This window comes from Solanum dulcamara, chromosome 11 (genome assembly GCF_947179165.1).
Source record: "Solanum dulcamara chromosome 11, daSolDulc1.2, whole genome shotgun sequence".
Taxonomy (NCBI): Eukaryota; Viridiplantae; Streptophyta; class Magnoliopsida; order Solanales; family Solanaceae; genus Solanum; species Solanum dulcamara.
Window position 1 is genome coordinate 40403258 of NC_077247.1, and position 71161 is coordinate 40474418.

Below are 71161 nucleotides of genomic sequence, written 5' to 3' on the forward strand. Positions count from 1 at the left end.
TAACATGCTCAGCAGTGGCTCAAGCAGATTAGTGGCCTAAAGTCAAAATCAAACGGAGGCCTTAAACTTAAACAGATAATAACTTTTATATAATTGATTTTTTTTAATATATTTTTTTCAATTGATAATATAACCATTCTTATTTTAAACTATCTTTCATGAGACATAATACTCCAAATATGTCAAGTTTCTTCTAATAATTCTTTCATTTTATATGAAAAATTTACCTTTTCTACAAATAGTATTCCATAGTTATTAAAAATAATAATTTATAACCTATTGTTGTTAAAAAGAAACGGGGCTCCTCAAATTTGGAGCCTAAGACATATGCCTTTCTTTTAACATTGTTGAGCCATCCCTGAACATGCTGGACATGTAAAGTGGATGGAGAAAGTGAAAAAAAATATTTATTTTAAATATTTGAGATGTTTGATCAATTTTTTAAAGAAAATCTGAGTGTAATTTTTTTTTATCCCTTTTTAAGAGCTCAATTTTTTTGCTCCGGCTCAAATCTAGAACCTTAAGATTGGAAGCGGATAATTCTACCATTGAGCAATCCCTCTATTATTTTAAAATAATAATATTTTTTACCCCTGTCTCGGAGTTATCATTTTTATTCTCGGTGACTTGAACCCATAATTTTAAAATTGGAGGAGCAAGGTGCTTACCGGCAACTAAAACTAGTCAAGAAAAAATCATGTTGTGCATGGGCCAATGTTTGTTCACAATTTTATTTTCTACGTCATCTTAATTAAAGAATTTTAAATCAGCTCATTAAGTATAAAATAAATACACGATAAATATTATTAATATTGATAAATTTTAAATGGTATTGATTGAATGATTTAAATTTTTTACTCTAAAATAAATTATATCTTTATTTGTGCGATAGTAAATAATCTCATTCTTTTTTTCACACAAATCTAATGTGAAGAGGCGCATTGGAATGTCCATAATTAAAGTATTTTTTTCATCGACCGTTGATTTTTACTCAAAGAATTATAAAGTTTATTTAAATATTAGTGACATTCAAAATAATTGTAACGACATGTTCCCGTCGTTATGAATCAGCCAATTGGGAAGGAGTTTGGGCTAAAAAAATTCTGAGTAGTAACTTGAGAAATTTGAGTCTAGTGTTATGGCCCGCCACTTGATCTTAAAGAAGGTGGAAGAATCTAGAGTCTTGGAGAGGTTAGTGGAAGACTCTAGATCCTTATAGAAGCTTGTAGAGAAGTCTTGAAAGACTTAGAATTCTCTAGAGTGTGTAGAGAATTCTAGAGAGGGACTTCTTTGTAAATATGGAGGGACTTGTATAGCAATTTTTATTTACACTTGAAGTAATTCTCCAAGTGCCAAAGGAAGTTCTCCACCTCTTGTGCATCACGAGCACCTTTGAACATTGGTGGCTTGGGAGCCTCAATCTTGGCCTCTCGGTCCGCACTAGACGTCATGCATCTCCCAGCATCTATGTCTCCTTTGAGTGCTGCCATCTCGGCCTTCATGGTCTCCACCGTGCTTAGCGCGTCCATGAGCCGACACTCCAAGGAAGTGATCACCTCCTTCATCTCGTACTCGGCAGCCTTGCGCACCTCCAACTCCTTCCGGATGTTGTCGTTCTCCTCAAGGGTGAACTCCTCCAGAGACTTGAACTTGCCGTCGACCTTGTTTAAGCGCTTGCCTAATATCTCCACTGCTTGCCGAGCAGCATCCACCCTTGCAATCCACTCCATGCCGGGCGTGACGTCCACGGGCTCCTCGCCTCGCTCATCGTCACTCACCTCAGTGGCCGAGGGTGAGTAGGATGTTAGGGCCTCGCTTGATGTAGGCTCGAGCGGCACCTCCTCATTTCTCTTAGAGTTTTTCTTTCCCTTGCGGTGCTTCCTTCCAACATCTTGCTTGACGTTGGTGGCGGTAGTGGCGTTGATGTCTCCCTCACTTGCCATATCCCTTAGTAGAACCTCGCTCTGATACCACGTTGTCACAGACTTAGACTTCAACTAAGACCTCCGTGCGGCACTTGACAACTTACTCACGAATCTTTCAGGATCTTGTAAGCTCAAGTAAGCCTTTAAGACTAGATCGCTAAGGGAATGCTAGATTGCAAGAAAGACAAGAGAGCTTTTATGAAGAAGGCTTTTATATTGTTTTGGAAGAATGCTTGATTGCTTGATGATTTGCTACAAATGAATGCCCCCTCTATTTATACTACTCCTAAGGGGCTCAAGTGTAAATAAAAATTGCTATACAAGTCCCTCCATAGTTACAAAGAAGTCCCTCTCTAGAATTCTCTACACACTCTAGAGAATTCTAAGTCTTTCAAGACTTCTCTACAAGCTTCTATAAGGATCTAGAGTCTTCCACTAACCTCTCCAAGACTCTAGATTCTTCCACCTTCTTCAATATCAAGTGGCGGGCCATAACACTCTCCCCCACCTGATGTGGCGACGACCGCGGCGCACTGCTGCTGCAAAAACTCCCGGATCTTGTCTTTGAACTGCCACAGGTCTTCATATCTCTCCCAGGTGGCCTCCTCCGGAGATTGTCCCTTCCAATGGACTAAGAACATATCAGTGGCCTGTTGTCCCTGTTTTCGCTTGGCTTGGTAGTCCATAATGGCTTCGATGTCTCGATCATGCGAGGCGGTGATTGTGAGTGGCGCCCGACTTGATTCTCCTCGGCTAGGATCATCCTTGTCCTCATGGTATGGCTTGAGGACGCTGGCATGGAAGACTGGATGAACCTTAATATGCGGTGGTAGCTCCAACCTGTAAGAGATCTTGCCAACCTTGGCAACGATCCTGAATAGGCCCTCGTACTTTCGCACCAAGTTTTGATGCATGCCTCGCAACGCCTTGAATTGCCTGGGGTTGAACTTTACCAAGACCATGTCTCCAACTTGGTAATCCGTGGGACGACGCTTGCGGTCGGCAAACTTCTTCATCTTCTTCGCTGCCTTGTCCAAATAAGACTTGGCAGTGTCGAGCTTCTCCTCAAAGCCCTTGGCCATGTGATAGGCCCCCAAACTCTTGCCCTCGAATGCGGCCGGTAGTGAATGTGGAGTTTGTGGCTGTTGGCCTGTGGCTAGCTCGAATGGTGTTCGCCCTGTGGCCTCACTCCGCTGTAGGTTGTAAGAGAATTGTGCTACGTCCAGTAGTCTCGCCCAATCTCTCTGATGTGAACTCACAAAGTGCCTCAAGTAGCACTCCAGTAAGGCATTGACTCGCTCCGTCTGGCCGTCTGTCTGAGGGTGAAAACTAGTGGAGAAATGTAATTTCGTGCCAAGAATTTCGAATAATTCTCTCCAAAAGTTCCCGGTGAAGCGTGTGTCTCTGTCGCTGATGATATATCTTGGCAATCCCTAATACTTCACCACATTCTTGAAGAATAGCCTGGCAGCCTCCTTAGCAGTGCAACCTGCCGTGGCGGGCATGAAGCTGGCATACTTGGAAAACCTGTCCACCACGACCATAATCGTTCCGTACCCGTCGGACTTCGGTAGGCATGTGATGAAGTCCATGGTCACGCTCTCCCATGGACGCTCCGCTACAGGCAGGGGCTCCAAGAGTCCTCCTGGTTGACGTTGCTCTACTTTGTCTTGCTGGCATATAAGACAAGTCTGCACATAGCATTCAATATCGTCCCGCATGTGTGTCCAGTAGTAAATCGCCTCAATCAATGCCCTCGTGCGACGCTGCCCTGGGTGTCCGGCCCACAAGGATGATCCTAGCCGAGGAGAATCAAGTTGGGCGCCACTCACAATCACCACCTTGCATGATCGAGACATCGAAGCCATTATGGACTACCAAGCCAAGCGAAAACAGGGACAACAGGCCACTGATATGTTCTTAGTCCATTGGAAGGGACAATCTCCGGAGGAGGCCACCTGGGAGAGATATGAAGACCTGTGGCAGTTCAAAGACAAGATCCGGGAGTTTTTGCAGCAGCAGTGCGCCGCGGTCGTCGCCACATCAGGTGGGGGAGAGTGTTATGGCCCGCCACTTGATATTGAAGAAGGTGGAAGAATCTAGAGTCTTGGAGAGGTTAGTGGAAGACTCTAGATCCTTATAGAAGCTTGTAGAGAAGTCTTGAAAGACTTAGAATTCTCTAGAGTGTGTAGAGAATTCTAGAGAGGGACTTCTTTGTAACTATGGAGGGACTTGTATAGCAATTTTTATTTACACTTGAGCCCCTTAGGAGTAGTATAAATAGAGGGGGCATTCATTTGTAGCAAATCATCAAGCAATCAAGCATTCTTCCAAAACAATATAAAAGCCTTCTTCATAAAAGCTCTCTTGTCTTTCTTGCAATCTAGCATTCCCTTAGCGATCTAGTCTTAAAGGCTTACTTGAGCTTACAAGATCCTGAAAGATTCGTGAGTAAGTTGTCAAGTGCCGCACGGAGGTCTTAGTTGAAGTCTAAGTCTGTGACACTAGGCTAGACTTGAACGAAATATGAGTCAGGTGAGATCTAGGGTAATTCGGTAATAGATGATTGATTTAATTGTCAGTTTGGTAGTTTGAGTTGATAGCCAAGACACTGAGGAGCCTATACGGCTTTATGAAATCAAATTCGGACAAGTAGAATTTCTGTAATTGATTTTGGTGTGACTGTTTGATTTTAGAACTTCATGGTTTGAGGGCATGTTGCAAAATGGGGGCCTGAGACTCAAATTTCGAGGTTCTATTCACGTGCAATCCGCCATGGCGGGGTAAGTGATGCCATGACGGGACAGTTGTGACTTTAAACGGTGAAAAGTCTCAATTTTTTTTATTGTTCCTACTTCGTTCTTGAGAGCCTAGAAGCAACCTAGGGCAATATTCCTTTAGTTTTCCGCCAATTTTCGTGTAAAGGTAAGTTAATCGCTCACTTAGCTTATATTTTGACTCTTAGAACCTAGAATCCATGGTAAATATCTTGGGGGAGAGTTCTTGGCCTGAATGTAATCGTGGGAAATAACCCCAGTTGGGTGATAGGATCATGAAAGTGGCCAAGATTAGTATTTTGATATAATCTGGGTATTGTAAGCCTTGTTTGTTGATTTTTTTTATTTTTTTTGTTTGTTGATTTCTTGTAATTATTGTTGTTTTTAGACCAATAACAACCAAAAGACTTTAGAAAGGGAAAACTCTAACTCTTTAGAGTTGCCAAAGCTTGGTTTCAAGGTAGGTAGTGATTTATTTTCTGTACGTGTTATGTGTGCCTGTTAAACTATAATTATCACGACCCCGATCCGCTGTGACTGACACCCACACTAACCCTTCGATGGGAGAACTATTTTCAACAGCCCAACAATTAGTAAACGCAAAAGATAAACAAGATAAGGATGCAGAAGCATTCTTAATTAATGATATAAGTCTGAGTTCCCATAAACTTAGGAAAATATGATTAACGACTTAACATGTATGCGGAAATTTACTCCTAGGAACTGAAAGTTGAATGTACCAAAACTCTAATAACATCAAGTCTAAGACAAGGGAGTACAATCCCAAAAGAAGAAAAAAACATAGTCATGAAAACTAAACCAATGTGTGACATCTTAGTCCAGCAAAAAAGACTAGAAATAAAAAGTGAGTTCATGGCAGCTTGAAAGAATAGTTCACCCATAAACTCGAACACAACTACTCCTCTAGGCGAGGTCTCTCTGCAACCGGTTGAATATGCCCTGTACTCAACAAAGTCAGAGCAAGTGTGGTATCAGTACACAAAACAACAATGTACTGGTAGAATCACGCGGTTAGTAAGTAGGCGGATCATGGATAAGTAAACTCAACATAATAAACACATATATATAGAATAACTTAACCAGTGTGATCTCAAACAATATTCATCAAGATCACAGTTCAACAACCTCAAATCATATAACTCCACATAAGAGTCCTCTCATTGGACCTACAAACACTCAACTTGTGTCGAAACGTGACACCTGGTTGAAGGTTTGTGTCGAAACGTGACATCTGATTTAATTTATGCGTTGGAACGTAACACCAGATCTCAATATACAAAACAACTACAATTACATTCAATATTCAACATCATGTTACCAAGAACAAGTTTATCATAAAACAAGCCAGTAAATGACCATTTCAAATAAAATCTAGCATCTTCCCCTATTCATATACACATATGCATACCATGAAGCAATTTACCAAGTAAATAAAATACATACGGGAAACAAAACCATTACCTATCTCGAATTTGAGCTTCAACCACTCTAAAAGAAGTCACATATATACACAAATCAATAAAATAGCCTAATTGAGTAGAATTATAACATAATTCTTCTCATAGGTCAAAACCCATGATCCTAAACTGTAGGGCTATTTTCCATTATTAATTTCAGTCTAAACTCCTCCCCAAATGATCACCCATCCAAGTCTATGGGTTTAGGAATGAAGTATGGAAATCAGTGGAAAATGATAAAAATAACCATGGGTCGCCTCTTGTCATTTTAGGAATAGTTTTTGCAGAATAAAACTATGATCCATCCCGCTCTAACGGGATATGCGGAAATAGTGAGCTCGGAGCTTGAGCTCCAATTCCCCATTTCACAACACACCCCCTTTCAAAGACATATTAAATTATACTTTTCACGCCAATTCCTATTCTGGGAGTTTTACTCGTCCGAATGCGATTTCGCAAAGTCGTAAATGCTCCGTATCGTCTTGGCTATCAGCTTATCCAATCAAATTAGATATTCAATCCCCCACCATTTATAAGGCCACCCTAGACCTTACGTGACTCAGAATTCGTCTAAGTCTAGCCTAGGCTAAGTTTTTTCGAAGTTACTATCCAAAAGTTTTTTGGCCCAAAATACTTCTCCATTAGCCTATCCATAACGACGGGGACAAGTCGTTACAGAAATTGATAGTATTGCCTGCATGCATGAGATTAGGAAAATGTGTAATGGACTTAATGAAATGATTACTATGATCAATTGCTTGCAGTGAACCTGATACTTGATTGTGCAAGTATGTGAACTATTCATTGTGATTTGTGAATGTGATTGTGATAATGGATTGGGTGTCACGTTCCAACACATATATATTGAATCGAGTGTCAGGTTCCGATACATATTGGGTATGAGTTTTATGAGAGGGTCATTATTGACTGTGATATAAAGACTTAAATGTAGAATTGTTATTGCTCGTGAATGATAATTGGTAATGTGTTTATGTGTATGGTTATCCTTACTATGTTGTGGTTACTTGTACACATTTCACTTACTGGGTTTACTGTATGATCCTACCAGTACACCATTGTTTATGTGTACTGATACTACACTTGCTCCTTCCTTGTTGAGTAAAAACATCTTCAGACGGCTGCTGACATACCTCAACTAGGAGATCACTGACTGATCGGATTTAAGAGTGAGACGGTTCTTTCATGTTGCCGTGGATCCATCTTAGCTCTTAGTCTATCCTTCCGGACTTAAACTATATATTCAAACTTTATTTTACATTGTTGTTTTTGGAGTTGCATCCCATTACTCTTAGATTTTTTACTTGAAAGTTCTGGTACAATGACTTTCAGATTCTAGGGGAGGTTGACTTCCGAATGTTTTTTGCTATATTTATGATTGACTGTTTAATTTTCTAGGTTTATGGGAACTCGCCTTAAAACTTATATAAACACTGTTTTCATATTTTTTATGCCAACTTTTGTGTCAGAATGCTAGTTTGGGGTGTAGTTTGTTCTCCCATTAGAGAGTTAATGTGGGTGTCACTCACAACCTGATTTGAATCGTGACAATAAAGCTATAACTCAAGGATACGATTTAAAACTAAAGAACATAACTAAAATGGAACCTTGAAAAAATTATACACTAATTAAATTAAAATAATAAAAAAATATTTAACTTTTTCAAAAAATATCCTTGCTGAAGCAGGCACATCAACGAAAACGTGTCTAATTCAGCCTCCGAACTCCCACTTATATAATAAGAGAATGCTTTTAAGTAGTTACATGAATTATTTTTTCAAAAGATTAAAAAGTAAATCTTCCTCAAAAGCAGTTTCGATTTACGGGCTAAATACAAAATATGCTCTAATATTAGCAAAATCATCTTAAAAATTAATTAACTAAAAACAAAGTATTATTAAACAAGTGTACTTGTTTAAAATGTATTTTTGACCAAAAAACATATTTTCATTTTGAAAGCTTTACAATTGAGATTTTTTTTTTTTGGTCAAAATAGCCTTTTTGATTCTACTTATAGGGATCGTCTAGCATGCATTAACTTGTTTATCTCCCACGTTCTTTTCGTTATATTTGTAGAGGCTCTTTTTTATAGGCAAAGTAATTTTTTAAAAAAATATGCCATATATATTTTAATACATTAAATCAAATAATACATTAAAAATAAAATTAACATAGCTAATAAAAATATGTTTCTATTTTAAAAAGAAAGACTTTTTTTTTTTGTAATACTTTAAATTCAGCTTTCCACCTAACATATTAAAGACACAAAATTTAAGTGTAATTGTCAGCATATTCATCTTTATTGTTGCACACTCTATCAAATGACAAGAAAATGTCATAAATAGTCTCTCAACTATAGAAATAGGTCTAAAATAATTCTTTAACTATGTATTTATCAGATTTAGTCCTTTAAATATTCAAAAACTTATTAGGTTTGGTCTCATAACTATGCACTTACAAATTTTAGTCCCTTAACTATACCTTACTGGTTTTAATCCTTTAAGTATTTAGAAATTTATCAGGTTTGGTCTTTGTCCTTTTTTTGTACAAATAGTTTAGGTTTATATTAAAAAACTCAGTCTTCCTAGAATTAAATTTTAAATCTATTTTTTCAGTTGTTTCTCTCTCCCAACTTATTTTTCTTCAAATTACTCTTATGAAAAGAATAATAACCTTAACAATTCAAAATAAAATTAATGAAGAAAGAAGATATCATTAAGTCCTAATTTTATTCAATGGAGAATAAAATGAATCATATTATTCTTGCTAATGACTTGAATATGCTATCTTTCCTTCTTTAACGGTTGACGGTTCATAATCAACGCGATTTTTTTTTTCATACGAAAGAAAACTAAAAGATTTGATCTTATTACTCAAATTTTTCTACATAAAATAAAACAAACAGAATAATAAAATTGATCTATTTCAAAATTTTTTAAAAATCATTTTTTTTGCAAATCTATCATTTATATAAATTTCAACTTCTGAAAAATTAAACAAGTTCCCTTCAATAAAATCGTTGAAGTACTAGATTTAGAATTAAAACACATGAGAAAAGAACTTTTAGTTTTATTCTCATTGAAAAAAAATTATTTCTATTATTTATAAATAAATCTCTCCCATATCTAACGGATAATATTTTTTTTTATAATAAATTTTAGCATATTCAAATCATTATTAATAATAATAATATGCTTCATTTTATCCTTCATTGAATAAAGTTATGACTTATATTTTTTTCTTGTGAATTTTATTTCGAATCGATGCGGTTAGAGTTTTTTTTCATAAGAGTATTTTAGAAAAAAAGTAGCGGGGAGAGAGAAACAACTGAAAAAATAGATTAAGATTTTAATTTCACTGATGCATGAATTTCATTAATATAAACTTAAGTTATTTATATAAAATATGGACATAAATCAAACATGATAAGTTTTTAAATAGTTAAAGGATTAAAATTGTTAAATGTATAGTTAGGGGAGTAAAATTGATACGTGTATAATTAAAGGGCCAAATTTGATAAATTTTTAAATAATTAAATAATTAAATCTGGTAAATATATAATTAAGAAAACATTTTAGACCAGCTTTCTAAGCTACAAGGGAGTATTTATTACATTTTCTCGCCAAATGACACTGATACGTTGTTGTTGAAGCCAAATAAGCACACTTTACTTAGGCCACAGGGGGAATTTGATGCCGGAATCCCAAAACCTGCAAGTGTGTAACCGGAGAAAGCTTATTTATGGAGCGCGTAAGGCTTCGATTGACGTTTGAGGACCCGCACATTCTCAGTGACTTACAGAAATCAGAGGGTTTGAAGCGTAGTTGGTTTCTTCTCAAACCCCAATTGCTACACAAAACTATCGCTGATCTCTCCGCTCATATTCTCCGCACTTTTCAACTCCAGAACTCTTGTCCTCATGGCCTTCTCCTCTCTGTATGTTCTCTAACTTCAATGTTGGGTTGATTTTAGTTGATTCCTGTTTGCTACTTTATGATTTGTTGGATTCAGTATTTTGTCCTAGTCGAAATAGAGAAGTTTGCTGAGTAGCTACTGTTAGAAAAATAGGAAACATAATCGAAGAAGAAATGACTCTGTCCGTATACATATTAGGAAAAATACAATCACTTTCATACAATGAAGACCATGTTTATACCTGCAAATTTTTCTAAGCTACTTCGAAAGAGTCCTTGTATTTATAGAACTTAAAGAGACGACTTTTGAGAATAGTATGTTTTTTTACATAGACATGTGTGTTCAAATTTGAGACCTCTGTATATTACAAACAATCTAATAGCTACATCCTTCAACTAGTTGCTAATTTTTCTTACCGAGTCTTAGGCAGATGGAGAAATCATTGGTACATTGTTGATTGAACCTGGAGATAGAAACTTTATCTGGTTGCTCTGTTGCTGCAAATTAACATTTCTATGACACTTCATTGTTAAGTGGCTCACCTTCCTGTCATTTACATGCAGATGGACGGTTTTCTCTTGCCCCATTTCGAATCAACTTGTATCTTGAAGGATAAATGTATAGTCAGGTTTGCTAAATTGCAGCTTTGTCGTCTAACTTTTTTTTTATTTAAAATTGTGCTTATTATTGTTATTATTATTACTATTGTTTCTATTCATAAAGATTATATTCTCAAAAGTCAAAACTCATATGTTAGTGTGAAGAAGAAAGGAGGTGTTTTAGCCATTGAAGGAAATGATGCGCCAAATATAGCTGAGAATATCAGAATTGTTGAGAAGCAACCTGTAAACACGGGACATTTACCGTTGGCGAATAAGGAGTTTGAAAATGAATCTGGAGGTTATGAGAGTGAAGATGAGTCTGAAGATGAGGAAGGGGCAGATCCAGCAAAACTTACAAGTTCACATCTGGAAAATTCTTTGGGTTGTAATGTGATCTCCGAGAAAAGGAAGGCACCAGAAATACTTCCTAGCTCAAAGTAATTTCTTGACTACTTGTTTGGTGATTCTGATTTGCCCATACATTGGTTTGTAAGGCTCACAATTGACTTCTTCAATCTTTTATCTTCACAGGAAGAAGAAACATTGTTCTGAAGTTGCTGAGAAGGTTGATGAGCAGACCAAGAAATCTCAACAAGGTCTGACATGCAAGACGAGTCTTTGCAAGCAAAAGAAGGTAGCTGATCCGGATAGCAAAGATGTGGATAATATCAAAGGAAGTGCTGAAAATAGCAAGGTTAATGACGGTATTTCGGGCATGAAGAAGTACGACTATTGGAAGCTGCAATCTCATTCTTTGCATGATTACAGTTTATTTTAGGTTATTATTGCTTTATTTGGCAAGTTTCTCCCCATTTTCTTGGTATATTGCTTTAAAAGCCTTACTGTGGTCATTACTTAGAGGGTACATTCCTTCCCGCAGTACCACTTAGTTGAGAGTTTATTCCTTGCCACTTCTACCATTTTAGCATCAATAACAAAATTGAAGGTGTTGCTAGTCTCCATTTTGATGAGTGTTTCCTTGCTCATGTATTTTCTTTGATTGTTTTGTGTATCATTTAAGTGTTGCTCACCCCTTGTACGGAGTATGGATTTTGGTGTTTGAACGTGAAGTCCAAATTAATAGGAACTAATACAACATTAGAGCCGTGTTGCATGAGAGGCTGAATACCCCATCTTTCCTTGTCGGGCATCTTGTAAGTTGCCCAAGTTTATCTTTGTCCATCTTCTGCTGGTGAAAATCTTGAATTTATCTTCTTCATAATAATTCCAAGTAATTTGTCCCTAATCTGATATTTGTTTGCGGTGGCTTGACAAGTTCAATCTTGTTGATGAAAACTGCAAGATCTAGGAGAATTTATATTTAAAGTTACTTCTCTTGTGACGACTTAGGCATTTCCAAGTGCATCCTGTTCTGTTTTTATGCAGTCAGAGATGTCCAATATCTTGGTAGCTACTGAACATTTTTTCCGTTTTCTATAGAAATAACGAGTTTCAAGAGAAGGGTGTGGAGAATGTAGAGGCAACCATCAAGCCTGAGAGAGTTAAAAAGGTTCATTTCTACAACTTTTCTCATACATTTTTGTGAGAAATTGGCAACAAATAATCCTAGAATTGGTGTAGCTATTTCAGAAAATTGTAATTGTGAAGATTAATACTGCATCTGCACTGTATTAGAAGTGTTACTTGAAGTGGCATTTGTTCTTGTCACAAAGTCACCTGGCACGATCAGATGCTATAGTGCATTATCAGATCTGCTGGCTAGTGTAGTTTTTTTGGTGAAGTAAATGGTTTCATTGATGGCATCAAGAAGATGCAAAATTACAAAAGATATTGTATCCAAATATAAAACTGAGGTAGCTCCATAGCAAAAGCAGTCTACTCTGGAATCAGGGAGCTAACAGAGCAAAAAGTTGTCATGAGAATCTACAGGGAACAAATTGTGCCAGCTAGACAGAAACATTAAGCCCCTAGACTTTATAGAGTGATTGGAGTTGATGCACCATCAAAATGTCTCCTATTTCTTTCTGTCCACAAATCCCAAAAATTGCTTGCAGGGATCATTCTCCAAATCTTCATGATGGCTCTATCAACTTTCCATGCGCTCCAACTTTCAAAGGCTTCCTTAGTATTCCCAACTAGTCCAAAAATAGAGAAGACCATGCTCCATAAATCTGTAGCAACTATGCAGTGTAGAAACAAATGATTGTTGGTCTCTATACTATTATGACACATGTAGCATCTTATAATAATTTGTAGTTTTCTTTTCCTTAAGTTCTCATGTGTGAGGCTTGCTTCCTGTAGTGCAATCCAACAAAAACATATGATTTTAGGGGGTAATTCGGTTCTCCAGATTAGCGTCCATGGCCAGCTCTGCAGAATCACATTCTGTTAGACTAATGAGGAGTAACCTGCTTCGACAGAATAGCTCCCTTCCTTAGAGCTTCCTCACTTCAACTGGTTCACATTTTTGGGCATTCACTGGACAGATTTCCAGTCTTGACAAGAGGCTCAGCAGATCTTTGAATTCCCAATCTTGGAAATTCCTTCTGAGTAGGATGTTCCAAGCATTGTTTTCTCTATATCGGAATATGGTAGAGGTAGGATCACATGAGATTCGGTAGAGGCTTGGGTAATCCTCCTTTAGCAAACTATTCTCAAGCCACTTTTCCTCCCAAAATTTGATGCGTGCCCTAGTGCCAGGTACCAAGTATGTGTCCTGATTGAATTCATCCCAGAGTTTGCATGTGTTTCCAAGGTCCAACTCCATATGGAGCTTTGGAAAGCATAATAATGACTATGAATTCCATTCTTGGCTTTGATTATCTCTTTCCATAGTGGTTGTCCTTCTTGTGCATTTCTCCATAGCCATTTCTGATTTCACTAGTAAGCTCTTTTTGTGTGTAGCCACATCTTTGATACCCAGGCCACCCTGTAGCTTAGGCATAGTGAATTTAGACCACTTTATCAGGTGGAATTTGTGACCATTGTTTCCCTCCCACAAGAAGTCCCTTCTGATTTTGTCCAATTGCTTTAGGACCTTATTTGGAATAAGGAATGATGACATCAGGTATGTTGGGATGCTATCTAGTGTACTATTGGTAAGTGTGAGCCTTCCACCCATTGAAATATACTGCAACTCCCATGAGGCTTGTTTCCTTTCAAACCTTTCAATTACTCCATTCCAGGAGTCCACAACTTTGAATTTTGCACCTTGTGGTAGCCCCAAATAGGAAGTTGGGAAGGATCCAGTGTTACAACAAAGGATTTCTGCTACCTCTCCTAGGTCGGGCACCTCATTAACAGGATATGAGACTTTTGAGCATGTTGATGTGTAGTCCTGATGGAGCCTCAAAAAGGAGCCAAAAAAATGAGCAGAGTGATGTTCAGGTAGAGAAACTGATTAGTGTCAGCCCCGCAGAATAATAGTGTATCATCGGCATACAGTAGGTGGGATATTGACTGAATTCCCTGGACTTCTTCCCACATAAATCCATTAAGCCAGTGCAGTTGCTTGGATCCAACAGTCTGCTAAGACCGTCCATGGAAGTATGAAGAGAAATGGTGATGGTGGATCACCTTTCCTTAGGTCTTTCTGAGGAGAGAAGAATCCCACTGGTCTCCTGTTGATGAGAACGGAGTATTTCACTGTCATGATGCTGAATTTGATCCATCTGATCCACTTCTCTCCAAATCCCATTTTTCTTAGCAAAGCAATGAGATTATGACCAATTCAGTTGGTCGAAAGCTTTCTCAATGTCTAGTACACAAATTATTCCTGGTTCTCCACTTTTTAGCTTCCAATCCAGTACTTCATTAGCAATGAGTGCAGCATCAGTGATCTGGCTATTTTTTATGAAGGCATTCTGATGGTTAGAGACTAGTTTCCCCATGACTGTTTTGAGTCTTTCAGCAAGGACTTTGGCTGCAATTTTGTGTATTCTGCCAATTAGACTAATTAGCCTGTGATCTCTTAGTTCAGTTGCTCCTTTCTTTTAGGAGCTAGAGCTATGAAAGATGCATTTGTCCACCTAATCATGTGGCAATGTTGATGAAAGTGATTGAGGGCATTCATTATGTCAACTTTGATAAACTCCCAAGCCTTCTGATAGAATGCCATAGCATACCCATCAGGGCCAGGGGCGTTGTCGGGAGCACATGATTTGATCATAAGTCGGTAATTAATCCTCTGTAAAAGCCATTTCGGGGATAGTTTTCTGCTTTTCTGAAATGCTTGCTAAACCCCCAAAATCTGGACTTGGTCTCCAGTTTTCATGCTCTATGTTTAAGTTCTCATAGAACTTCAGGATTTCCCTTTTGATAGAGTCTGTATCTTCAATTGCATCACCTGCTCTGAGCTCGTCAATACAGTTGCTCCTCCTGTGAGAATTGGCCATCTTCTGGAAGTACTTTTTGTTCCTGTCTCCTTCTTTCAACCACAAACATCTTGACTTTTGCCTCCATGAGGTTTCCACAGCTTTGACCAGGTGCTGATATTGCAGTTTTAGAGCCAGTAGCCTAGCCCTCTCTGTTGAGGAAGGGGGGTCTGGTTTCTATCACCTGTTCCAACGCAGGGAGTTCAACTAGAATGCTCCCAGTTTGGTTTCTACCTTGCCATAGACCTCTTTATTCCAGTTTGTGATGTCCCTTTTGAGATTCTCCAGCTTTTGGACAGTTATGAAGTCAGGACTACCATTAATTGCGGTACTTTGCCACCATTTCTTTGCTTTATCAAGGAAGCCCTCAGCCTTTAGCCATATGTTTTCGAATTTAAAATAAGAATGGCCTGTCTCCCAATCACCACTCTCTAGCATCAAAGGTCTGTGACTTGATAAAACCATTGGGAGAGCTGCCTGCTTAATTAAGTTAAAGCTATCATTCCATTCAGACGAGAACAAGATTCTATCAATTCTGGAGGCTCGTATGTGTGCTTCACCTCTGGACCAAGTGAAAGTGGCATCCTGTAATGGCAGATCAATCAAAACCAGATCTTGGATCAAGGCTGAGAAATCAGTTTCAAAAAAGATTAACACTGAGAAATCTCTCATGGCTTTTGTTCTCTTTGTACAATGTAGCCTCTCGTTTTCATATCTGCATACTTTAAATTTACCCCCAAGACCCATGGTCCATAATTCCCTTATACCTGCTATTTCATGCCATGATATTTCTCTCTCAGGATTGGTGTGCGGGCCATATACCCCAGTGAAGCACCAGCTAGCATCCTCTTGAAGGGATTCTAGCATGCATGAGATAGAATAAGAGCCTTGGTGGATATCTGTGCATTGCCATTGTCGCTTGTCCCACAGCACTATAATCCCTCCCCTTGTGCCACTGGGTTTTAACTCTGCCCAATCAGCCCACCTATTGCCCCATATATGATGAATAAGTGCAATTGACCAGTCTTCTACTTTCGTCTCCTTTAAACATGTTATGTCAGACTTCCATTTGTGAATCAGAGATTTGAATTTAGCTTCTTGAGGGGGAAGTTTGTAGGGGTATTTCACAAGTAATATTCTCTTACTCAGATGACCAGTTAGCTGTGTTAAAACTAGTTCCCTTTAAATATCACTGTTAATCATATTTTTCAATTTTCCTGTGGAAGATTTGCCTAAAGATCTTGTAGTGCTCAGGTGTTGATTCTTTCTCTCAGGGACCGAGTAGAAGTGCCCGGAAACAATATGCAAAAAGACAATGGTTGCGAGAAATGGTCAAAATTTATAAGAATGCAGCTTCTGAAGCAGAGGGACTTGTAAGTTAATTATAAGATGTAGATATTTGCCTCTCTTTTTAGTTCTCACAAAAATTATAAGATGTGCCAACTATTGTTTCCATGGTATGTTATATTTGTGTGGAAAATTTTTGCTGCGAAACTGGAAGGAATTGCAGGCTAATGGTGGAAGAAGAGCTCGTAACTTGCATTCAAAGTGGCATGTTAATGGTGAGACTGATGGCAGACCAAAAGGACGTGTGAGTAGTGAGATACCGAGAAGTACTTCTTGCTTTTGCTTCTGATTCATGTATCGAAAACTTATATAATAGACTTTGCAGAGGAATTGGAAGCAGCAACAAAACAAAACTGAATATCAAGAGGTGATTGGCCAACCAAAAGGACTTGTGAGTAATCAGACTTGAACAAATACTTTAATTCTTCTGCATAGTCTCATTTCTTTGACAAAGTAGTGTGTCACCTGTAGCTGCACTGGAAGAAATCGCGGGAAGAAGATAAGGGTAGAGATACAAACAGACAAGAGCAGGCGAATGAAAAAAGCACCTTATGTGGAAAACCAGGACAACACAGTGATATGGAGGATGAAATTGTTCCAGGTTGTTAGTTTTTTTATGATTCAGCTATCCTCCACTTTTCAGGGGGGAGGGGTTTTAGATGCTATTCTGCTTCCTACCAGTTTTAAAAATATTAATTTGGGTTAACTGTTTCTTTCACCATGGTTTCAGTCTTGCATTTTTTAATATGGAAGAACTCTGGTTATCAATAAAAATAAAAATATGGAAGAACTCTAGAGTCTGAAAATCTTTTGGTTAATGCAGATCAAGCTTTGCAGCAGGATCAAGTGCAAGAGGTAAGTTCGGCTATAGTTTGTATTATGACGTTCTTGCGATTAATTTCTCTTGAATTTCTATATAAAATTCAAAGGAAGAGTTTTAGGTACCAAAGTAGAGTTAAGTGTAAAATTTGTCTAGAATATCATTTTGAGATTTGCATCAACCTTAACAATTAGAGATGCTAATATAAGGAGAAAACAGATATGGAATACAGTATCTTTATGCATTATATGTGGGCTATTTGGTTAGAAAGCAATAAAAGATGTTTTGAAAGAAAAAAAAAACGTCGACTCTCTTACATGAAGGACAGATGATTAGCTTTAAGTTGCACCATAAAAGAATCGATGTGTGGAGAAGAATCCTCATTGAAGTTGGTCATAAATGACATGTAAGAAGACTCCTGTATTTAGAAGTTTATGCCACATGACCTAAAAAAGTTAGGATTAAATTTGGAAATCAACTATATTTGTTATCTCCAGTTTTTTCTTGCAAAGTCACATCGAGATAACTCCATTTTGTTAGGAAGATGGATGACTGGAGTTGCTTGAGCTGAGTGAAATTGAATTTACATCCTGTCTTAGTGGATGTCACTAATTGGGAATTTTGAACCCAAATTTGAGGAAGTTTAGTTAATTACAGTTCAGTGCCATTTTTATGTTCAATGAAGTCCAGAAGTTTCTCTTTAGTACAGGACATGTGTCATTTCTTGAAATCGCTACAGTGGATTGTTGTATATCCTGATTCTATAAAGTGTATCAGTGCAGTCTCAGATAGAGATACAATTGAATGAAAAAGTTATTGTAATTCTTATTTCTCTTTAATTCCTCTTTCTTCTAGTTTATGGCGTTTCCCAGTTGGAAATCGCTACAGTGGATTTCTCTGTGTCGTGTTTTGAACTTTAGTTATTAATAGTTAGACATGCAACTTCTGATTGTAATGCTAATTGCAGAGGTCTTCTTGCAGTAACTTGGAATAATAAACTGCATCTTCTTGCAGATAACTTTTCCATCAGTTCTTGAAGTTCACCTTGTCAAAAATGGTACTTCAGACTCTGTAGCAGGACTTTCTGGTGAGCCCAGTGAAGGTACTGCTACAAACAAATCAAATCCAATGCTTAATGCTGCTGTGAAGAAAACTAATGGCCCAGCTATAGGTAATTATCATTGTTATTGCACTGGCTATGTAGTGGAGTTAGTTGGAGGAGACTTCACTAGATCAAAGTTACTTTTCCTTTCCGTTTGAGTCATTATAATTTGACTGTTTGTGGAAATGAACCATGGAAAACAAACTTATTCTGTTCATAAAGTTGTGAGACGATGTTTTCTGTTAACTCCTTGATGATTAGTTATTATTGTATTATGAATTCACTGGGTATTGAATTTCATAACTAGGTTTTAATGATGTTTGCAGAAAATGGAGTAAACCTCTGGGAACAACACAGTGAGACCATAAAGGCGGAGAAGGAACAATTACATAAAGAAAGTAGCTGGGGTACGTGGAGCTCTGTGAAGAAGAGCTCATGGTCAGAGAGAGCCTTGAGAGGCATTGCTCGTGGTCCTACAATGGCCTTTCGAAGATATAAAAGATGAAATATGAGATGAAGCAGAATTTGTAGATATTGTTCTTTACTCTCAAAACATTAGCTGAATGAGGAGGACTCCGTTAGGTTGGTATCAGGGGTAAGTTTGTTGCTTTCAGTAACAGCAAGTTAGTGGTCTTAATGCATTCGCCAAAACTTGTTTACCTTTTGTTGTACTGTACTGCAACTCTGCAGAGTGTCTACTCAAAATTGGTTTGAGCTTTTAGTGTAAAATTCTAGCCTATATGTGCTTTAAGCATGGTTTCCTATTCTTTCTTTTATCATTGTTATGTACTTCCTCCAGGTAAAAGGAAAGTAGATGTGATGGTCAGTTGGGTAGCAAACTAATCAAACAGTAAGGGAATTCAAGAACAAGGAATATACTAGAAAAGAACAAATAAATCCTAGACACACAAAACACAAAAAAGATTGAACTTTTAAATCTTTTGCAACTCTTGTGGAGTTCCTCTAAAGTCTTTAACGCATCACCCATTAAAAGACCTTCCCAATATGCCGTAGAATTATACGCACTCAACTCAATAACCGTAAAACCCAAATATTTTTTATTTGAGGTCGATGCGTACAATTAAAGTAATGATATATTTGAAAATAAAAACATTTGTTTTTTCAAAATATGAATTGAAAGTATTTAATTGGAACACTTTTTTGAAATTAAGATGTTTAAATATAACATGACTTCGTTCGAGCATCTAAATGAAATATTCTAACAAGTTTAAAGTTTTGACCATTATTAAACCTTAGATAAACTTTAATTACTTAACAATGATTAATTATTACTAATACTCCATATAAGTTTATCATAATTTGTATCTCTTAAAATTAAATTATTTTTGTTTTGGGACAAACTACCAAGTGGTAATTTATGTGGCGAGAGATCAACCTTCCCAATATAAGTTAAATTTAACGGTCCAATTTGCAAACTGATTATTATGATCTAAAAAAGCGAATCCAATGTTTGTTTTAAAAAAAATCCAAAAAAAAAACTAGCCGTTACAAAGCCAGGAGCGTCTAAAGCTCAACGTGTACTTCTTTTTCTCGTCGATTGATGAATGCAAGAATCAGAAAACCCTAGCCAATCAGCAATACCACAAAACCCTAACTCCGATCAACTTTCCGGTGACAATCACATTGCTTTTCCCCAGTGGCTTTGATGGATTCCAACTGCAAATCCACTAGGCTTACGCCTAAGAAATGCTCCAAGAATTCCGAAAATTTGAACCCCAATGTCGAAAACAGTCCGAGTTTTTCAAAATCTTGTAAATCACCGTTGATGGCTAAATCGGCTATGAAAACCCAAAAGTCAGTTTCTAGAAACCCTAACACAAGTCAATTGGCTTCCCCTTCACCCAAAAACAAGATTCGTCAGAGGAAGTTTGTAATCGCCAAGAAGAAGAAGTCTAATAGAGACGATATGAACTCGTCAATGGTTTGTAAGTGTAATAAGGTTGGTTCTGAGAAAAAGAAGTGTCTTTGTGTTGCTTACGAGACTCTTAGGGCTTCTCAAGAAGAGTTCTTCAAGAATCGTGGTGGAAATGAACAGGAGGAGGAGGGTGAACTAGAGAAGTTGGATCGCGATGACGAGGTCATGATTTCGAACATTCAGATTGCTACTGGGTGTCTTGGTGATTCGCCTGTCAGGCACAACCAGGAGGTAACAATTCCTGTTTCAATTTCCGAGGGTGAATTAGTTGAATTGGGTGATTGTTGTGTAACAGATGAATTGGCGGAAAAGTCAAAGGAAGGCGTGAGTTCGGGTGGAACGAGTGTTGTTGGGACTATAAAGAGGGGGAGGGAGAAGTTGTTGGAAGAAGCAAGACAAAGTGTACCTGATCCTGGTTCTGGGAAAGTGTTGAATCTTGTTAAGGCTTTTGAGAAGCTTCTCTCAACACCCAAAAAAAATGAGTGCGAGGAGAAAGCAGAAAAAGATGAAAAGGAAGAAAATTCTAGCAAGGGACAACAATGGGCATTGTCTGGTTTACAACCCTCCAAGATTCATGAGACACAGGTATCTTCGTCTTCGTTTTGTCCACCGGATTTTTTCCTCACCTCCGAGAGTTTAGGCTTGGATTCGCATCGTGCCTCCTCATTGGATAGCAACCATGGATGGTTAGTACTCGAAACACCATTGATTGGATTCCTTTTCTGTTTCACTTTCCAATATTATAAGGATTCATTATAAATCAACTAGTTTTAAGCTGATTGTCAACCTATTTCAACCCTGATTTGTCTGAGCTTGTATATGGTGGATTCATGTAGTAGGGCCTTATTTGTTTATGATGGAATGTAACTTTTGCTTGCTTGAGTTGTTCTTTTGTCCCTCATTTATGTGCTGAAGATATTTTCTTTATTTTTGCTATTTGAAGCTTCAGTATTTCAAGCAGGACTTCGGGTGGTGGTCAAAGAAGCAGACGCAATGTAAGAATTTATTTTATCTATCACCTTTAGATATTTTCGTGTTGATCTCTATTCACTTACTTTCATTCTTAATGCTGCAGAGTGCTGAATCATCAGGCACATTTCCTAGGAGAAGCTGGAAGAGAAGGCATCTCAAAGCAACCTCCCAGAAGCCCTTCAAGCTTAGAACTGAGGTTTGTGAGTTCTGTGTTTGGTTGCTCTAGCATTACCTAATTGGTTGCTTCTAGTAAAAATATGACCAAATATGCAGTTGCATTATATCTGGTTGAGATGTGTTATTGCCACAAATAGTGATTTATACAGACTGGATTCTGAAAGATGGACTGAATTCTGTTGCTACAAGAAAATCAGAATATTGATCTTTAATTCCCGTTGTTGTTGATATTCATAATGGCCACTGTTCCCTGATCACTAGGTGGTTTTTATTTGTGTAGTTTCCTATTCATTGAGTCCACCAATTAATTGTGTCCTTTCATTGTTGAACCTTTCCAATATAAGATGTCATGTTAAATCCAATTAATCATTTCCCAATTACTTGAGGAGTTGCTTAGATTGGCTATTGCTGCAGGAAAGGGGAAAAGGCAAGGAGGAAGAATTTATTAAGAAAGTGCAACAAATGGTGGAGGAAGAGGAGAAACAGAGGATACCAATTGCACAAGGCCTTCCATGGACAACAGACGAGCCAGAGGTAGCGTAAGATTTTCACTGCAGTCATTTCTAACCACGAAGTACTTGCTATGTGAATGCATTCATCTACAAGATTATCTTGTTTTAACTATGCCTGGAACTTAAAAGGGAATGCATCTTGTTGATCTAATATTTTGGCGACTGGAGTTTTCTGAACCATAAAAAAAGAGAAATTAAAGTTAAAAGTTATAGGAAGTTCATGTTACTACCTCTCTCACTATGCTCAAATCTTTTGCACTTTGGATTATACGTCAGCGAATGAAAAGAGAACTGAATTACTCTGCTTTCAACTGTTCAGTGTTTGTCAAAGCCTCCGGTAAAAGAGATCACAAGGCCGGTTGATCTGGTGCTGCACAGTGACATTAGGGCTGTTGAACGTTTTGAGTTTGACCATCAGGTAAACTTTGCTTCTTGTTTATTAACATTGGTCATTCATTAACCTAGATTAATTCTTCATGAAAGGTAGCTTTCATTTCGTGCAAAATGCTGCTATGAATATCATCTCAATTTTTGTTTTCGTCAAGAATGTTTCATATGAAACACGTAAATGTATGTCTGTGTAAAGAGATTCTCAAAGAAAGTGCACCAATAAGAGGACCCAAGCAAACTTTTCCATTGAAATGCTTGCATGTGTACAGAAATAACCAAAACGAGTGCATTTGTATCAGAAATGCTTGCATGTGTACAGAAATAACCAAAACGAGTGCATTTGTATCAGGTAGCAGAAAAACTGAGCTATATTGAACAATACAAAATGGAAAGAGAGAGACTACAGAAGGTAAGCCAAGCAAATTTTTTGGGATGAAATACATGTATGCAATTTTGCTCTTCCATTCTTATTTATATCTTTTATTATTTACCTTCTCTAGATGGCTGAGGAGGAAGAAATTAGGAGGCTGAGAAAGGAACTTGTTCCGAAAGCTCAACCAATGCCCTACTTTGACAAGCCTTTCATTCCTAGAAGGTACGTAACAAGTTTCCAACTTTACTTTTATGTACAAGCTTTAGATGAGCATTATTTCTAAATAGGAAATTTGGTGGTCTGCATTAGGTCCGTGAAAAATCCTACCATGCCAAGAGAGCCAAAGTTCCATTTACCTCAACGCAAGAAGATCAAGTCCTGCACGTCTTTGAATGATATGTACATACACAACAAGAACGAATGGGGATGCAGCGATGACCTGTGAGAGACAGTCCTGCATTTGGATTTGCATCACCCCAATTGATATTCTTTTATTCAATGGTGTATATGAGCAATAGTTTTTTCTTAATCGTCTCAATGTTGATAAAGGAAAAGAAACCGTGATTTTGGCTCAATAATATGCCATCTCTATTGGCACAATCCGTGCACTTGTGTGATTATGCTTTTGAATGAAAACATTTTGATTGACCCATTTTTCGGTTGAAATGATCATTGTACTTACTCTTCCCCGTTGCTTGTCATTTTATTGCCAACCTTTTTTATATGTAACTTAGGCAGCAACCGTGATCACCGTTGATCACAACCTCCACTGGAATACCATGATACTGGGCAAGAAGAATTGGTTTAGTTGATCAGATCAGATGAAATAAATTCTTGGCTCTAACCTTGGTTTGTTTTTATTTTGTGTGTGGGGAATTTGCATTATAATTCCTTAAGTATTGACAAATTCTGATTATGTTCCTTCCAATATATGGTCAAGTACATGTAACCATTTAACCTTTAATTAATAAAACAATGCACTTTTGATCCTTTATCTAGTAAATCGTTACCAATTTAACGAATTATAAACTGTTAAAATATTTAATTACTCATTTGTGTTATATTAAATTTGTATTCTAAAATTTGCGGGTACCATATTTTCTTTATAAACAGACCCAAAACACATATTTTATTAATTTACCCTCAGAGGGATAAATAAAACAGGCTGTTACTCCTTTTTGTATGTTGTAAACACCTAGTGTTGATAGAAAATAGTTTAACTAGAGATATGCACAATTGAAAATGACATGAGAGTTTTGTCGATTGATAGGTAGAATGACAATTGTACTAAAGTTACGTAATTTAGCAAGATAGGTAAAAAGAATAATGACGAGCTATATTGGTATAATAGAACTTGCAACAAATCGAATAACCCATGAATGTTTTATCAATCCGACATGACTTGTGAACAATTTAACATGATAGATAGAATGACAATTGTACTAAATTTATATTTCGCGAAAAAACTTATGAACAAGAAATTTTTTATCAATCTAACATGACTCGTAAACAATACAACAAAGATAAATATTTTGGAAAAATGACAAACACACAACAATTACCGGTGTCAACGGAGGAGTTGTGCATGGATGTGTGGATTTTGATTCTGCCATATGAACATACAATATAGTTTAGTGCGACGAAGGTCGTTTTTCTTAATGTACAATATAGTATGATGTTATATTATTGGGAAGAAATATTTTTTGAAAAAATATGTAGTATTAAAAATTAATAATATAATATTAAAAAATCAGAAAGTGTTTTGATGAGAATTTGAGTATCAAAGATTAATAAAAATGTCTAAATATCAATTACAACAAGTAATATAAAGTTTAAAAGTTAAGATAATTGTGAAGGAGGAAATAACATATATTATTTGAAAATTGTGTAAAAGATACTATAAATCAACAATAATTAACAACTTAAAATATTTAAAAGACAAATAAAACATTCGATTTGCTCTCGAAATTTTTTCAGTGCCATATAAATTGGGATTATAGAAATAACAAATATTATTTGAAAATGACAATCATAATAATTAACAATTTAATATTTTTAAAAAGATATATGAAATGTTTGTTGACTCTCGAAATTCTATCAATATCACATTTATTGGAAGTAACACATATTATTTAAAAATGATGTACAAATAACTATAAATCATAGTAATTAACACTTTAAAATATTTAAAAATCATATTAAAATTTAATTTGATCTTCAAATTTATCACATAAATTAAGATTACAAAAAAAAAAGATATTCTTCCGTTTAAAAAAGAATGGCTTAGAACCCGTTTGGATTGACTTATAAATTGCTTATAAGCTGTTTTCAGCTTTTTTGAGTGTTTGATGACGGACCAATTTAAAGCTATTTTATGCTTCAAATAAGCCCCCAAAAATAATTAGACCTTATTTGGCTTAGGTAAATTAAGTTAAACAAACACTTAATTAAAAAAATAAAGAATACTTTTCAAACTTATAATCTTAAATTAAAGTTATATTAAATGAAAAATAAAAATACGGCCAAAAAGGAAAGAAGCCTTTTTTTTTAAGACTGACTAAACAAGAAAATAGATCATGCGAAGTCGTATATCTTAGTTACAAAATATGGGGAGGAAAGGTTTGTTTGAAGTTACCAAATATATACTCCGTTCCGTTCCGTTCCTTGTATAATAAGTAATGTTATTTCCCCTTTCATGATCTGAATATAGAAACTAATGAAGTTATAAGTAGTAGTAATTATTTTACTCTGAAAGAAAATCAAAAGAAGAGATGGCTTCTTCTTCTCAGGTAATCCCATTAGCAATAAGAGAGACAGAGAAAGAAACAATGGAGAATAACGAGGAGGCGGCGACGGAGACCAAGAAAAGAAAGAGGGGACGACAGAAGATTCCAATAGAGAAGATTGCAAATAAGAGCAGCTTGCAGGTGACATTCTCAAAGAGACGAGCAGGTCTCTTCAAGAAAGCTAGTGAACTAAGCGCATTATGCGGTGCTCAAGTCGCCGTCATTGTAGAATCTCCCGGCGGTAAATTATTTTCCTTCGGAAACCCTTCTGTCGACTTTGTTATCAATCGATTAGAAGATGATGGGTTGAATTCCGGTAATTGGTGGGAAGATGTGTGTTTGGAGAATTTAGGGTTACAAGAACTTGAAGAATGTATGGCTGCCATGAAAGTTTTGAAGAAGAATTTATTGAAGAATCAAGCTAGTAATAATGATGATGATTTGGGTATGATGATGGTCAATTCTTCTTCTGATGTTTTGATTCCCAATTTCACTTTGGATCAATTTGGAGGGCTTCCTTTTCACTATTAATTTCAATCAAAATAGACAGGGAATTTAAAGTTGCTACTAATTTCTTGTTCTTTTTTTTCTTACCATTACCAGTAACCAACTTCGGATTTTTGTACCCAGTTATTGACACAAAGCTAATGTATTTTTCTATTCTTTCTGCATTTTTTCTCGTCCAGTTTGTTTCTAATTGTCATAATTTGGGCGTATACCCTCGGTTACCCAATGGTTTCGGCTTGAAACTTACATGTTGCAAGGGGAAGTGATTTGCCTTTTGGATTGACCTCGGACTTATTTAATGTGGGTTATCTCTCTTATATGATTTGTGAGTTATTACAAAAGAGCGCGATTTTATTCTATGCGCATTCAAAAAAATAGAGTCCGTGTCATAAAAAAAAATTGGGTTGGGCGTATACATTTTTTCTTAATTTTTATGAAGAAGAAAGGAAAGTAAAATTTGGTTTTGACATATTAACATTTACACTACTTATTTGGCAAAAAGTTCACAGATAAATTAAATTAAATTTAGAATGAAAAAACAAAACTTAAACTTAGTTCTCTTTATATGTAACAATTTACACCAATGTGTATCAGAAGCTTTACCAAGTATTTAGAAGAAATTATCTTAAAGGTACATTATTGAATTTCAAAAACGTGTATAGTTTTATTCTCTGCAGAAGTAACCAAAGGGGATGTAGCTCAAATGGTAGAGCGCTCGCTTTGCATGCGAGAGGCACGGGGTTCGATCCCCCGCATCTCCATTTTTTTTAACTTCCAATATTATGGGAATACTTTTCATGTAAATTTGTCGAAATACCCATGAATAAAATTAACAAAATTTTAAAATTATAAATTCTGTTCAGACTAACAAGTTGTTCTGCATTTCCCTCTTGAATTCAGTGTAATCCGAAAGCAAGCTACCATTTACTTTACTCTTCATGTTCTGCAGTAGTCCCCTTAGTACCTGTTCAAGAAAGCATAGGATTGTTTGTCAAACTCCAATTTATATATTTTCGAAAGGGAACTAACTTATATATACTGACAGTGTAAAATTGTCTATTTTATCTTCTATGTGATCTTATGTGTTTACATTTAGTGCATAGAAGTTAAACTCCTTCGAAAGAGATTAGGTTTAGTATCTAACCGACTCTGCAACATCTCTACGAACAGCTTCAGGGACCAAAGCTAGCATTGGTGGAAGAACAAAGCTAATACTCATCTGTAGTTGACCTTTCAGCCTGCTCTGCGGTCCATTTCGATCGGGGTAAAGAGACCCTTTTACACCAAGTGAGAACTCAGATGGCTTCAGCACATCATCCAGACCCTGAAGCTCCCATCTTATCTGCATATTTACGTGGCTTCAACTCCACATTATTCCATTACAAAGACACAAATGTATGGTAAAGGTTCCGCGGTGAAGATTTGGTTTGACACTTACTATGTCGAGTTCAAGAACCTTAGAAACATTATGAGGGACCCCCAGTGGGTACTCGACTCCTTTGGATTTACATCTCAATCTCATATCAATAACTGGCCACACAGTGATCAACAGGAACTCTATGGGTAGCATGTGAATTCTCCACTCTTCCTGCATGGAACTAGTAGTCAAGTATATATAACAATGCACATTTTAATAATGAATAGAAGCAACAGACTGAATAGAAAACACCAGCCATTCAATCTCCACATTATAAAAGAGGAAAAAGGAATTTTTTTTGGAAGTGTGTCAAACTAAAAGACATTTTCTCATTCATTTCTGCTTTGTGTTCTTGAAATAGAGGGTACATTCGGTTCAAACTTCATATTGAGGCATTCATCATTGTCTATTCAGAGGATAGCTCTCCAGATATAAGATCAGTTAGATACGATGCATGAAGTGATTGTTTAATTAAACTGTCAATAGAAAGGTTTAAAATGCAGCATAAAAAATTGGAGAAGCTTCAAGTAGTTCAATGATTCAATTCTTGAAGAATATTACACATGACAAAAAAAGACAAAGTTAGCCCAACAAAGGAGTAGGCATGAGTCTTTTTCTGAATGCCCAAGATGGCGAAAAGGTCTGATTTGGAATATAAGCATAACCACCTTGTACATTTTGTTAGTAATAACGATCACAAGATCCGAGGACATTTAATCTGCAAAGAGTTCCGAATGAATTTGTGCAGGGCAAAAAGAGAGTGTTGAGCTAACATCTAGATAGACAACATACTTTGAAGGTTGTAATCGTAAAAAGTAGCACCTAAAATAGTAAAGATTCAGAGGAATAGATCATCTAAGAAAGTTGTTTGCCTTAAAGATGCAAGGAAACAGGATAATCTCAGCAGCTGAATTGCACAAATCACTACGGAAGTACTTATTACCCCGATATCTTTGTTTGCTGAACTTCATTCTTAACTTTGTTTTCCTACCAGATATTGTGTTCATCAACAAGAGATTCAGGTTTATAAGTACTGATGTTAGGCTGAATATATGATACGAGTCAAATACTCATCATCATGGTAACAGCGGACATGAGCTAAACAAGTTTGACTTTCATTGGACAATGACCTTATGAAATGAAATAACAAATGTTGATTTTCATGTTTAAGGCCTGAAAACTAAAGAGCAGAAATTCAGACAAGTGATATGTAGGTGCTCAATTAGCACACAAACCAACAAAACACAAAGGGGATTAAAATATGAATTGAGAATTCATGTTATGAAAATGGACGTTGGAACTAGCTCATGGTGTGAGGATTTGTCCGAGCTATATTAAAAAACCAATTCCTCAAACCAATGCGAGAAACTTAACAACCTTCGGTCCCTCCCACGTCCAGTACTGAACATATGGGGCTTGGTCAATACAAAATGGGGGCTCATTATTGTTTAAACCAAGAATAGATATGGATACCGAATTAAGAAAATGGATAGTGGTCTAACTCTAATCCTAAGGGGTCGTTTGGTTTGAAGACAAGTTACACTAGAATTAGTTATATTGAGTATTAGTGATCCTGGTATAATTTCTTATTAACTGTTTGGTTTATTGTATTGAAAAAAAACATACATTGCATAATTTTTAAGAATAAGTTATTTGTTTACAAAAATAATACACCTTATTTAGTAGAAAAGGGGTGTGAAGGACCTCAAGGGTTTTTCATTTTTCATTGTTTTTTCTCGGGATAACTAATCCCGTTACTATCATTCCACTCTCTAGCGGAGATAACTTATTCAGGATTAGCAATCAAATAAGAGATAAGACAATACTAATTTTTTATCCCGGCACTATTTATGCCTAAAAGTAAGTTCGTATTGCCCAACAGAAACATATTATTGGGGATGAATACCTGATTGAGTTGGTGGCTCCTTCTTTTGTCAGGAAAAATGGCCTTGAAAACTCTAGGCTTATTCTCCAGATATCGATCAAAGCAAGCCTGCCCAAATTCAATTATTCAACTTGCACAGTTAAAATTAATTGATTTACGAGTAGAGAATGCTAAATTGAAAATGTGAATACCCCGGGGGTTTCATAGAGAGGAATATCAGTGCTAATTCTGGAAGAGTAAGTAGTAGCATTATTAATCAACTGAGATTTCACAATCAGTTGCTGTGACGACCTCCATTTTTTTGCCTGGGAGAAGAAGAATATTCCTCCATTCAATTTGGGCACCAAAAAATAGTTGTGGAATGAAGTTGAACATGATGTATGAGCTGCTGAAAACTTTCCCATTCTTGTGTCGATTAATTACTTAATTGAATGCTTTTGAAAAGGACTCCATTAATGTTGAAATGGTGGAGAGTAATGGACTCTTGGACAAGAAACAAGATATGGACAGATAAACATATCTACATTTGGCAACCTGTCACTGGTAAGAGAGATGATTATGGGTCCACAGCTGCGTTCCATTAATAAATCTCCCTATCAACTTTCATCATACTAACACACTACTAATTTCTAACTTTCTTCGGTCATAAAATAGCTTACATATATTTGATGTGCATATAAAACAAAAGCATGATATGCAAGTAATTTTGACTCTTTAGCCACTAAATAAACTAATAAATATGTATTTGTTGTAAAATAAGACTAAACTAACAATTTAATAATGAAAGAGAGAGTAAATAGGAGAACAGAAGAGGAAGCAAAACAGAGAAATTGCAGTGTATCTATATTTTTGTTCTTCACCGTCTTCTATTGCCAATTCATGGCAATGTATATATAGAAGAATTAGTGTTACAAATGATTAGTGGGCTGCCCACTTTTAGTGGGCCCCACTTTAATATAATATGTAGTGGACATTCCACTTAATATGTGGACATTCCACTTAACACTCCCCTTTGGATGTCCACGTGTAATGTGTTTACATAAAAACACTTTACAAGAAATAATATACTAAGTTATTCTGATGTTGTGTCTACATATCTGATAATACGCCTTAATTGCTGCCTCATTAAAAACCTTACCAGGAAAACCCAGTGGGACAAAACCTTGGTTAAGGAAAAAAGAGTGTAGCGCGTATTTACTCCCCCTGATGAAAGCTTCATTTGATATTTTGGAGACGGCGCATTCCAACCTTATGCCTTAGCTTCTCAAAAGTTGATGTTGGTAATGCCTTTGTGAATAAATCTGCAAGATTATCACTTGAACGAACTTGTTGTACATCAATTTCACTATTCTTCTGAAGATCATGTGTGAAGAATAATTTTGGTGAAATGTGTTTCGTTCTGTCTCCTTTTATGAAGCCACCTTTCAATTGAGCTATGCACGCGGCATTGTCTTCGAATATAATTGTGGGTATTTTAACATTATTTTCTAGACCACATCTTTCTTTGATGAACTGTAGCATCGATCTCAACCACACACATTCTCTACTTGCTTCATGAATTGCTATTATTTCAGCATGATTTGAAGAAGTAGCAACAATGGACTGTTTTGTAGATCGCCATGATATAGCAGTCCCTCCGTGTGTAAACAGATAACCTGTCTGAGATCGAGCTTTATGTGGGTCTGATAAATAACCTGCATCTGCATAACCAATAAGGTCTGCGCAACCTTTGTTAGTATAAAATAAACCCATATCAATAGTACCCTTCAGGTATCGCAAAATATGTTTGATACCGTTCCAATGCCTTCGCGATGAGGATGAACTATACCTTGCTAGCAAATTGACAGAAAATGTTATATCAGGCCTAGTTGCGTTAGCAAGGTACATAAGTGCGCAAATAGCACTGAAATATGGTACTTCAGGACCAACAATTTCTTCATCCTCTTTTGGAGGTCGAAACTGATCCTTTTCCACTTCAAGTGATCGAACAACCATTGGAGTACTTAATGGATGTGCTTTGTCCATGTAAATTTTTTTTAAGATTTTCTCAGTGTAGGCAGATTGATGGACAAAAACTCCGTCTGCTAAATGTTCAATTTGCAGACCTAGACAAAGTTTTATCTTTCCAAGGTCTTTCATTTCAAATTCTTTCTTTAGATATTCAATTGCCTTTTGGACCTCTTCAGGGGTTCCAATGAGATTTATGTCATCAACATAAACGGCGAGTATAACAAACTCTGATTTTGTTTTCTTAATAAAGACACATGGACAAATAACATCATTAATATAGCCTTCATTTGTTAAGTACTCACTTAGGCGATTATACCACATGCGCCCTGATTGTTTCAGACCATATAATGATCTTTGTAATTTTATTGAGTATACTTTCCGAGACTTTTTTTACATGCTTCAGGCAATTTTAATCCTTCTGGGATTTTTATGTAAATTTCATTATCAAGTGAACCATAAAGGTAAGCTGTAACCACATCCATTAGGTGTATTTCAAGATTTTTATGTACAACTAAACTGATGAGATATCGAAATGTTATTCCATCCATAACCGGTGAATATGTTTCTTCATAGTTGACTCCGGGTCTTTGAGAGAATCCTTGTGCAACAAGGCGTGCCTTATATCTTACAATTTCATTTCTCTCATTTCGTTTTTCTAACAAAAACCCATTTATAACCAACTGGTTTTACACCTTCAGGGGTTTGGACTACAGGTCCAAAAACCTCACGTTTAGCAAGTGAGTCTAATTCTGATTGAATTGCCTTTTGCCATTCTGGCCAATCACATCTACGTCGACAATCTTCGACGGATTTAGGTTCAAGACTTTCACTATCTTGCATGAGGTTAATTGCAACATTATATGCAAAAACATTATCCACCGTAATTTTTGATCGATCTAAATTTATCTCATCACCGGTAGAACTTATTGAAAGTTCTTCATTCACTTGAATCTCGGGTTCACTGATTTCTTCAGGAATATCAGGATTACTCAAACCTTGACCTTCTTCAAGAAGTTCGTGTGTAGTATCATCTTTATTATTTCTTACGCTTCTTTTTCTCGGATTTTTATCCTTTGAACCCAACGGTCTACCACGCTTCTGGCGTGTTTGGGATTCAGAAGCTATGATACTTGTAGATGGTCCTTTTGGGACATCAATTCGGATAGGTACATTCACTGCAGGGATATGTGACTTAGTTATCCGTTTCAAATCAGTAAATGCATCTGGCATTTGATTTGTTATTTTCTGTAAGTGGATGATCTTCTGTACCTCCTGCTCACATGTGCGGGTACGTGGATCAAAATGTGATAGTGATGAAACTTTCCACGCAATTTCTTTTTCTTTTTCGGGTTTCTTTTTCTCTCCCCCTATTGGCAGGAAAATTGTTTCATCAAACCGACAATCTGCAAATCGAGCAGTGAATAAATCTCCAGTCAACGGTTTAAGGTATCGAATTATGGAGGGTGAGTCAAACCCAACATATATGCCCAACCTTCGTTGAGGGCCCATTTTTGTACGTTGTGGTGGTGCTATAGGCACGTATACCGCACAACTAAAAATTCTTAAATGGACTATATTTGGTTCATGACCAAATACTAATTGTGACGGAAAATATTTATTATAATGTGTCGGTCTGAGACGTACAAGTGCTGCTGCATGTAAGATAGCATGACCCCAAACAGTTATTGGCAATTTTGTTTTCATTAGTAAAGGTCTTGCTATCAGTTGTAGGCGCTTTATAAATGACTCTGCAAGGCCATTTTGAGTATGAACATGAGCAACAGAATGTTCAATTTTTATCCCAATTGATAAGCAATAATTATTAAAAGCTTGGGATGTAAATTCTCCAGCATTATCAAGGCGAATGGCCTTAATTGGATAATCTGGGAATTGCGCCCTTAATCTTATTATTTGTGCTAACAACTTTGCAAACGCCAGGTTGCGAGATGATAATAAGCACACATGAGACCATCTAGATGATGCATCTATTAGGACCATAAAATATCTAAACAATCCACTAGGTGGATGAATAGGTCCACATATATCTCCATGTATACGCTCTAAAAAGCCAGGAGATTCGATGCCCACCTTTAGGGTCGATGGTCTGGCAATTAATTTGCCTTGATAACAAGCAGCACATGAAAATTCATCATTTGTAAGAATCTTCTGGTTCTTTAACGGATGTCCAGTTGAATTTTCAAGAATTCGTCTCATCATTATTGATCCAGGATGACCTATTCGATCATGCCATAGCACAAATGTATTTGGATCACTAAACTTCTGGTTTACGATCATATGTGATTCAATTACACTAATTTTTGCATAATATAGGCCAGATGACAAAGTTGATAATTTTTCCAAAATATATTTCTGGCCTGAGACACTCTTGGTTATACCAAGATATTCAATATTTATTTCATTTAGTGTCTCAACATGATATCCATTTCTGCGGATATCTTTAAAACTTAACAAATTTCTTGGGGATTTAGAAGAAAATAGTGCATCTTCTATAACAATTTTTGTTTCCTTAGGCAGAATTATAGTAGCTCTTCCGGAGCCTTCTATCATTTTTGAATTACCAGAAATTGTAGTAACATTAGCTTTTCTTCTAAGTAAATTAGAAAAATATTTCTCGTCTTTAAATATAGCATGGGTTGTTCCACTATCAATTACACAAATATCCTCGTGATTTATCATTGATCCAAACAAGATTTGAGGCATTTCCATATTTTCTTCACAAAGAAAGAAAGTAAATATTATAATTAATACATAATTTATTATACAAAATTTTATTTTATTACATGGATCTAGAAAAATACAAATATAATATTTAATACATACAACAACAAAGAGAATTGTTTAAATATTATCGGGCTTATCAACATTCATATTTACTTCTGGAAAATTAAAGAAATCAGCTACATCCAGATGCATGGGCTCAATATTGTCCTCAGAGATAAAATTTGTCTCTGGATTATTTTCTGCCCTCTTTAACGATGCCTGATATAGCTGAACCAGACGTTTTGACGACTGGCAAATCCGCGACCAGTGCCCCACACCTCCACATCTATGACATATTGTTTCTGAATTATTCTTCGATAAAGCTTCTGGCTTTTTACCCTGCCTTTTATATTGCTGGTTATTTCTCGGTGTCAGCCGAGCATCATGATTAAAATTTCTTCTTTGACTACGACCACGACTACGACCACGACTGGGGCCATGGCCTCTTTCTCGTTGGTTAGAATTTGCCTGATTCACTTCAGGGAATGGCAAAGAACCAACGGACCGACTATCATAATTTTTCATTAATAATTCATTATGGCGTTCAGCAATAAGTAAGTGAGATAATAATTCAGAATATTTTGTAAAGCCTTTTTCGCGATATTACTGCTGCAGGAGCATATTCGCGGGTGGAAATGTGAAGTATGTTTTTTCAAGTTTATCTTGTTTCGTGATTTCATCTCCGCATAAAGTTAACTGAGCTATAATTCGAAATAAAGCAGAATTATATTCAGTTATATTTTTAAAGTCCATTAGTCTCAGATTTAACCAGTCATGACGTGCTTGTGGAAGCATGACCAACTTCAGGTGGTCATACCTTTCTTTTAAATTTTTCCACAATTTCAAGGGATCTTTTAATGTAAGATATTGTAATTTAAGACCCTCGTCAAGATGGTGGCGGAGGAAAATCATAGCTTTTGCACGGTCTTGATTAGATGTCTGGTTATCATCTTTGATGGTGTCTGCCATACCCATCGATTCAAGATGAATTTCGGCATCTAGTGCCCATGAGGAGTAGTCTTTTCCAGAAATATCAAGAGCAGTAAATTCAATTTTGGAAATATTTGCCATTTTATAAAAATAAAATTAAATAAAACTCTTACCAATTTTGTTACCTTAAAAATTAGCCGGAGCCTCGTGCTGATAACGTGTTGTAAAATAAGACTAAATTAACAATTTAATAATGAAAGAGAGAGTAAATAGGAGAACAAAAGAGGAAGCAAAACAGAGAAATTGCAGTGTATCTATATTTTTGTTCTTCACCGTCTTCTATTGCCAATTCATGGCAATGTATATATAGAAGAATTAGTGTTACAAATGATTAGTGGGCTGCCCACTTTTAGTGGGCCCCACTTTAATATAATATGTAGTGGACATTCCACTTAACAGTATTTTTATATCAAACCTCTCGCAAGTATATACCGTTGAACATTAGGAGTGTTTAATTTTGGTTAAGAAAATAAATAAATAAAGGAAAATTTACATAGATATAAAAAATATTTACCATTTATAACAATAACATTTTTTTCACTGGATACTTATAATACATTTTTAATCGAAATAATTTATAAAGCACATATAATACAAGTTTTATTATGGATAATACATTTATCACACACTTTAATGCACTTATAGAAAGGGAGCCTTGGAGTAACTGGTAAAGTTGCTGCCATATGACCAGGAGGTCACGGTTCAAGTCTTGGAAACAGCCTCTGGCAGAAATGCAAGGTAAGGCTGCGTACAACAGACCCTTGTGGTCGGGCCCTTCCCCGGACCCTGCGCATAGCGGGAGCTTAAGTGCACCGGGCTGCGCTTTTTTTAATGCACTTATAATACATTGTGTCAATTTCTTACCAAACAAGTATAATATATTTTAAAACACTTATAATACATTTATATTGCATGAATAATTCACTTTATACATATCAGATTTATCATAGTATTGCTATAAATGGTAATAAATAAAAAGTATCATTAAAATAAGTAATTATTTATTAAAAAGTGTTCACCCAAGTAATTCATCCTAAATAAACTAAGATAATTTGTTAAATCAAATCAAACTAAATATACAACAAATTGTGTTTATTCCTTTTTTTAGCAGTTTTGTAATTTGTCTGATTGGCCATAGTATATCGTAATCTGAAATACATGGTTGATAATTTTTTTTTCTCCTATTAAGTCAATTTAAGTTGTTGTTTGTGTGATTTTTCATTTTCATTGAATACTCTTTTTTCGGATCCTTGACAAATAACAAACTTATTTCCCACTCCAACTACTTTTAACTGTCTTTCCCCCTTTTATGTTTTGTTTCAACTAACTACCTGCTCATATTTCTTGTGACCATTTCCAGCTTCTCACTTCTCTAATCAAACAGGAAATTAAGCCTTAAGAGGGAATTACCACAAACCATGTCTTACTACCCGAAAGGTCACCGTCTAAGTGACGATGTCCCTGAATTCGATGAGTATGATCAGACTCCCTATGGTGGTGGATATGATATCTTATTGACATATGGCCGCCCCATTCCACCATCGTCGGAGACTTGCTATCCTCCGACGTCTTCGGCCTCTGATGATTTCGACTATGATCGTCCCCATTACACTTCCTCTGCTGAACCCTCTGCCTATGGTGATGAAGCTCTTGATAATGAGTGCCAGAGCTATTCCAAGCCGAAGACTCGTCCCTCCCGTTCCCGCCCATCTATGGCTGGGGATGGGGATGAAGATGAGAACCCTCGTCGCAAGCCTGGGATGAATCGCCCTGGGGGAGGAGGTTATGGTGGAGAAAGCGAGTATGATGGGAGCAGAATTGACTCTGATGAATCCGGGTATGCACGGAAGGGGAGGTATGATGATGAGAGCTCAGAATACAATAAGCCAAGTTCTGATTACGGGTCAGGGTATGGAAGGAAAACTGACTCTGATGGGTATGAATCAAGGCAGAGAAGGAAAAGTGAAGATGAGGAGGAAAACTCAGAATACGGTTCTGGTTATGGACGCAGAAAGACCAACTCTGATGAGAATGAAGAGAACTCGGGTTATGGACGAAAAACAGACCCCGATGAATATGGATCAGGGTATCGAAAAAAAAGTGAGTACGAGGAGAAAAGTTCGGAATACGGGTCTGGTTACGCACGAAAGGCTGATTCGGATGATTATGAATCTGGTGGATATGGGGGTAAACCTGCATCAGGTTATGGATCAAGGAACAGAAGAAACGGCGACGACGAGGAGGAAAACTCAGAATACGGATCAGGTTATGGGCGAAAGACAGACTCTGATGAGTATGGATCTAGTGGATATGGAAAGAAGACAAACTATGGAGAGGAAGAGGACAGTGGGTATGGAGGGAAATCAACTAATTATGGGCGTTCAAACTACAAGACAACGGAGAGTGAAGAGTACGGGACATCATTTGAGAGGCCTAGTTATGGAAGGTCTGAGGAAGAGGACTACAGAAAACCCAGCTACGAAAGGCGTGATGATGATGATGAAGGCTATGGTCGCAAGAAATATGTAAGTACCTGATTACTCTTCTTTATTTTTGAATCGCACGACTACAATGGAATGTAATTCAGTTTTGTGCTTTTAGTTCGCTTATCTATGTTCGGTAGCATGCAACCTAGAGTTTTATTCAGCTTCCATTGATTTGATCTGACAAATCGGCAGGGTGACAATGACTCTGACGAGGACGAGGAGAAGAAACAACGCTATAGGAATCGCCACCATCGCCAAAACTCTGATGATTGAGCAGAGTGCTTCTATCACCTGCACCACAGATTCATGCATTATTAGAAGTTATAGTAAATAAAAGTTGGCATGTCTTCACAGTGTTTTGTTCCATTGAAAACACTGATGATTAAGCAGAGTGCTTTTGTACCTGCTCTGATTATTGCCATATCAGTAGTTTTTAGTAAATAAAAGTTGGCATGTCTTCGTTGCGTTTTGTCTGTTCACAGAAGGAAATGTTTGCAGTAATTTGTAGTAGGTATTCTGCTCTTCTCTACTTGAATAAAAACCCAGACTTTTCAGACAATACTATGCCATGAAAAAGTTCTCTTTTGCTGTGTCTTTATATCAACATCAAAATTCAAAAGCATAAGTTGTGACCTTTGCAAAGTCATTTGGCTGGAGAAGACAATAAATACAAACGGCAGAAGGTTTATTTAAGGGAAAAGCTATTAGAATATTCTGTTGCAACTAGGAGGGTCAAAGTAGAATTCATCAATAGCATTAGTAATGAACTTTTTACAAACTATACTAATGGGGGATCTTAGATGTCTTATCTCTGCAATTGCTATCAGAGAAAAACGTGTTCTTCTTTTACTCTCTTTTCAAAGTTTCAAGAGTTTTACATTGATTTCTTATTGTACCATCACATGGAAAATGCCATAGAAACTTCTTCATTCATTTTGTTTTAAATCACTACTTGACAAAAATGGTAAAAAGATATAATAAAGGTACAGTATAAAGTTAAAAGGTTAACGGCAATGAAAACTAATTCAACGGAAAATTTTGGGGAAAAAAAAGTCAGTCCCATTGCGACACTTCTTTGTTTATCATTATTTGAAAATTTAATACATAGTGATATGTAATTATATAATGAGTTACCTACTTCAACTTTTGAGGAAGATGCAGCTGAAGAAGACACATGCTAAAGCAGCACAGATAGAATTGCCACATAGGTCCGCTGAGAAGCTACTCACTTATCTCCTCCCCTTGCTAAGAAGCAACAATGGAAAAAAAAATTACAGTTGTAGAAGTGAGAGAATAAAAGAATCAAAAATACTTACTTCTATCTGGCCTTTCTTGGCAAACTTTCGATCATTTTCTGGTAGCAGCTCCAGCTTTTCACTCAAACTTGATTGACAGGTCAATCACTGCATTACGTTGGATTCTTGGGGCATACATGGACAAACTTAGGAATCACCGAAATACTTAATTCGGTATACTCATTGCATGGACAATTTTAGGAATCACCAAAATACTTAACTCGGTATATCATATATATTTATGACTGAGATCCATAAAGAGCTAAAAATGACTAGAATGTGCATTAGGTTTAATAATTTCATTCTCTTCCTTAACAGGCAGAATATAACACTTAAATTGTTGTGCCCTCTCAAAGTGCAAAAAATAGGCATTTGTAGATGATCATCAAGCTTTTCTGATTGCCAGAACATTTAAAGTTTATTCCTTTATATTATTGATTAGGTAGGCAGTTATCCAGACCTATAGCACACAATGCAGAAAGTGCACAGTTTTAGCACTATACTCTATAATGAACATAAGAAAACAAGATCGGTGAACTCTATTTTGGTGAACTGGAAACTTCTTGATTCGTCTCTTCTCCATTCTGAGAGGCAACCAATGAGTCAGAATCAGAGTCTTCTGCTGTTACAGCACCTGGGCTATCATTATCTTGGTTCCCAGAAATAGATGAAAATGACAGCGGGTTATATGTTGAGCTTGCCTTCTTTAGTCCCTGAATCGCTCTTATTGCAGCTAGCGTGCTTCGGTATATATCCCCATTTTCTTCCCTTGGTGGAAATGTTGTATCAGGGAAAACATTGGAAGCATAAGAAGAAGTTGCTCCCATCGGTTCATCTGCAGGGGCAGCTGATTCAACAACTTCTGCTTCCAAAGGAAATAGAACCTCAAGATTAGCCTCACACTCATGGACTAATCTTGTCAGAGGTTCTGTAGTAAAGATCGGCTGATGAAGAGCAACTTGTGTAAAAGGAAGACGCAACAATCCCCCAGTTCGTTTATCATACTTCTTCAAGATCTTAACAAGCCCTAATGAAACAAAATATTGTTAGAGAAGATACCTTGACCTTGCAGAAATCAGAGGTGGTTATACACCTCTAAACAAAAAAATCTTACTTCCATGTTAAACTAAAGTATGACTAGTTATGTGAGAGTCGTCCTAGTTGCCGAGTAGAGCTAATAGCTCCCATAAATTTTACATCACCCCTATTCCTCTCTCTATACCCATCACCCGTTGTCCCCTCAAAGGATTCCTACTTTCTCTTCTTTCTCCTTCCAACACCCTTTCCATTTCTATCCCCACACTGCATCATCTCGTCATCTTTTCTTCTCCTTCTCATAGCTTCCTATCCTCTCCTCCGTCTCATCCCAAGACCACATCATCTTGTTGTATCAATTACAAGGCTCTTGACAATTACAAATTACGTGTAATCAATTCAAAGAATTAATGTACAAAATTGAAAAGAAAACTGGTAGAAGGAATTAGAAGTAGAGGGAGAGAATTGAGGAAGAAGGAATCATCAGAAGAAAATGGATAAGAATATTGAAGGAAAACGAAAACCCGGAGATGGAGGAAAACGTGTTAAACATTAAACTGAATGAAAATGTGGGGTGAAGTGGGAAGACAGCATCCCAAAATTGGGGATAAATTTGTAATAGTCAAAACAGTTTTGGAGTTGCATTCCATTTCTCTACCTTCTATGCAGCCTTTGAAGAAATTAAGCTGCGCCTTTACCTCAGTTTATGTAGTTTGATGAGTTGCTTGTAAGAGTCAAATAGGGAATAAGGAACCAATAACAGTGGAGAAAGTGGGGTAAGAGTCTAAGAGACGTGCGGCTTTGGAAAAGGATGGTGTTGGGAGGACTAGGTGGAAGAAAAAGAGTATGAAAGAGGGAAGACTTTGAGGAGGAATGGCAGCTGATGGTGTAAAGAGAGAGAGGAAGAGATTTATGATGTAAAATTCACCTGGCAAACAAGGCCAACTCTCATAACTAGTCATACTTGTGTTTGACACAGTAAAATTTCTCCTCTAAACCTTAGAGCACTATGATGCTGAAAACACATAATTATCAATGGTAACAAATATCAGAAGTGCAAGGTGAAAGCGACAGATAAAAGTTCTATACCTGCAAAATTCAATGAGCTATAATTTTTCAGAAGAACCATCTCCCCGTGTATGGAAACAAAGTCTTTACGGATGCTCATCATTTCTTCGCTGAATTCATTGTTTGTTGCAAAAACTCCATCTTCGTCACTCTTCTCCTTCACACGTTCAATTCTTTCCTTCAGTTCCTGTTATATAAGTAGAGAAAAAAAAATCAAAATCCACACTATAGCAGTTTGAGACTAGCTATCTATTACAAATATCTTTGAGAAATAAGAATTCAATAGTACTTCTATATGATGACACTCATTTTGTTTCCACATTTGATATCTTACGCGCTCATTCTTGCATCCTTCCAATGCCTGCCTCTCCATTAAGATAAGGAAAAAGATAACACTGTCCATTTTCAGTCCCCTTCTAAACTCCCATAGTGGGATATAAGTGAAAATTCAGAAAATGCTCTCATAAGTTCCAAACTGAAAAATGCATCCTAATACACTGCCTCCACAACTTTTGAATTGGCAACCAGGCCCACTACAAGTTACTTCCATCCTCTACAACAAAATAACACATTCCACCACAGACCTTCAAGCATCACAGAACCCCATACCATAGATAGCATTTACCATGCTGTCTCCACTGTGCACCAGCCACGATTGTTGTTAGTTGGCCAACCGAACTGTAGCTCCGCCACCATTGTCTCACCCTACTACTTCTTAAAGAGTATTAGTTTCACATTCACCAGTCACGTCCATCTAATCGTCCATCATGTTGCCACAATTCTCAGTCCTTGCATCACCATTAACACCCGCAGCTTTCCTGGAATCCTTCCACTACCATAACTCATTTCATTATGAATTACCCTAAAAGTAAACATTTTGATAGTTACTTGACTGCCCCTTTCAATCGCAAATTAAGTAATGTTTGTAATTGATGAACTTGGTCACAAACACGGCTTTATGACAACAATATGACTTTCATGCCATTGAATGTGAAGTCAAAATTCGATTTCTAATTGTATATTCAGACCTGACTGGGACAGTTGCAAATTGAATATGCAATTTAACGGGCTTCATACTAAAACTTGACAACTTTAGCTTGCACATTTCAGGAACTATACTCAACAAAGTTGTCTAGAATGATAGCCATATTTCTGTCTTTATGCTATTATTTACTCATGATGTCTTGTGCAGTAAAGGCTGATGGGACAAGGGAATCCTGCATACTATAAATTATGGAGTGAAACAATGAACCTTAAATGTGTTATATATATGTTAAAGGTATTTGGTTACTTCTGACACCAGGTTTCATATAACAACTCCTATCACCAACAACCGATCCCAATCCTGGACGAAGACAAATGATATGCTCCACCCAAAGCCCTACAAGGGTACCAGATAAGAGAGTTACAAACCCACTTCATTTGTTCTGAAATCCATCATATTCTGATCCAGATGAAGAAAAGTTAAAGACCAAGGTCATCATTGGATCTAATCATTTTCAAAAGAAACTTAAGTCTCAGTTTATGATTAACCAAGTGAAATATTCATTATCCATGCAATTCCCTAACTACTGGTACACCTCATGAACCGACGAAGGGAGGGGTCGACTCTGATGCCAGGCTTTGAGGAATGGGAGCACCTTTGGAATTGACACAAGTGGAAGTGGGTCACCCCATATAAGTAATATTGTCAAGTACGCGAGGTTGGTATTATGGAATTATTTTCACTTATTAGTTAAATTAGAATAAAAATATATGTAACAGACTGGAAAGCATTGACTATAAGGCACTACAAAGAATAAAAGTGATATTTGATAGAAAGAATGCATTGTTTATACTGAATGTTTAGTTTTATTAGTGGACGTGAGATTTAAATATTTCACATACTAAGTACATTGATGTGGTGTTTCACACAGTAATAATTTGAATTTAAGCTTATGTTTATCTCTGATTGCGTTAAATATTGTGACTTTCATTAATGGAAGTGTTATTTGAATAATTTTATCCATTACCTTTGTGTCTCAACAAGACAAGAAGCAAGCTGTACAACACAGATAATACCAGTCCCACGTTATCGAATTCATATAAAAGTCAATAAATTATAGTAATATTTTATATTTCTCTTATAGTATTCAATATATGAGTGTTCTTATTTAATCTAGTACTTGGGGCCACATCAGCAGTAATGCCAATAAGTATGGTCAAAAATCCTAAAACTCATTATCTTAATAAAGTAAAGAACTAATTTGATAGTTATTAAGTATTAACACTTGATCAAGAAAAAAATGATATTTATTGGTTGGGCAGGCTCCATCAAAAGTAGCAGGACAAGAGGAGAAACAGGTCAATCCCTACTAGTCTCCAAGCTGAGTAATAATCATGCAACAAGCTTCAAAGAAACGAGTAAAATGATCAGCTCGCAAGGTGTCCTGCTTGTTTATTTTAGGCAACCCAAGCCTAGGTTGCCATGTCGTACCCATGAAGCAGGGAGGATCACAAGTGGCTTGATCTAACAGTTTATTTAAGCACCCTAACTCCAAGTTGCCTAATAGAACAATTTTCTTCATTGGACTTGAAGGAAAAGTGAATATTTAAGAGTACAAGTATGGAGAATCTACTTAGACAAGTTGCAGCTTACTGAGGACATGACCTTAAATAGGAGGTTGTGGAAGAAAAAGATTAGGACAAAAAGTTAGTAGGTAGTAGAGTATTGTCTCACTTATCCTTCCATACTAGTAGTCGTAGTATTTCTCCGGTAGTTTTTTGTCCTTCGATTTTTGTTATTATTTATTGTCTCTTGCACTTCGATTTAGTTGTTGTTCTTTTCTTCAGAATATTTTGTCATGCTCTCTATAGTATTTTGCCATAATCTCTTCACTTCCGTATTTCTTTTTTGATATGTTTTTCCTTGAGCCGAGAGTCTATCAAAAACAACCTCTCAACCTCCCAATGTAGGGGTAAGGTCTGCATGCGTTCTACCCTCCCCAAAACTCACTTGTGGGACTACACTGGATATGTTTTTGTTGTTGTTGTAATCTGCTCAGGCAAGCGGAGGGGGGAGAGTGTTATATTCGAAAGCCAGAGATATTCTGATATTTAGTATTTTGCATTTCCTTAGTCAAATCAGCTCAACAAATTATAAAGGCAGTAGGGGGAATATGCCATTAAGATACTTTTATATCCCCTAACTTGTCTAAGAATATTCTCCAGGAAGCTCCTGCCATACTATTTCCCTCCATCAGCACCCAAATATTTGCTTCTATTTGTGGGGTATGTGGCGTATATATATCTCCTCTCAATTACTTGAACCATCCATCTAAAGTCCACAAGGGACCATAATTTATTGGCATTGCTCTTAGCTCTTCATAGGTGCATTTGCATCTTTTTGGCCTTTGTTGTGATTCAAATAACGATTTCCTTCTTCCTCTACACTTCATCAAATATCACATACCATAGCAGCAAATCAAACATCCAAAAGAAAGACTTAACCAAATTTGTTGTACTCTTGGACCATCTAAAAATCTCTAATCTTCAATTCCTCCATCCTTTGTCTCACCCACGTACTAAATGCCGCTCATAGAAGTGACAATACACTTATCCCTCCTTACGACAATAAGCTAGGAATAATAGGGACAAGTTAACACCAGAAACATAATCTTTAAAGCCTTCATATTCCCAGATCCATCAAAAACTAAAAATTTGATTCAATTTATGGAAATCATATGTAAGAATTCTGATGACATTTCGGTTTCTGGACTTCAACAAAACGCAATGGATATAACGGATTCATGTAGTTGACCACAACTAATCCAGAATTAAGACGTAGTTAACCAATTGATTGAAATGAAGGAAATTATAAGCTGAGCTCATCAACTGTAAGAATCTGTTAAAGTTAAATTAATCAAACTAATCAAGCCTAAAAATCACGCAGTCTCTTAGCACCCAAAAAAAAAAAGAATTTTTTTATGAGAATCTGTAAACAAAACTTTACAAGCAATTAAAATTTCAGAAATACAAACAGACAAGAGCGCGGAGAAAACGAAACCTGGAAACGGATAATGAAATCTTCCTCTTTATCCACGTAGAAATCGTTGAACTTGTCGAGTTCCTCGTTGAGAATTCTGATAAACCAATCCTGCAGCTCGGTCGCGGCGGCCGGCGCCGGAGGAGGAGGAGGCGGATTATCGGCGGCGGAAGAAGGGATATGCTTGAGAAGCTTCTTCAAAGGCTTGTAACACAAGTATTTGTCCCTCCATCCAGGTAGGGTTTCTTCCAAATGGATGCTAAATTCTTTCCCGAATTTCATATCAATAATCTTTGAATTTTATACAACTTGGTATAAACACACTGATTTTTAACAAAATTTTGCTTTTTGAGGAATTTAGAAAATCCCAATCATAGGTATATTCTTAGCAATTTTGAGCTGAGGATCTGCATTCCCTCACCTACCAGACAAGGAACTCAAATTAGCAGGATTTATAAGTTTGTTTTTAACAAGGAATTTTTGTTATGATTAATGTATCCAACTTTTTATATTATACCATCAAATTGCTTTTAAGGATAAATACAAATTGAATGGAACAAAAATAATAATAAAATCTTTTATACATAAAAATAAACATATCTCGTAAAATAATATAAAATTAAAAATAAATTTGTAAAAAAATTACAAAATCAAATCTCTCGGCCATGTGCCATTTTAAATTATGACCTTTTTACAAATTAAATAAAAAAATCAATTTCTTATGTGTAAAAGTAAAAATCTCTCTCATATATATATATATATATATATGGCAAAGAAGCCAGAGAGGATTCTATTATAGATAAAGAAATTCCAAAAAAGTAAGAAAGAATTACCTAGATGAAATAGTAATGCATTAAAAGATTTTACGTTAGATGATCTAAATACGAAAAAACAAAATTACAAAGTTGTTATGAATATAGGAGACAATGGCAGGAAAACTTTATACACCCTCAACCTTCGACTTCAGTAAAAATAAAAAGAAATCCATCTACTAGTTATATACCTAAGAGCAATTTTCTATCAAAATTCAATAGGAAAAATGACTTTATAAGTCAAATATATATAAACTAAAATCAAGTTCTTAAACAATGACAAATTCAAATCTGGTTGGTTAAATATAACAGCAACTATTATATCGCAAACAAGTGAGAGGTCGAACAAGAAATTAGCCATAGAGACGGACTTTATTTGTTCTAATGTCCAATGATCTTATAGGGGAAAATGTTGAGTAAAAGTCACAAATAACTATTTTTTCAATTGAAAAATAATCACTTATGTCCTTGAATGACTCAGTTAGTTTGAAAGATGGTCATTCACATGGATGATCCGGAATCAATTCTTCCTGAATATAGTCTAGTCTGTCGCACAGGACTTGCCTAATTTAGTTTACATCTGTTGTATTGTTTGCATGCTATTACACAGTGAGGAGTTTATCCAGAGTAGAAAGTGTTCATCAAAAAGTGATCACCCAAAAAACAGAGATTTTATCAAAGATTATAAAGGCTGCAAATTACCCTGAATTTTTTTTAAAAGAAAAAATCATGAAATTTTAACTTTTACATGTGAAATTCCTAACAATCCAATGAAAGAATATTCGATTCCAATTTCTAGTAGGGTGTCATGTCAGCTTAGCCATTCTGTCCCCCAAGAGACGCAAAAACAACAATAGGACACAAATTTAAGAAATTGTTGTCATAGAACTCGACTTTGAGGTCAATCAATAAATGTGATTTTTTCTCACAAAATAATGGCAACCTTATTACGTATGTCGTATTTATTTATTTTATGAAAAAAAATATCTATTAGATAATAGGGAAGTGCAAATTTATCCATGTTGGTTGCCTGTGTTTGGTGGAGTGAATAAAAATAATGTTAAATAGAGTGTATTAGTATTGCATGTATTAACAATACTTGCATTAATAATTAAAAAGTTATTTCTTATGCATTGTTTGATTTGGTGTATCAAAAATGAGTTAATATCTCAAAAGGTCACTCAAATTTGAAAATTTATCTAATAAAATCATTAAGTTTTGTTTTGTATCAATAAAATCATTAACTTAGACATTTATATCAATTAAATTTCCATTTTTCTATATATTTATTGAGTGTATGTATAGAAGTTAAACTCTTTTTGTAATATGTAAAATGGGTTGATCATGTTTTCATTTCTATAAATCTAGTACCACTATAATATTTATCATCAACATGAATTTCTTTATATAGTCAACTTGATTTTGTCTAGAGTTTTATCCTTGAATCTTAATAGGCACAAGTTAGTGGTGGTCTTTTACCGATGAAAATTACGTGCTAATAACATGTTTTGTTGCTAATTAAAAGCTGACTGATTAATTAGTGCTAATAACATCCAAAATCAGTGATCGATCGTCACTACCATACTTTTATATATCTACCATAATAGAAGGTGGAATTTATTTATACTCCTATATATTGTCGTTGTATCTAGGATACAATTTAAATACTGATATTCTTTGAGCAAAAGTCCATTTAATCCTATTTCGATGCAATTCTCAGTTTAAAGAACCCAAAAGTTTGCCATTACAAATAGTTTTAAATAATAAGTTAAGTCAAACAGGTTATTAGTTGAGTGATTTAATTGATATAAATGCTTAAGTTGGGTGATTTTATTGATACAAAATAAAAGTTAATGACTTTATGAGATAAATTTTTAAATTTGAGTGACCTTTTGAAATATTATCTCTATTAAAAATAGAATGCATTGCATAATTTTTTATAAAAATATTTATTTACAAAGATATCCTCCACAAATATAATGGAAAAGATGTAAAAAATATTTTGAGGAACAATTGAGTCTTTTACCATGCTAATGCGTGCATGAAATCTCATTGCATTACTAATAACATAAATTTTCGTGTATTAGTAATAAACTCCTCAATAAACAATAGGCTATTAGTTATACAAAACATTAAAAAATGTACCAAACAAGGTACTATAATACACAAAAGTTAAGTATACATAGATATCATAGTGTTAAGAGTCAATTACATTATTTCCCTACTCTTTTTCAAAGTAGAAAAATTCCTTAAAATTTATGAATTTTGGATGCATCACTGGATTTTCGGATACATCAATAGACATCTGGATACATAAGGAAATGATGTATCCGAGAGGGAAGGGATATATCAAAGAGGGGATAGAACATCTGAAAACATAGATGAGGGATGTATCAGAAAGGGAAATAGTGATGTATCGGCAAGAGGGAATTTTTGAATTTTTTAAAATGGTACATAAAAATTATAATAAAATAAGATATGTATTTAAATAATTTTTTCCAAAGATATTAATGCATGCATTACTTCTATTTATACACTCCACCATACAACCCAGAGGATTAAGTTTTCAAAATGACAGTTTATCTGAAACATTTCTTATTCGAAAGTAAACAATATTCAAAACATCAAGACTTTTTGTTTTTTTTTTTTAAAAAAATATTTCTCACCCAATTCGATACCCACAATAGAGTGTGATTAAATCAAAATTGTGCCTTGCAATGGAAGCACCCCAGGGCTTTTCTAATCTAGGGGTAACTATTAAGATGTCCTTTGGTTTTGGTTTGAATACAAGTTATGATGGAATTAATTATGTTGAAATAAATTATGCTGAAATTAGTTATGTTGAGATTAATTATGCTGAGAGTAATTTTTATTGTTTGTTTGGCTTGTCATATTCAAAATTATATTCATTACATAATTTCTAAGAATAAGTTGTTTGTTTACAAAAATACCCTCCACATTATTTAGTTTTTTTTTTGCATTTTCTTTCCAAGCTTTTTTCATTCATTCTTGAAAGTAAAATTTTCATCTTATTTAACTTAAATATTTTTGTGTATGCAATTCTATGATTGTGCCGTGTGTTTTTAAAATCAAACTTTCATCTTATTTAACTTAAAAACAAAGCTTTAAGTTTAAGTTTATTAAAGTAGGGGAAAAAATGAAATATACCATCGAACTTTGAGAAAAAGCTCATATATGCCATCAGTTAAAAGTTTGGCTTATCTATGTCATTGCCGTTTGAGAAAAATGCTCATCTATGCCATTATTTTGGTGTTTTTCATGTGTTCTTGAAGAAGAAGAAGCAAAAAGAGTACATTTGATTCAAAACTCCAACAGAAAAGTATTAAAAATTATTTTGATGGTTTTGCAAAATCGAAATTAAAAAATAATAGCATGCATGAACTTTTTCTCAAACGACAATGACATAAATGTCAAAGTTCAATGACATGTTTGAGCCTTTTTTCATTAAAGTAAAATAAATTTTATTATTAAAATTATCTACATTTTAATTGATATAAAAATATATATATAATTTTTAAGTGTGTAATAAACTATTTAATTTAGTAGTGGAGTGAACATTTTAAGAGAAATCAAAATATAAACAAACATAAGAATTAGACAAATAAATTTGCATTCATAAATAGAAATTATATTTATAAAATGTAATTTTTTAGTAGAAAAATATATTATCACAAAAACAAGGGTTAATTAAGGTAGAAAATATTATTATAAATATTTTTAAGAGAGTTTAGGAGACATTTTTGTTATTTTACATACTTTATCCTAGGATAAATTATCCTGAGATTACTATTCCACCTTCCAGGAGAAATAACTTATCTCAATACTAATCGTTAGTCCTAGATAAGTTACCAAACGAATCTCCTCCCTACTATTACTACAGCTTAGCCCATTTGAAGTATTCGTCATTGAAGAATTTGAGAGCTAAGGAATACGACATGAAAATATCCAAATAATTTAATGGATTGAGGGAAGCAATAACAGAAGTACGAACAACCAAATCAGGATGGAACCACATGAAAAGGAAAAAGGAAAAAAACATTGTTGCGGGTAAAACAGCCTATATGGAATCCAAAGCCTGAAGAACATCAGCTTTCACGTCTTCAAAGTCTTCCACTCCAAAGCTGAACCGAACCAAGTTATCCAAGATCCCATACTTTGCTCTATCAGACTGGCTAAGATCCCTGTTTTCCAGGGAAAAAACCAAGCATGTTATCCACAAGTTTTCATTTCTAATTTACCTCCCAAAGCTTCAGATGCTTTTAGATATAGAAGATAATTTCATGACCTAATATAAAACATGACTCTTTGCAACACCCGGTATGTTAATAGTTGATATCAATTTTTTTAGTTTCCAGATTTTGACCACATGCTCAAAAATAGATAAAAGGGAGAAACTGAGACATCCACGACCTCAGAATAGAATATACTTTTTTTGATAAGCAACCATGAGATAGAATATTGACATACCAATAAGACATTATTGCTGGTTGGTCCACAATGCTCTCACAACCTCCAAACGATGGAGCAATATAGGGAATCCTCAGAGCATCCACAAATTTTGCAGTAGTTAGGAGGTCTCCATCAACCTAATAAAAAAATATAGACTTTTGATATACTGCAAGTAGAGAGATGACAAGATACTTGGTTAACTAATGATCATAGATCCATCATAAAATACAGACCTCAAAACTGACCACACCACCAAAGCCAGTCATTTGTTTCTTTGCAAGATGATACTCCGGGTGACTCGGCAAGCCTGGATAATAGACACGTTTCACCTGCAACTCATTTTTCAGATATGACAGCACTTGCAGGACTAGCAGAGATCCTAATGAAACGCAGGAAAAACAAGACCTCTGAACTTTAATGCAACTGGTCATAGAAAAGATAGAAGTATGGCATGATAGAATGCCACTTATGCATTATTAGGATGATGTAGCTACCTGACTTAAGGTGGATTGTACAGGGAGTATAACTGTACGAGTAAAATGGATTTTTTTTTATAGAGTGAATAGGATACTGATCAACACTAATGAATGTTTCCTCTTCTGTTTACTGTTTACTTGTTTCCCACCTATTTGTCTTAGTGTGCATGCTGTAGTTGGGGACGACAATGAAGCAACCCGCAGTAGCAACCGTGGATGTAAGAATAATCTTTGTTAATCGATAAAGGAAAGAAAAAATAGAATCACCCCAAAAGTACGGCTTTGTGATGTTTACAGACCAATCTACAGGTGCAAAGGAGTGACAGAGAAAAGACACTCCGGTTTATCTGGCTTAACAAAGTTCACCCATAATAATGCTGCATCTTCTTTGTTAGTTGCTTTCAGCGTCTTAATTATTTTCCACTTCCTTTTAAAGATTAAACCAGCTTTTATAACCTAGAACTAGATCATCATGTCAATGTTAAGGTCATAAGATTGGCAATTACTCTAACCTACATCAAGTTGAACATTCTTACTTTTCTCATATACATAAAATATCATGAATATCAATTAGGTAATTATGCTCTAGTCAAAGTGTGAATTTCAAATCATGACTAACAAAGTTATTGAAGCCTAAAGTACCTTGGGATGAGCCTCTAAAATCTCGGCCATCCTCAATGCAGTTGAGTTTTGTTGCTGTACACGAAGATGCAGCGTCTTCATGCCTCGGATGATAAGATATGCAGCATTCTGGTAGATGGGAAAATTGAATCAGACTTCTATAAGATACAAGCTTAAAATGCGAGTTACACTTCATACAACATCAACAACTACAGCGTAATTATCCATGTCGCTCTATTTAGACCTCTGGTCCAATATTAAACATATTTAGGTTCTCTAACACTAAAAGTTCTTTATATTTACTACTGGGATACAAACCCCTAACAAGAATAAAAGACTCCTAGTGAACATTTAATCTAAAGTAAGAGTACCAACATGACTAGGAGTGTCAACTGGGGGTTGTGCTAATTTGGGATAGTTAAAATGGGCTGAACCAATAAATGGGTGGGTCATTTGAGTTGGGTCAAGATGGGCTAGAGATAACAACACGCCCAACTCTACAACAACAACAACAACAAACAACATACCCAGTGTAGTCCCCACACAGTAGAGTCTGGAACATGCCCAACTCTAACCAAGTTTTAATTTTTTGAATTATTTTCTTATAATTTATTTAATTACTAAATAAAGCTAATAACCTTTTTTCTATAGTATGGCTATATCAGACATATCAAACAAACAAAAAAGATTATCAATATTTTGACAAGTTTTTATGTGGGTCAATTTGGGGCAACATACTTGGTCCAAATGAGCCATATGCCCACCCCAACCTGCCGAAAGAATCTCTACCTTCACCAATATTTACATACACGTACAGCGTAGAACGTCAGGGATTTAAGTCAATCAGCACTTCAAATAAGGAAACTCACTGGATTGAGAGCACCACCCAGGATATGATGCAAGTTTCGGATTACTGAAACTAATTTTTCAGGACCACTAATACAACCTGCAAGAACCTGTATGAAGTGCAGCATAGCAGTCAGTTTGATGTTGCTTAGAGGCAGCATAGTTGTTTAATTTATCAAACGCCGGCTAATGTCACTTACATCATTGTGCCCACCTAGGAATTTTGTAGCGGAATGCACAACAAGGTCAGCTCCGAGAGCAAGGGCCTTCTGGTTAAGAGGAGTTGCAAACGTCCCATCTACGCAAACCAAGGCTCCATTTTCATGGCAAAGCTTTGAAACCAACTCAATGTCAACACATCTCAGAAATGGATTTGTTGGAGACTCGGTAAAGAAAACATCCACCTGCATTGAACAAGGTGCCAGTCAATTGGAACTATCTTCCACAACCCTATCTATTTAAGCTCAGCATAGTTAAGTGATACACAACAATGTGTTTGCATACTGACTTTCTTCTGATTTAATGTTAACTCCAAAGCTCCAATATCTGCTGGATCAATGACTGTGGCCTGTGGTAATGAAGCAATTTAGCATTTTTTTCCCATAGACTAATTCAACAAAAGAGAAACGTTATGGTTCGATTATATTAGTCTCCAGCAGTTTTTGGAGAGTGTTACTTAACTGAATCTATAATATATGTTTCGTTACCAAAATAAAAGCAACAGCTCAATTATGAATAACATGTTTTCTCTTCTCAAGAAATCTTAGAATATCTCTGGACTTCAAAAATGGAATGCCAACTATCTTAAACATTTGGATTAGCGGAAGTACCGTAATTCCCATTTTAGGCAGTATAGTCTCAATAAAAACACGCGTCTTCCTGTAGCAGTCTGTGGTTGTAACAACATGCCCACCAGCAGGAACCAAGGCCAAGAACATTACCGTACTGGCACACATTCCAGATGCCACCATCAAGGTTGATTCAGCACCCTCAAGTGCACTGTGAGAGATACAAATACCTCATTATTAAAATAATTGGCCCTTAAGTATCAATCACATAAGACAACTAGAGAAAATAAAAGGAAAAGACGAAAATAAAAAATGAAAACAAACTAATTAACCAAAGATAACGCTAACCTTATTTTCTCCTCCAAAACAACAGTAGTGGGGTTCCCATAGCGGCCATATTCAAAACTTGCACGTCTTTTCTCCTGCCAAAATATCATAAGGTGAAATTGATCATAAACAAATTCACCCTGCTGAAACGATGTACTTAGCATTCTATCTTACCAATTTGATGGTACAGCAGTATAATACTTAATGAAAATTGATAATTGACCAAGAAGGTGGTTAGGGTCGTGTCATGACTTCCCCTTTCAGGTCAGGAATTTTTCATTGGAATTAGAGAGCGATTGTGTTTTGATTCATACTGTAAGCAACTCAAGGATCAAATACAACAGCAAATACCTTAAAATCAATAAGGTCAGAAGTCTTGTTGAAGAAGTAAGCAGATGTGTTAACCACTGGGGTAGTTATGGCATCAGTAACAATACCGCGTCCCAACCTTTCACCTGCAGAAAACAAACAACATCGGGTTTTTTTTTGGATTCATACAGCCTATCTGAAAGCACAAATATTACCCCCATCCTCTAAAAAACTTGTTGAAGCCAATTGCACTATGCAAAGGTATATATTGAAATAATCTTTATTCAAACTAAAGAATATCCATAAAAGTACATCTATGATGGAAAGATTTCTTTTGTCATAGGCAACCCAAGAACCCTCATGTGTTCAAGCGACAATATTCAAGGAAAAACTTTTTTTTCCTTTCTACCATTTTGTTGTGGTTTGTCAGAAGAGGAAAAGAAAGACAGAATCAACAGTGTTGAAATCAAAATCCAATTCAGAAATGGTGGCTTGGAATGGAAAACAAAAGAAATGCTTCCTTCATTTTCCACACCAACCACCATCTTTTACTTGGGTTTGGATTCCAAAAAAAATTAGGGCAAAGGAAAAAGGTCAGAGGGAATACACAGAACCCCCTCATTTCCTCTTACTTGGTTGAGAGCTCTCATTGATGTCTCTAACCAGTCTTCTTCTTCTCTTCCCTCCCACACAAACAACTCATGGAAAGATTGAGCATTAAGAAAATATGAAGAGATCATCCAAGCTCCAATTTGAGGCAAGACACCAATATTTTTCAGCTGAGACGACATTCTAATCGTAATATCTTGAAATTTGGCTGAGAGTGCAAAGTTGAACTGAGAGTTGTGGGCTGATTCAGACAAACTGATAAATAAAGTCGAATACTTTTTGAGTATTTATCAAAATGTCGTATCCAATTTAGCTTGAAGTGTTACAGTATTATCGTTCTCAGCTTAAGCCTTCATAGTGATACGTCATCTACACTCTAGACATCAATGGACAATGATGAGGTCCAAAAAATATTTCATGCATGCATCTCTTCCAAGATTGTCAAGCAAGTTTAAACAATTTCATTTAATCAATCAAATACAACTCAATCCCGAACTGCTATAGGTATCTCTATATCCTATCCTCCCAATATCGATTTAGATCATTATAAACAGGGGTGGAGCTAGTAGCCACTAGCCAGCATGCGGGTTTGGTCGAACCCAATAGATTTGCTCAAACAGCGGATTTATGTTAATAAATTCATTAAATATATACAAATATTAAATTTAGAACCCATTTATTATCACTTAAAAATCGTTAGGGTAAAATTCTGAACTCATAAAGTTGAAATCCTAGTTTCACAAGGTAAAAATATATTCATCAGATAGGATGGATGATGGACGATCCGATTTTGTAATACAACATAAACATTAATCAGAGTTATCAGAATATTATTCACGAAGCAGAGCATAACATAATAGGAGGAAACAAAGCCAGAGGATCTTAGAAGCATACCGGCATGAATAGCAACGCTTCCATCTGAATTCAAAAATGAAGCATATTTAACACCTGTCGAACCCTTAATCTGTACATTTTGATCATTACAATCCGCATTTTCCACCAGCGCCACCTCCTCGTCACCTGCGGTGATACCAATCGAAGTAACAGCAGCGGAAGCGGAGGAATCGACAGCATTAGCCGCCGGAGTGAACTCAGGACTGGCGTGGTTGTTAGACCATGAAGCCGCCACAACTTGAGCCACGCCGATGTTGCTACAATTCCTCCTAGCCTTAATGCTTAGCTGCCTCACGAAATTAGGAGGAAACCTGAAAATCAGAGAAGACAGACCATGAACCTGAGATCGGCTACTCGCGGAGTTATCCTTGCCGGAGAACCGAACGCCGGCTTTAGGACGTGGAAGGCTGCCGGAGAAATCGGGTTCCGAACGACATTCGAATGACGGAAATGCCCTAGCGTAACTAGAGACGGCCATTTGGGTTGTGATGATTTTGGAGTTTGGAGGGTCAAAAATGTAATTTCTCCGACGGCCAAGAGGCCTTGCCCTTCTCTGCCCAAAAAATTGAAAGGAAGTTTATTGAGGGAATTGTCTTCCACGCAAGTTTAAATAGTCAGCACAATCCACAACTAGTGTACTTTGAGAATGCACGCGGTTGAGATTTGTCGTCTTGTTAATAGGAAAAATAGTTGAATGGTGGGGTCCAAAATACAATATAGTTGAGAGATTAATGTGACCATTCATCAACTTTAGGGGTCATTTAGCTAATGCAATTTAGTGTGTGTGGATTGATTTTTTAAAAAATACTTTATAAGCTACTCCCTTTATTATATATTAATTTAATTTTTAGAGCTTTTTTTATTGTGAAGACTCATATTTTATGTGAAGAGATTGTTTGTATCATATGAGAAAATTATATTTAAAATATTAATTACTACTAATGTTGATTCTTTGAATTATTGGATCTTTATAAAATTATGTATATTTCAAATTTTATAATAGCATGTTATAGCAAAATATTTATTTATTAAAAAAATATAGAAATATGTGGGGTCATCTTAGGATATTCGATACCTTATTTAGGAACTAGGATTTGCTCACTTAGTGAGATTATATAAGAATTGAAAAGTTTTGATAGTTTTCTCATATTGTTGGATTCATGTTTATGAGAAAAAAATATAATTTTTTAAACCAAAATTGTATGTTCAAACAAAATTTTAATTTCAAATAGACATTTGCCTAAATTAATGATTTCAAATTCATACGAATTAAAAGTCAAAAACACATTTAAACTATTCAATTTTTTGAGTTTCATACTTGAATTATTGAGAGTGTGAGTTTTCTACCTAAAATATCACTCAATAATTAGCGAAACGCACCTCGAATAATTTCTGTGTGTACGCTCTCTCTTTTATTTAAAATTTTTGTCACATGACACTGCACGTGTAAAAATAATTTCACCATGGCAAATATTAATAAATTAATATTAGGTTAAAAGTTAAGGTTAAAGACTAAAACTTTCACAATGTAAATTAATTTATTCCAACTGTGACATCCACCATCTTCTTCTCCACCTTTTTAGCCATAGTCTCGTCTCTGTCATGGCATCGATATTTCTGATTTGAAAGGAGAGAGTTTAGAATTTTAAAGAAGTCAATTAAAAGCACATTTACAAAATTAATGTGTTAGTAAATAGAATCGCTATATATGTCAGGTAGATGAAATCTTTATGAACAAACGTGTCTAGAAGCATTTCTAGACAAACATTTGGTCTGGTCAACGTCTAAGTGTGTTTCGCTAATCATTAGATGATTGTTCAGATAAGAAATTTATACTCTCAATAATTCATATATGAAACTCAATAAAATGAGATAGGTTAAATGTGTTTTTGCCACTTAATTCAATTCATATTCAAATGCCTATTTAGTTAATCAAGGAGGATAGATTAAAAATTAAACAAGTGAAATTGGGTTTAGAATAATTTAATTTGATGTAACGGCGTGTAGGAGTGTGCAAATTTTGGTTTAATCGATAAATCATATTAAAAATATGTTATTAATATTTAATATTAGTCTATTGGCTTAACATTTTGAAATGATTTAATATTTTGTGTTATTAACTTATCGATTCAATTAATAAACCTTTAAAAAAATTAATGGTTTAACCTAATAAAATTGTTAAATTTATCCTTTTACCTCACAAGTTATTAAATTTTTGATCACCTCCTTCACACTAGATTCATAGATATTTTGTTGGTATTGTGATTCTTCTTTTGGTTCTAGTTTTCACTATTGCCACAACTAGCACATAGTTTCTTGTCAATTACTTTAGATTTGAAGGACTTTAATTTATTGTGTGTTACGTTAGTTGTTGCTTACTCATCCTCCTCAATTTGTTTTCTATTATTATTATTATTATTATTATTATTATTATTATTATTATTATTATTATTATTATTATTATTATTGTTGTTGTTGTTGTTGTTGTCGTCGTCGTCGTCCAACACTTCTATGTGGAGATAGATGTAATATTAATATGATTGATAGTTTCAGTTTCGTCGTTGTCATTGAATTACTCAAATCTTACATTAACGTACTATTATATTTAGTAGTAGCACAAGTTCTCTTTTATATTCCATTATAGATATTTAAAAAATATAACTTGTTAGCTCATATCGATTAAATTGATAACTGGATTATTAATGATCATTCTAATCACTTAATCGATATTTTAGTAGTTTGAGTATCGCTTTAGTATGTTTGTAAATTGATAAATTAATTCAATAATATTCGAAATTGAATTGAACTGATCATTAAGCAGTCTAATAATAGGTGAAAGATATTTATATAATCATGTGATCATATCATTTGTTAGATAACTAATAATTAATTAGTAATTTAGTAAAATGGTAATCTAACCAGTTAACGAATTGTATAGTGCTATGTTCGAGTTTAGTTAGACTTGTTGGCATTAGTGTTATCCATAATTATAGATTACTATCGCACCATATCTATGATCAAACGATGCTCCATGTGTCTTGCCTTTTTTCTGTCCCGATTTTAAATATTATAATCATTAATTGAGGGGTTTTAATTTATGAAGTAGAGGATTCAAATTTTTTATTAAGGGTTTAAAAATAAAATTATAGTGTTAGGGATGTAAACTTGAAATCTCAGGGTTAATTTACTTAAACTACAAAGTTAACTTCTAATCGTATATATATATATATATATATATATATAAAGTTATCTTATATATAATATAATTTTTTTAAAGATTCGAATGAACATCCTTAGTTCCTCCTAGATCCGCCTGTGCTCACACGCTATTTCTCTATCTATCTAACTCCTTCTTTTTCGCCTAACTATTTATATTAATTAACTAATAGAATTTTAAGTAGATATTATCACTTGACATCTCCAAACTCAAAAATAAAACCCTCCAACACACAAATGAAAAATAAAAAAACAAAATTGACAAAAATCAAAATTAATAAAATTGTATTGTTTGATTTGATTTATTTAAGCGTATAAAATCCCAAACTTATGTTGATCTTTTTGTGAATAAAACTTGAATTAAAGCAAACCACAAAAAACTCAAAATCAGACCTTTTTTAGGCAGACCTTGTTTTTTTAATATTGTCATTCTTTTTACTCTTTCTTTCTTCTTGATTTAAATATGACTAGATGCAAAGCCTTATTTCACTTTATCAATATTTTATCGTGGAATCAAATTATCAACCAAAAAATATGTGTAAAACACTTTCAAAGCATATAAATTAAAATTTTAAAAATATCCTCAACATATAAGCATAACAATGAAGAAATTTGAAATTTTAAAAATACTCTCAACATGAAACGGATATATAAGCAAAGAGATGCATGCTTCTAAGTATATCAATGAAGAAATTTGAAATTTTAAAAATATTCTTAACATAAAACAGACATATCAACAAAGAGGTGATGCATGCTTCTAACAAGAAACGGACATATCAGCAAAGAAGGTGCATACTTCTAACCTTGAATGTGACTAGCTAGATGCTAATTTATAAGTTATCAATATTTTATCGTGGAATCAAACTATTAGTAAAAAAAGCACATTAATAAAAAAATTTAAAATTTTAAAAATACTCTCAACATGAATACAAAAATAATAGCTGGGAAGACAGTGACATGTTGCTTACTAGGATGATACAAAGGGTATCAAATCTTTTCGAAGGTCACAACTCAATTTTTCTTCTGTCTTTACCATACTTAATTATTGGAGAGAAATGTTAGAAATCTATCTAATCTTAATTAGAGACGTTTTAGATTTGAGTTCTGATACAATTTTTTTTTTATTAGCAACACTTCACTTTTTTTTTTTTGTGAGTCCATTCAGAACAAGCAAATTTAAATTAATTATTCTAATATGTTTTGAATATCAAATAGTTAAATTAAAGAAATTGAAGAGGATTTTTTCTTTAAGTGTTTAGAGAAGGAGAAATTTACTCGCTATCGATCTACTAATTAATTACCTAAAACTCACTAGAGGTATCAGAAACAAAGAGAGATGTGAGAAAAAAACATATTGACTAGTAATATTATTTTTAAAATGGCATAATACATAAATATACTCTATAATTTGGATTCAACTGACAATGATGCCATTTAATTTTGGAATGCACAAGTAGACACTTAAATTTGTATAAAAGTGAATAAGTAAACACACACATTCTACATGGCATAACAAACATATTACGTCATGTACGATACAAAATTAACATGTATGACGCCACATAGAATGAATGCGTCTATATATTCAATTTTTGTACAAGTTAAAATGTCTATTTATGCACTGACAAAGTTAAAGGTCGTAGTTGTCTGTTGAAACCAAGTTGAGGGTCATATTTATGTATTATGCTCTCAAAAAATCATATTTTTTTGTTGTTGAAAAAAAATTAGAATAAAAAAGATTGAAGATTTTCTTAGATAATAACTATTACTTCACCCGTTTCAATATATTTTTTAGTTACTATTTAGACATTTAAAGAATATATTTGTATACCATAAATTTACTAAACACATTCTAAATATATAAAATTGTTAATTTTATGACTTATATTTTTTTATATAATTTTTAAATACATAACTTTATTTATTTTTAAAAATAAAAACTCCACATTCAAATTCATATTAAACATTAACTAATTTGATCCTCGTAATATCGAATCAAGCAAAACAAATTAAATGGATAAGGAGCAACTAACCAAGTGACAAGTCTAGTCATTTCAACGAAAGTAATGGGAAAACAAATCGATGCGGCTTTGCTTCCCGGTGTAATGGGAAAATAATTTTAAAATTAGACCTCTCCTTAAATAAGGAGACTGAAAAAAAATTAGCATGAATATTCCCAGTGTAATGGGAAAATAATTTTAAAATAAAATAAAATATGTCATCTACGTAAATAAGGAGACTACATAAAATAACATAGAATTAAATTAAGACTTTTTAAAAATTATATTGGATGTACTTATAAACTATGGCTTATAAATTAAAAATTATAAGTTATGATTTTTAATTTATGACTTTGGCTTATTTTTTATTATTTTGATTTAAAATAAGTCCTTAAAAGTAGGGTCGTTCAAAATTGAACCTTAATCGATAAGTCAACCTCAAAATTAGCTTATTGACTTATTGATATTCGGTTATCAAATTAACGGTTGGTGAACAAATTAAAATTTTATAGTTAACCATTTATTGGTGCGCGGGCGGATTACTCAATTTTCTTATTGGGTAAACCATTATTATTTAAGTGGATTCACATGTATATGAGATACACTTACTCTCTTACTCGCCTCTATATATTTCAGAATGTATCTGATATTCTACATACTTATATGTAGTATGATTCGCTTGTATTTGAAATACATTGACTCTTTCGGTCACCTATCTCTCATCTTTCTAGCAAAAATAAATGCATCAAGATTAACTTGAAATCTAGTATGGAATTATTAATTAGTAAAATAATATATAATTATCTCAAACAATAAAGAGAAATAATAAATATGATAGAAAAATTTGTGTAATTAGGTAGTTTTTTGTTTTATTCTCATGAGTAACAATTTCAATTCAACCATATATATATATGATGAGTAATTAAAACAAATGATAACCTCCTTTCAATCTATTGGGCATCTGGATTAACATAAATAATAACTTATTCAACAATAAGAAAGCACCACATCACTATAGATCACATATTCTCATCGTTCTATATTATATGAACATCTTACGAAAAATATTTATCCCATATTATCTGATTATTTACTAAATCAAGATAGAATTAATTAAATTTTTTCTACTTTACCCCTACAATTAATCTGGCCTTTTGAATGTAAACAATTTCCAATACTAGTTATTTCTATGCACTATGTATATTGTATTGATATAAACAAAGGGCAAAATGATAAAATCTTTTAATGTATTAATAATTTCTTATCACCGTGTAAAATTGAAAGTGCCTATCTAATATGAGACGGAGGGAGTATTTGGGCAAGCTACTGAATTCCATCTTCTAATTCAGAAGAGCACTAATGCTAAGGCCCCAAAACTTTCAGTCCAAATTAAGTGTTCTCTCCCAACTAGAAACACCTTTAAGCTCAACATTGATGGGACTGTAGCCAACCAGCCAGAACAAGGGGGAATAGGAGGTGTGATCCAGGACCACAACTACAAATGGGTAAAATAGGCTTTGTGAAAATATGTGCTCACACAACGGCAGTCCAGACAAAACTCTTCTATATGGAGTGCGGCTGGCTGTTAGAGAAAACCTCAAACCTTTTGAGATAAACTTTGATTCCTCCCGAGCCCAAGCCATCTCAATGATTATTAACGATCAACAGCATTTCAACAACATTACTTCTAAATGCATGTACTATATGAAGAAAATGGAGATCATAACTATCAAGCACGTGTTCAGGGAGGAAAATAAAATGACAGATGTGCTAGCAAAGAGAGGAGATAGGCCTCCTATTTTTTGGAAAGAACAAGTGTTCTGAAAGTTCCTCAATGTATGTTATAGAAGCAACGGAAGCAGACACTTCAGAACCTACTTTTGTTAGAAAAATTAATGCATATAATATTGACAAATACAGGCCAATTCTTGGCCCTTAACTATGTACCGGGATCATCCCAAAACTATCCACCTTTGCCAAATTCAATTAATATAATGACATGTCCCACTTTACCAAAAATAAAAATGTGGTGTTCTACTGGTCATGCTCACTCATCGAAGGTATTTGGTTAATTTGGAAGACCCATTTTGTCTGTCATAATTGCATCACATTGATTAGCACATTTTGTGTACTCTGTCAAACAAGTTTGATGAACACTATCGGAGGTGTTAAATTTAAATGAATCAAAGTAAATTAAATTAATAAATAAATGAGTTATTTATTTATTCAAAGTTATTTGGACAAAAATAATTAAAATGTGAGCTCAATCTAATCATTTCAATTTTTATTAAATTTTAATTACTTAATTATTATTTTTTGATTTTAATACTTAATAAAATTATTTATTTTTCTTTATTATGACTATAAATTTATATTTCAAATTTAAAAAAATAATATTTTGATAAAAAACTTCATGAGTCAATGTGGATTACATATCAATTCAAGTTTTGATGGGTTGAAATAAAGAAAAACTACATAATGAGATATACCTTATAATCATGTATTTTTACTACCAAATACACTAAAATAGGGAGAGAGGCGAGTGAGATGGGAGAGAGGCGAGCGAGATTTGTTATGTATCCCAGATACATGCAAATCACACCAGATACGCACTACATACATGCATTTAGTGTGATTTCCATGTATCTGGGATTCCAGTTACTAAGAAAGTGGGGAGCGAGATGAGGGAGAGGTGAACAAGATTCGTTATGTATCTCATATACAGGCGAATCCATTTGGATACAATGTATCTAAAACAAATTACACCTAATTTTTAACCTATGTATCCCGATATACATGTATCTAAACACACAAAAATTTGGTAAGATACATAATATTGCAAACTAGAGTGTATCTAAATAATTAACTCTTAAACTAGCAAAATTTATGTAAATTTCACTTGAAATAAACTGAACTAACAAATGAGCGGATCAATAATTGGCCCATTTAAAAACATGGCTTTTTAGCCTGATCGAAGTAAGGGTAAATTACCTAAATGTACAATATTCAAAAAATATTTACCACATAAAGCAACATAATTATTTTAACTATATATAGCAAATTATTTGAATTAAATTAAGTACGATCTTTATTCAACAATATTCATGCGAAATTCTCACCTTCTATTTTCTCTTCCCCTGTTTCTCTCCAAATTTGCTACCCTAATATTCTTTTCAATCTTCTCACCCATAATTTTCTCCAAAATTAGGGCAATACTTAGCTTCATAGCTTCTCAACCACGACTGTCTACAACATGTGTACTCCAATTTTGAAATTAAGTGATGTGTATTCGGTGGAATCTCACTTCTCAGAAGAAAATTTTTTGTTCTCCAAAGCCAAAAAGAGGAAGAAGCAAACATGAGCAATGAATAGTATGATATTCAACAATATTCATGCGAAATTTTCTCCATAATTTTTTATTTTTATTACTGATTTTTGTTTCTTTGATTGCAGCGATTACTTGTTCAAACTGTTGTTAATCGGCGATTCTTCTGTCGGCAAATCCTGTCTTTTTATCAGATTCGCCATATGTTCATCTATTTAACTTTGATTTCCTATATTTACAGTTTATTTGTAATGTGTGAATGAATGTTTTGTGTTGTATAATGATTAATGTGTATGTTATTGTAGAAGAATGACAAAATTTAGGTGAATGCAGATTTGAATCAGTTGAAGAATTGTGATTTTTGAGTAGAGATCTATGACTACTTAAAGGTTTGAATGGTTGAATGTTTAATTATTTGAAGGTTTGATTTAGATTGCATACCTAATTCATTAGCGATACACGATTTGTATTCAGTTGTGATTCAATATGAAAATTTATTTTTGTTTCTACATTTATCATAATTACTTGTTTACTTGTTTAATGTGTGTGTAATACAGTTTTTGTTCAAGTTTAATTCATTTGTTTGGCCTACAGATCACTGAAGGTTGATTTCATTAGATACAAATTTCATTCATGTCTAATTCTCTTCTAATTCAATTTTAATGTGTATGTATTACATTTGTTGTTCAAGTCTAATTCATTTCTGTGGCCTACAGATCACTGAAGGTTGGTTTTGTTAGCTACATGTTTCATTCGTGTCTATTTCTTTTCTAATTCAAGTTTAATGTATGTGTAATACCTTTGTTGTTCAAGTTTAATTTATTTATATAGCCAACAGATCACTGAAGGTTGGTTTCATTAGTACAAGTTTTATTCGTATTTAATTCTCTTCTAATTCAATTTAATGTGTGTGTAATACATTTATTGTTCAAGTTTAATTATTTTTATGGCCTACAGATCATTGAAGGCCTGTTTTATTAGCCACATGTTTCATTCATGTCTAATTCTCTAATTTTCTTCTAATTCAATAAAAAAATATGCAAGAGAAAAACATGGCTAATCTGGCTGTGCTGCTTTACTTCAATGGTTGATGGAATTCTAGTAACAAGTATATTAATTACTTGGCAGATGGTGTGTCGACAAATACCAATTCAACATTTGCTAGCCTCATTTCTATGATTGCTACTCAATTGTCAATAGACATATCAACAAGTAAAGTTGAAATCAGATATAAGATTGATGAAAGGTATCCTCCAATTCAAATTCATAATGATATGGGAGTAAAAGTGTATATTGAAACCAAAAAGGAACATAAAAATATGTCAAAATACCCTTTATGTGTCACAACAACTGAATCGGTCAACTTAGAGAGTGATTCCACTATTATGTTCATACACTTCAGAAGACATAAGGATTACACACAATTCATAGAAGACATAAGGATTACACATAATTCATACTTTTCTAATGTATTTAGTGGTATCGGTGATGTGCTAGAGTTAGTTGGTTTTGGATCATGTGATAAAGTTTATGAGCTAGAAGAAATACAGCCAGGCATCATTATTAACCCCAATCAATCTTTTTTTGAGAAAGATCAAGTTTATAAAAATAAATATGTCCTTACCACTTACCAGTGTACTAAAAAAATATTCCATTCTTAAACACTTCGAATTCAAGACATTGAGATCAAGCTTAACATGGTAAGACTCAAATTCAAGTTAGTTTATACTATTGATTATCTATTAATAATATTTTTTCAATAGCTATTCAATACAATGCCTCAAAGAAAACTGTAGTTGGAATTTACGCGCTTCAAGCATGAATAAATCTCAAATGTTCGCTATTAGAGATTTTGAAAGCGAACACACGTGTTTGTTGCTACATAATTCATTATCGGAAAGACAAGCAACAAAGATAGTTGTTGGGAGAATTATTGTTGCCAAATGTATTGATCCAGATGTCAACTACTACAGGAATATGGTGTGTGTCTCACATATATGCAAGCTTGAAGAGCTAAAGAAAAAGCTCTTGAATTAGTCTGAGGTGATCCAGCTCAATCATATGCAAAGTTGCCAAGTTACTTTCACATACTAGAGGCAACTTACCCTGGTTCTTATATAAGATTGCACAAATCAGAGGATGACCATTTTCTATATGCATTTGTAGCTCTGTTTATATTGATAAAAGGATGGGAGTATTGTAGATCAATTATAGTTGTTGATGGAACTTTTCTAAAAAGAGCATACAAAGGGACAATGCTAACATCTAATACCTTAGATGCAACAGGTGAGACTTTTCAAATACAATACTAATGCTTCTATAAATGAAATTCTAATTTTTATTAAAAGTCTGCACAATGTATTAAAAATGTATTACACATGAAACAAAAATGTATTAAACATTATACCTGATGCAGGAAGTATACTACCTCTTGCTTATGTCATTGTTGATTCAGAGAAGGATACATCTTAGAGGTGGTTTTTTGAACAATTCAGAGAGGCATTTGGTCAAAGATCAGAGATGTGTATCGTTTTGGATAGGCATGCAAGCATTATTAAGGCAACTTCAACTGTCTATGATGAAATACCTCATTTTGCGTGTATATGACACTTGTTGTAAAACATAATGAAAAACTTCAGCAAGAGTCAGCAAAAGGTAACAGAATTGTTCTACTCTATGGCAAAAACATACACTATGGTAGAGTTTAATCAACATATAGCAATTGTTGAGAAGATAGAGAATAGGATTAAAGACTACTTACTGAACATTGGATACAACAAATGGTCACTGTTGCACCCTATTTTCGAACGGGATCGAAATAGTTCACAACATAAAAATGGCTATGGCTCTGATTTTGAAATTGTTTGTTTAGAGTCGCCACCTAATTTTAAGGAAAATATTAGGAAAACCATTATAAATGTAAACTCTGTTTTGATTTGCGAAACCTGTGAGATTCTAAGTAAGGGTTTTAGTTACTCGAGGGGAAGGTATTAGGCATCCCTCAGAGCCTATCCGAAGATAGTCCTTAAACTTAGTTTTAGAAAAAAAATGATTAGGGATATTTATTAATTTGTTTATTTTAGAAATATTAAGAAAAAGGGTTTTTATTAAATTCGAGAAAAAGGTGAAAATATAAGGTATGTCATAATTATATAATTTTTTTTACTACAACAAAGTAAACAAACAAAGCAAGAACACATTTCAAAATAATAAACCAATATGTCAAAGAAAATGAGAACTAACCTGGATACTTCGTATATTTATTTTAACAAGGTATAATATGTAAGAATCTAAAGTAAAGATAATATAATAAAAATAGGAAGAAGAAGTACTAACCGATTAATATGAGTTTTGTTAATGTGCCAACGAAAAGCGATAGCAATATCCGAGATCCAAGCAAGTTGAAGTAGCAAAGAGGCAAAAGAAAAGACTTGAAAGTAATTAAGTAATTTGTTAAAAAACAAGAGGTTTCTCTCAATTCTAGTGTTCTTTTCTTTTCTTTTCTTTTATTTTGTGTTCTTGTTTTTTTTTTCTTTGTGTTTTTCTTCTCCTGTTTTTCCTTCTTCTCTTTTGTGTGTGTCTTTGTGTCTACTTATATTGATCAATCTATGGGTAAGAATACCATCAAGTCAACAAAGACAAAATAGCCAAAAACTTTAATTCAAAAAATTTCAAATAAGTGGACAATCAATCAAATTAATAACAACTTTTCAAGATTTACTCCTAAAATCACTCAAAAGATGTTTTATTTCAAAATAGTGGAGCATTAACCTTAAAGTGGTGGGACATTAAAATATTTAAAGTTGATACTAACTTTATTTCAAACTTTCATAAAGGGACAAAATTAATTATGACAAATACAAAATGATTATATCATATTAGCAATTACTATAATTATTTTTAACACTAAAAACTTCAATCAACAAAAATTGTCATATTAAGTAAAACAAAGTTAACCTTCTTCCTAAATTCAAATGGGAAAACAAGATGTCATTTATCAATTAACTAATCCGATAGACATCCGGATTAAAAGATATGTATTTTATACAATGGTGAATAATAACAATCTTATTGTAAAAAATTCTCAACTATACTTGTATATAATTAAATACAAGAATGTAAACATGGACAGAAAAACAAACAACACAAACATATATAATAATCTTAATCGATTAATAAGCAAGTAAACATCTAAAAATGAACTATATTTTTGTGCATAATTAAAATGTAAGAACGTGAATATGAACACTAAAATGAACATGAACATGAACATGAACAAAAAATAGATATATGCTTTGTAATACTAATCGATTAGGAACTAAACAAACAACTTTGAATCTCAAATTTAACAAATCATTTGAAGTAGACAACCAACCCAACACATTTTTTTTTAAACAAAATCTATAAACGGAGTCTAATATAAGAAGATCTAAATTTTCCAAGCAAAAAACTTATTATACACATTTCATTTAAAAATAAAAATTTTTACACCGTATTCAATATACAACTCAATCAAAATCTTTGACAACTATAATCTTATGAATCGTATTTACTATACACATATTATTCTCATATAAATATTAACTATAACATCAATCATAATAATAATCACACATTCATCAATATTAAACAATTCAACAATAACATAAATTTACATATCATATACACAACAATCATAAAAGGACTATAAAATTTTAGATCTATTCATGAAACACAATATACGTATTTATATATATAATATAAATAAGATTAAATAAAAATATACCAATATTTTGTTGTCGTCGGAGTTGTCGGTGTCGCGGAAAAGCTGTTGGCGGCGTTGGTGGAGCTGCTGCGTTTCGCCGTCGTTGGTGGCGGAGAAGAGAGTGACGGGGAGAGAGAGGGAGAGGCGGCGACGGAGAGAGAGAGAGAGAGGCGGCGATGGAGAGAGAGAGGGAGAGCCGTCGGTGGCGGCTATGTGGTGGAGAAGACAACTCTTGTTGTTGTCTTCTTCTCCTTTTGAGAAGATGATGAATAGAAAGAGAGAGTTAGGTGAAGAGGTAGAGAGAGAATTAGGTGAAAGAGGTAGAGAGAGAATAAGATAGTTTTAGGGTTTTGGGGTGTGAAAAAGGATAAGAACGAATGAGAGCCGTCCGATCAAAATGCAATCTATGGTTGAGATTATAATTTAATATAAAAATAGACTACATTAAATTTAATTAAGATATAATTATAAGTAGTCATACAAATAAAATGTCATATAATTAGTTGTCAAATACATGTTGAATAAGTAAAATCATAAATCTATAAAATTATAATATTATATATGTAAAGTAAATATGCATGTACATACAATATAAATATTTGTGTATATATACACATAAATGCCACTTATATATATTACATACTAAAAATAGATGTTTAATAGGTATGTTAACATAAACAAATTAAAATATATAATAAACTTAAATAATAACCCTTTTATATACATATGTACATAAGACCTATTAAAATACGTATATATTAATATGAAGAAGTAAATTACAAAAAATAAACTTAGTAAATAACATATTTTATAAAGAAATACTTATGTATATACTAAAAATAGATATGACATACATATTAACTAAAATTCACAATAAACTTAATTAAGTAATAACCTTATATGCATATGCATATAAGTCGTATTAAAATAGGTATGCAATATGCACAAATTAATATGAATAAGTAAATTGGTAAAATATAATTAATTAAGTAATATTTATACAAAGAAAACACACACACGTATAATATATACTAAATAATGCGGAAAAAATATATATTTGAATGTACAAAGCTTGTTATTTTCATAAACGGTAAAAAAAAGATGTTAATAATATTGACAAATAGAAAAAATATATTATGAGCTATGAACGCCAAAATATATAATTTTTTTATTATTATTATTATTATTGTAAAAATAAAATAAAATAATATATATATATATATATATAAATAAATAATTTTAAAAAATGCTTATCTATTAAGATAGTAATTCAAAATAAAAAATAAAAAATTATAGGTCGATCAAAATTGAGTGTCAACAGTCACATGTTCATGCTGAGGTAAATAGGACTTGGATGATGACATCAAACATTGCAGAATCAGTCCATTCAAGAACAAGACATGTCAAAGTTCTTTTAGTCTTGCACCTCCTAGAATTTATGAGACAACTTGTTCAAATATGGAATAACAATAATAGGTCAAAATATAAAAGACACACGCAATTGAGAGAAGATGGATTCAAAAAATCAAAAATAACATGCAATAATTGTGGACAATAAGGTCTCAACAGGAAGACTTGCAAGAATGTTAGGCCATTGAATTAAGAATAAAGAATGACATTTGAAATAAAGAATAAACTCTGTTTGTTTTAGGTCATTAGTTTTCTACAAGAATTCATTTTTTAGTTCAAGTTTAATTCATTTTTTGTGATCTATAGATCACTGAAGACTTTTTCATTAGCTACAATTTTCATTCGTGTCTAATTCTCTTCTAATTCAATTTTAGTGTGTATGTAATTCATTTTTAGTTCAAGTCTAATTCATTTTTGTGTTCTATGAATTACTGGAGGCTTTTTCAATAGCTACATTTTTTATTCTTGTCTAATTTTCTTCTAATTCAACTTTACTGTGTATGTAATTCATTTTTGTGTTTCTATAGATCAATGAAAGCTTTTTCATTAGCCACACTTTTTATTCGTGTCTAATTCTATTCTAATTTAACTTTAATATGTATGTAATTTATTTGTCATTCAAGTTTAATTCATAATGAAGGTTTCAGTTTGATAACACTACTGAAACACATCACTGAAGGCTTTTTCATTAGCTATAATTTTTATTCATGTCTAATTCTCTTTTAATTCACAGTGTGTATGTAATTCATTTAGTTCAAATCCAATTCATTTTTGTGTTCTATGGATTTCTGGAGGGTTTTTCAATAGCTACATTTTTTATTATTGTTTAATTCTCTTCTAATTCAAATTTAGTGTGTATGTAATTTATTTTTGTGTTTTTATAGATCACTGAAGGCTTTTTCATTAGCCACACTTTTTATTTGTGTCTAATTCTATTTTAATTCAACTTTAATATGTATGTAATTTATTTTTCATTCAAGTTTAATTCATTTTTCATTCAAGTTTAATTCATAATGAAGGTTTCAGTTTGATAACACTACCGAAATACTTTAACATTAATGTAGTTATGTATTGCATTATAAAAAAAGAAGAAGATATATTTTACATGAACAAAAAACTATATTAAAAGTGTATTTTACATGTACAAAAATTATCTTAAAAAAGATAGCACAAAACAATCTTCAAAACCTAACTAATAGATCAGCTATAAACTGTTTTTAGACAACATAGTTTTCATAGACATTTTAACTAATATAACTACATGTAATTTTTGCTTCTTCACTGCATATTTCCATTGTAGAGCCCAAACCTCTTTCGGAGACTGTCTGCACTTAGTTGTTGATTTGCAATAT

General features: G+C 34.2%; 7 protein-coding genes, 1 non-coding gene and 1 pseudogene across 9 annotated transcripts; 5 read left to right on the top strand and 4 right to left on the bottom strand.

Moving 5' to 3' along the window:
- The first annotated feature begins 9808 nt into the window (after nucleotides 1-9808).
- Nucleotides 9809-19094, top strand: LOC129873554 (coilin-like). Of its 2 annotated transcripts, none has more exons than XM_055948667.1 (12): nucleotides 9809-10134; nucleotides 10677-10741; nucleotides 10871-11152; nucleotides 11247-11438; nucleotides 12156-12225; nucleotides 16324-16422; nucleotides 16551-16640; nucleotides 16722-16787; nucleotides 16868-16997; nucleotides 17220-17251; nucleotides 18231-18387; nucleotides 18645-19094. In XM_055948667.1, exons 1-12 carry the CDS (start codon nucleotides 9940-9942, stop codon nucleotides 18821-18823), a joined length of 1557 nt encoding a protein of 518 aa, XP_055804642.1. In that variant the 5' UTR covers nucleotides 9809-9939; the 3' UTR covers nucleotides 18824-19094. The 2 variants fall into 2 exon arrangements, with proteins under 2 accessions (XP_055804642.1, XP_055804643.1); XM_055948668.1 differs by having other exon boundaries at nucleotides 16560-16640.
- A 660-nt stretch (nucleotides 19095-19754) lies between these two features.
- Nucleotides 19755-23365, top strand: LOC129874973 (microtubule-destabilizing protein 60-like). Its single transcript, XM_055950383.1, has 8 exons — nucleotides 19755-20940; nucleotides 21198-21249; nucleotides 21330-21422; nucleotides 21818-21937; nucleotides 22235-22333; nucleotides 22655-22714; nucleotides 22806-22900; nucleotides 22988-23365. Exons 1-8 carry the CDS (start codon nucleotides 19985-19987, stop codon nucleotides 23121-23123), a joined length of 1611 nt encoding a protein of 536 aa, XP_055806358.1. The 5' UTR covers nucleotides 19755-19984; the 3' UTR covers nucleotides 23124-23365.
- Nucleotides 23366-25315: 1950 nt separating this feature from the next.
- LOC129874282 (agamous-like MADS-box protein AGL23) lies at nucleotides 25316-26135 on the top strand. Its single transcript, XM_055949543.1, has one exon. It carries the CDS (start codon nucleotides 25450-25452, stop codon nucleotides 25993-25995), a length of 546 nt encoding a protein of 181 aa, XP_055805518.1. The 5' UTR covers nucleotides 25316-25449; the 3' UTR covers nucleotides 25996-26135.
- A 524-nt stretch (nucleotides 26136-26659) lies between these two features.
- Nucleotides 26660-26732, top strand: TRNAA-UGC (transfer RNA alanine (anticodon UGC)). The gene has a single exon. It is a non-coding gene; the product is annotated as a tRNA-Ala (tRNA).
- A 19-nt stretch (nucleotides 26733-26751) lies between these two features.
- Nucleotides 26752-29861, bottom strand: LOC129875184 (uncharacterized). The gene is made up of 5 exons (XM_055950623.1): nucleotides 29465-29861; nucleotides 29295-29381; nucleotides 27410-27559; nucleotides 27116-27313; nucleotides 26752-26935 (listed from the first exon to the last, which is right to left on the bottom strand). Exons 1-5 carry the CDS (start codon nucleotides 29675-29677, stop codon nucleotides 26831-26833), a joined length of 753 nt encoding a protein of 250 aa, XP_055806598.1. The 5' UTR covers nucleotides 29678-29861; the 3' UTR covers nucleotides 26752-26830.
- A 6611-nt stretch (nucleotides 29862-36472) lies between these two features.
- Nucleotides 36473-38138, top strand: LOC129873712 (uncharacterized protein At5g39570-like). Its single transcript, XM_055948877.1, has 2 exons — nucleotides 36473-37579; nucleotides 37733-38138. Exons 1-2 carry the CDS (start codon nucleotides 36473-36475, stop codon nucleotides 37811-37813), a joined length of 1188 nt encoding a protein of 395 aa, XP_055804852.1. The 3' UTR covers nucleotides 37814-38138.
- A 966-nt stretch (nucleotides 38139-39104) lies between these two features.
- On the bottom strand, nucleotides 39105-45433 carry LOC129874444 (SPX domain-containing protein 4). Its single transcript, XM_055949730.1, has 3 exons — nucleotides 44984-45433; nucleotides 40960-41125; nucleotides 39105-39862 (listed from the first exon to the last, which is right to left on the bottom strand). Exons 1-3 carry the CDS (start codon nucleotides 45242-45244, stop codon nucleotides 39375-39377), a joined length of 915 nt encoding a protein of 304 aa, XP_055805705.1. The 5' UTR covers nucleotides 45245-45433; the 3' UTR covers nucleotides 39105-39374.
- Nucleotides 45434-49737: 4304 nt separating this feature from the next.
- Nucleotides 49738-55765, bottom strand: LOC129872402 (cystathionine gamma-synthase 1, chloroplastic-like). The gene is made up of 11 exons (XM_055947392.1): nucleotides 55115-55765; nucleotides 53654-53757; nucleotides 53324-53397; nucleotides 53018-53186; nucleotides 52696-52755; nucleotides 52388-52591; nucleotides 52211-52297; nucleotides 51363-51470; nucleotides 50478-50573; nucleotides 50263-50381; nucleotides 49738-49976 (listed from the first exon to the last, which is right to left on the bottom strand). The coding sequence occupies exons 1-11, from the start codon at nucleotides 55590-55592 to the stop codon at nucleotides 49853-49855; spliced, it is 1623 nt and encodes a 540-aa protein (XP_055803367.1). The 5' UTR covers nucleotides 55593-55765; the 3' UTR covers nucleotides 49738-49852.
- Nucleotides 55766-71087: 15322 nt separating this feature from the next.
- LOC129872569 (uncharacterized) overlaps nucleotides 71088-71161 on the bottom strand; it is a 5167-nt pseudogene continuing 5093 nt past the window's right edge.

Coding starts and splice junctions, on each gene's coding strand:
- LOC129873554 (XM_055948667.1), top strand. CDS start 9,940: ATGGAGCGCGTAAGGCTTCGATTGACGTTTGAGGACCCGCACATTCTC. Junction 11,153..11,246: donor GAAATACTTCCTAGCTCAAA/GTAATTTCTTGA, acceptor TTATCTTCACAG/GAAGAAGAAACATTGTTCTG. Junction 17,252..18,230: donor AGCAGGATCAAGTGCAAGAG/GTAAGTTCGGCT, acceptor ATCTTCTTGCAG/ATAACTTTTCCATCAGTTCT.
- LOC129874973 (XM_055950383.1), top strand. CDS start 19,985: ATGGATTCCAACTGCAAATCCACTAGGCTTACGCCTAAGAAATGCTCC. Junction 20,941..21,197: donor TTGGATAGCAACCATGGATG/GTTAGTACTCGA, acceptor TGCTATTTGAAG/CTTCAGTATTTCAAGCAGGA. Junction 22,334..22,654: donor GTTTTGAGTTTGACCATCAG/GTAAACTTTGCT, acceptor CATTTGTATCAG/GTAGCAGAAAAACTGAGCTA.
- LOC129874282 (XM_055949543.1), top strand. CDS start 25,450: ATGGCTTCTTCTTCTCAGGTAATCCCATTAGCAATAAGAGAGACAGAG.
- LOC129875184 (XM_055950623.1), bottom strand. CDS start 29,677: ATGGGAAAGTTTTCAGCAGCTCATACATCATGTTCAACTTCATTCCAC. Junction 27,314..27,409: donor AGGTTCTTGAACTCGACATA/GTAAGTGTCAAA, acceptor GTAAATATGCAG/ATAAGATGGGAGCTTCAGGG. Junction 26,936..27,115: donor GTAGAGATGTTGCAGAGTCG/GTTAGATACTAA, acceptor TTTCTTGAACAG/GTACTAAGGGGACTACTGCA.
- LOC129873712 (XM_055948877.1), top strand. CDS start 36,473: ATGTCTTACTACCCGAAAGGTCACCGTCTAAGTGACGATGTCCCTGAA. Junction 37,580..37,732: donor GCTATGGTCGCAAGAAATAT/GTAAGTACCTGA, acceptor ACAAATCGGCAG/GGTGACAATGACTCTGACGA.
- LOC129874444 (XM_055949730.1), bottom strand. CDS start 45,244: ATGAAATTCGGGAAAGAATTTAGCATCCATTTGGAAGAAACCCTACCT. Junction 41,126..44,983: donor ATTTCATTATCCGTTTCCAG/GTTTCGTTTTCT, acceptor CTTATATAACAG/GAACTGAAGGAAAGAATTGA. Junction 39,863..40,959: donor TAGCTCATTGAATTTTGCAG/GTATAGAACTTT, acceptor TTGTTTCATTAG/GGCTTGTTAAGATCTTGAAG.
- LOC129872402 (XM_055947392.1), bottom strand. CDS start 55,592: ATGGCCGTCTCTAGTTACGCTAGGGCATTTCCGTCATTCGAATGTCGT. Junction 53,758..55,114: donor AAGCGTTGCTATTCATGCCG/GTATGCTTCTAA, acceptor TGTTTTCTGCAG/GTGAAAGGTTGGGACGCGGT. Junction 52,592..52,695: donor TAACATTAAATCAGAAGAAA/GTCAGTATGCAA, acceptor TGTTCAATGCAG/GTGGATGTTTTCTTTACCGA.